This window comes from Amblyomma maculatum, chromosome 11, assembly GCF_055883805.1.
Source record: "Amblyomma maculatum isolate TAMU_Amacu chromosome 11, ASM5588380v1, whole genome shotgun sequence".
Taxonomy (NCBI): Eukaryota; Metazoa; Arthropoda; class Arachnida; order Ixodida; family Ixodidae; genus Amblyomma; species Amblyomma maculatum.
In genome coordinates this window covers 113,721,951-113,794,039 of record NC_139354.1, presented here as the reverse complement: position 1 = coordinate 113,794,039, position 72,089 = coordinate 113,721,951, and the positions used below count along the sequence as shown (strand labels likewise).

Here is a 72,089-nt window from a genome sequence, read left to right as displayed (position 1 = left end):
AGGGACCTTCGTCATCGCTGGTTTCGTCAGTGCCTTCATCCTCAAGTGGTGCACTGAAGTTTGGATCGACAATAGTGTCGTCGTCGCTGTCCGATAGGTCAACGTCTGATGTGTTGGCTTGTGCGATTCTTTGTAAAAATGCTTCCGCCGTCTCATCAGAAACGTGAGGCCTGTCTCCTACAACAAAAAAGACGTTATTTCGTCCCCAGCCGTTAAATACCAGCAGTATTCGTTTACAGTTATTGCGAAAGCCATTTTAAAAAACGCGGTCAAAATAACCGGGCTGAGTCCCAGCGTCCAATGTATTGGACACGTGAAATCAAATTGAAAGCACAGAAAAGTTAAGTCATGTAGTTACAATTATAATATCTACATGTCTTCTGTTCTATTTTTGTTGATATCCAGCAAAATTTACGCGTTGAGAGTAGGTAAGAATTGCAGAAACAACACTTACTTCTCCGGCAGGTGCCATAGAACGCCGCCATTTTCGAAGTGTTTTGGCGGGAAAGTGAGCAGTTTAATTTCAAAAAAGGTGCACAGATGGCGCCACCAGTTGTCCTATATATTGGACAAATTGCCATAGACGGGTCTCAGGAGGCTATAGTTAACATTCATTATGGCCCTCTAGAACATTGGATCATGCCAGCAGCACCATTTTGGTTAAGAGTAGCAAGTGCATTGCTGTGTTACTTGTAATGCTTTGTGTGGCCTCTTGACAATGTTTTTTTTTCTTTTCAAGTTTTACTTTTGTACAATTGTGGCCTTACACTGAACTCACTATTGGGCATTTCAAGATGATGTCTACACCACAACTAAGCTACCTGCAAGAGAGAGGACTGGGAGAGTCTGCAAAGACATGAAACTTGCCATAGACCTACAGATGTCAATCAGTGTTCTAAAAGGGCCATCACCTTTCTGGCTTCTAAAGTACCTCAACCTTGTATCTTTTTACATGGTGGAGTATATGCATTATGTGCTGTCGGGCGTTACCAGGCAGTTCAGACTACTGGTTTGACTCATCGAGCTGCCGTGAGAATTTCTTATAGGTGAGCATTTGTTCATGATCTCAATTAGATTTTGTGTTTTCCAGAAACCATAACGCTTTGCTGTGAACTATGTTGCTTCCTTCAAAAAGTCTACCTAACGGAACAATTTTAAACTGTGCAATACTTATAGCCAGGCATCTTGGCATGTAATCAAGAAAAGTGCAAGAGCACAAAGTATGGACGCTGACGAAGTGAGGGGACTGTTTTTATTCTAATTGTACAAACTAAAAAAGAACAAGATATGATCATTGTGATTAGTGCGAGAGTGATGCATTAGCTTTGCAGCACACAGAACACAAGTGCAATTAACAATCGGATGAGAAGATAACAATTAATTGACTAGTCCGAGATTGACACGTACAGCCATTTATCTTCTAAATAGGGGAGAAGTGGTGGAACAATCTGAAAGATGTAGGGAGATAGTGATGGCGGCGGTAGGAAGTGATGTTCCTTCTTTTCTCATCTAATTGTTCCAGTTACATTTTTTCAATGTTGTCCACCATCACAACATTGAGGAATTGACGTGAAATCAATAAAAACTTATCCAATTCCTAAGCATGTGTAGAGGACCTCACCAGCCAACTTTGCAGTACTTCCAAATTCATTTTTGTCTAAAATAGCACTTTTTATTTCAGACCACCTCCTGCAGCGGTTTGTAAGTCGGGCTGCATCATATATGGGGAGCATTGCATGAGCTTTAATATGCACCACCTCATGCAATTACCCCAAGCAGCCCAAAACATCGGACCCCTGTGGGCCCATTCTGCATTTGGCCTCACTCAAGGACGTCGCTTGGGCTCGAGGAGAAGCTGTCAGCGTTCATGGTCGAGTGTCGCAGCAAGTCATTGTCACAAGTGCTCAACATTTCTGATGCAAGGCACAAAGACTTGCATGAGACACTGGCGTGCCTCGTAAAGTTTTGAACCCAAGTCAAGCATGGGTGCAAAAGTTCAGACGACATGCTGGATTTTCGTTTTGACGCAGGGCTTCGAGTTGCCAGAACTTCCTGGCACAGTACAAATATAAAATTTTCGCATTCCAGTGCCAGGTGATTCAGTTGTGCAGGTTCCCCGCAGGGGGCATCTGCTAAAGCAGATGTTTGGTGTACCGTGCGACACCACGGACCCCAGCACCCACGCTTAGCCGTGCGTGGCATCGCCGTGTCCGGGGAAAAGGGGATCCTGGTGGTTGAGCCGATGCCGAGTGTTCGGACCTTTAAGGCCCCTCGGCGGAGGCAACACACCACTTTGGCCCCAGCTTCACGTAGATGGCACCTCCGGGCTGACCCACCCGGGGGAAATCGGCAGTCGCCTTTTCCGGTTCTCCCCTCCATCTTTCACTTTCCTATTTTCTTTCCTAGAACTGTCCTGTCCTCTCTTACCTTCTTCATTTCTTCCTACTTCCAGGAGGCGAGGGTTAACCTTGTGTGGCTAGCTACCCTGAGTTACGCCATATTGGGTTATAGTTACGGTGTACAGCTGGCATGGGCAGGAATTGACAACTTCTGTCCCGTCCCCTCGTTGGGCTCCATGGTGGGTGGCTGGCACTGCAGCCGAACAATACACTTTTATGGCATCTAAACTCCATAACCCCGATCGTCCTCCTTCTAAGAGGGGGCGCACCGAGACCACCATGTTCTTCTCAAAGAACATAAACAACTTTCCTCGTTTCCACGTGGTCCACAGTGACCACGAGGAAATCACTGCACGACTTGTGTCCCCATTTGTTGTTTCTCGAACGTTGACTGAGGCCATTGGCCAGGGCTATAAGATAAAGAAACTTGGAAACGGTGACCTGCTACTAGAATTAATATACAACCATCAGTATCAGAAGCTAAGTGCAGTCAAATCATTTGGAGAAATGCCGGTACAGATTAGCCCGCACCGATCACTAAACACTGCCCAAGGAGTCATCTCTGATGATGACCTTAGGTACGTGAGTGAAGAAGAACTTATTGAAGGCCTTAAGGAACAAAATGTAACAGATGTTTACCGGATAAAAATAAGACGAGATGACAGAGATAGAAACAAAGCACATTGTACTCACCTTTGCTGCAAGCACTCTTCCAGAATCTGTTGAAGTAGGCTACACAAAAATAAAACTGAGGCCCTACATCCCTAACCCACGCCGTTGCTTCAAATGTCAGAAATATGGCCATGGCTCTCAGAGTTGCCGTGGCCAGCTCACATGTGCAAAGTGTGCCTCGCACGAACATCCTACAGAGAACTGCGAAGAACAGCCGCTTCTCTGCTCAAACTGTGAAGGTAATCACCCAGCTTATTCACGCTCATGCCCGTACTGGAAAAAAGAAAAAGAAATAATTACACTGAAAGTCACCGAAAACATATCTTACGGAGAGGCACGAAAGCGGCTTTCTCTTCCTCAAAAGCCACACTACTCCGTTGTGACGCAGCAGGGCGCGGCATCACAGCGGTCGTCGGCACCTGCCCAGGAAGCACACAGTTCTTCCAGGGCAGCGCCACCTGCGCCCACGGTGGAGTCAGCTAGCGCTACTCCACCACCACCCGCAAAGCTGGCTGCGCGGACCCCCAGGTCAGCCGGCCCAAAGGCCTCGACCCATGAGTCGAGGCCTAAAACTGACAATCCTGTGCTTTCTGCACAGTCGTCCACCGCATCTGAAGATGCGATGGACACAACTTCTTCACCCCAGCTGCCTAGGCGGCAAAGCTCACTGGAGCGAAAAAGAAGGGGAAAAATCCCAATAACAGGTCCCAAGGACCTACAAACCTAACTTTAAACTTGTCCCCTAAATAACTTTTAATTATGGCGCTCCTCATTTATTGGAACTGCCGAGGACTCTTTAAAAATTTAGATGATATATATGAAATTCTTGCGGACTATCAACCAAACATACTTTGTCTGCAAGAAACCCATTTAAAACCAGCAGACTCAAACTTCCTTAAGCAATATAATAATATTCAGGAACGACAGGCAAGGCAGCTCGCACTCCTCTGGTGGCGTTGCCATTGTAACACAAAAATCAATCCCCTCTCGAAACATCTCACTCAACACAGACTTAGAGGCAGTGGCAATCAGAAGCTTAGTTTATGGTAAAATAACAACGGTATGTTCCCTGTATATTGCTCCAACTTATAAGCGAAGTAGCGAAAGTTTTGAAAAATTGATTGATCAACTTCCGGAACCTTGGTTGCTGGTCGGAGACTAATGCTCACCACCCATTATGGGGATGTACAAGAACGGACTCCCGAGGTGTTCTAATCGAAAAATTCTTATTGTCCTCGGGATCATGCTTACTAAACACGAAACAGCCAACTTACTACAATATAGCACATAACTCTTACACATCCATAGATCTAGCCATTGGCTCCTCGATGTTCCTGGCAGCTACAGAGTGGACTGTCATTAACAACCTATACGGAAGTGACCATTTTCCGATCTTAATAAAATATACTGGGAACGGAAATGAAAATGTATCGAATCCCAGAAAATTCAAAGAAAATGCAGCCAACTGGAAGATGTTCAGGGAACACTCATCACTGCCTTGTTCATCCATTAGTGGTCTAGATGTACATGAAACTCAGCGCTTGATCACACTGCACATTATAGAAGCTGCAGAAAAATGCATCCCACAAACGTCAAGTAAGCCACGAAACAAACGAAGACCCTGGTGGAATGCAGAATGTAAGACTGCTCGTGAAGCTCAGAACAAGGCATGGTCGAACTTGCGACGACACGCCACTGCCGAAAACCTAATAGCCTTTAAGCGAGCAAAGGCAAATGGCAGGCGTGTTCGACGCGTCTCCAAGCGAGAAAGCTGGACCTCGTTCCTTTCGTCTGTGAACTCTTATACTGACGCACACAAAGTCTACAACAGAATAAGAGCACTCAAAGGATATAACACTCTCACAACACCTCTTGTCAGCACTAGTGGCGACACACTAGAACATCAAGCAGAAACACTAGGGAAACATTTTGAATACATATTTAGCTCGGCACACTATACAGATTCCTTTCTGCAGCACAAGGTGACCGAAGAGAGTAAACCTATACATGATAAGAGACCATGCACAGGAGGGTACAATAGCCCGTTCACACTACAGGAGCTGAAGAGTGCACTAGACACATGCAAGAACACAGCAGCTGGTGCTGACAGGATCACATATGCAATGCTCAGGCACCTCCATGTGGACACCCTCGAAACCCTACTCTGCCTGTATAATAAAATATGGGCCACAGGACGCTTTCCTCAAGCATGGAAGGAAGCAATCATTGTCCCGATATTGAAATCTGGCAAAGAACCCACACTTGCAGCGAGCTATCGGCCCATCGCCCTAACCAGTTGCTTATGCAAGCTCTTCGAAAAAATGGTAAACCGTCGTCTTGTTCACTTCCTAGAATACAATGGCCTTCTTGACACAAACCAAGCTGGTTTTAGGGCTGGGCAATCAACAGACGATCAGCTCATTGCATTTGAGTCCTATGCAAGGGATGCTTTTGTACACAAACAACACTGTCTATCTGTCTTTTTCGATCTTGAAAAAGCATATGATACCACATGGCGCTATGGTATTATCCGTGACCTCTTCTCTCTCGGTATCACAGGGAACATGTTGAACACGTTAAAAAGCTACTTGTCTGAACGAACCTTCAAAGTTCGTGTTGGCAATACATACTCGAAGCTGTTTATACAGGAAAATGGTGTCCCTCAAGGTGGTGTCCTCAGCTGCACGCTTTTTATTGTCAAAATGAACTCGCTAAAGGGCGTGCTGCCAAGAAACATCTCTTATTCTTTATATGTCGATGACGTCCAGATAAGTTTCAAATCTTGCAACCTGGCCATCTGTGAACGCCAGATTCAACTAGGCGTCAACAAACTGTCTAGATGGGCTAACGACAATGGGTTTAAGTTTAACTCTGCAAAGACCGTCTGCGTGCTTTTCACTAAGCAGCGTGGCATTAGACCTGAGCCCAACATTACACTGAGTGGTCAGAGCCTTGCAGTTCAAAAAGAACATAAATTTCTTGGTGTAGTTTTTGATGAAAAGCTTTCCTTCATATCACACATAAAACAGTTGAGATTAAAATGTCTGAAGGCAATGAACCTGCTAAAAATTCTGTCCCACCAGTCCTGGGGCACAGATCGTGACTGCCTCTTGAGCCTTCTGAATAGCGTAGTTTTGTCTCGTATTGACTATGGCTCAATGGTTTATGGGTCAGCATCACCTTCTGCCCTAAAAATGCTCGATCCAGTGCACCACCTCGGCCTTCGCCTTGCCACGGGTGCTTTTCGAACTAGCCCAATTGCTAGCCTCTATGTTGAGGCTAACCGATGGTCATTACAGCGAAGAAGACAATTTACTGCTGTAAGATATGCTACCAAAATATTGTCTCAACTGGACCATCCTTGTCGCCGGCTCCTGCTTGACACAGCTAACACAGAACTTTTCACAAGAAAACCGTCACTAACACCACCATACCCAATAAGACTAGCCACTCATATTGAATATCTGGACATCCCGGTTGGCAGCCTCCATACAACTTTCATAAAAGACTACATCACTCCGTGGGAAATGCACGCTGTTAATTGCGACCTAACATTCCTTCAAGTCGGGAAACATGCCCTTCCTATAGCCATACAACAGCACTTCATGTCTCTGCAGGCAAAATACATTTGTAATGAGCATTACACTGATGCTTCAAAGTCGACTCAAGTCTCATGTGCCGCACATGGACCACAATTTTCACTGACAAAAACACTGAACAGACATACAAGTATATTTACTGCAGAATCCCACGGTATCCTGTTAGCCGTGAGACACATTATAGAAAACAAAATACAGTCATCGGTCATCTACACAGACTCCCTTAGTGTTTTAACCTCCCTAACTTCTTGGAAATGGCAGAATAAGAACCCAGTCCTGAATACTCTATTTAACAACCTTATCACTGCCCATAAATTACAACTTAAAATTACACTTTGCTGGGTGCCAGGCCACTGTAGCATACCAGGTAACGAGGCGGCTGATAGGCTTGCTGTGTCAGCTGCCTGTCGAAATACTACAGACATCGACAAAATAATATACCAGGACCTCAAGCCACACATTAAAAACAAAATTCGACAACAGTGGCAAGAGGAATGGGACACATCGACTGAAAATAAACTACACACTATAAAACCTATCATAGGCAGGTACACTACAGACAAGAGAGACAGATACAAAGAAGTCGCCTTGTGCAGGCTGAGAATAGGCCACACACATACTACACACTCATACCTTTTAACGAACTCTCCTGCACCACGCTGCTCGAGATGTGGTGGTCATCTTACAGTAATACATATTTTAATTGAATGTCCAACACTTGAAAAACAAAGGCGAAATCATTTTCCCGAAATACACAAAAAACATATACCGAAACATCCGTGCATATTTCTCGGCGACGACCCAATGTTCTCACCCGAAAGAGGTCTTAAATATTTTTCAAAGGTAGGGTTTTTATGTCAAATTTTTTATCAACGTGGGCTTCAACCCGTCCCTCTTACTTAGATAACTAGCGTTTTAACATTTACATTTCTTCTTTTAATATTTCACTCAGACCACTATACATCTCGGAACGTTTTAGGCTCTATACACCACTGTTTTTAGAGATCATACACTGCAAACGAACTTTTAGGCCCTATACACCATAGCTTTTAGCACATCATCATCATAATCGCCAAAACTATCATATCAACAGGAGATGGCATTTCACCTTGTGTTTGGCGCTCTTTGGCCATAGATGCCCTTGCGCCAGAAAAAATCAGTTCATCATCATCATCAGTTGTGCAGGTTCGATCGGCAATGCTGACGAAACTACTATTTTTTGGTTGCACCATCCAGCTATGCTGTCGAAGCACGTTGGAGTAAAAAGGCTCGACTGGCCTCAATGAAAAGGCTGGGTGACTATCATGCTCTCATGCACTGGTGACGGACACAAACTGCTACCATTCGTCATCTTCGAAGCAAAAACTATTCCGAGAAAGGAGGACTCGCCAGCGACATTCACGTCAGGATCAGTGAAAAAGGTTCGATGGACGCAGCAATGGTGCAGGACTGGCTTGAGGTGGTGTGGGCCAAACGGCCGGGTGCGCAGCTCCCGTCGATGCTTGCGCTTGACGCATTCAAAGCACACTTGACGAGCAATGTCAAGGCAGTTATCGGAAGGTGCAATTCCAGCCTAATTGTCATACCTGGCGGCATGACATCTCAGCTGCAGCCACTGGATGTCTGCATGAATAAGTCACTTGGCGTTCGTGTCCGGATAGAGTATGAAAAGTTGATGAAGAAAAGCAGGGAACTCACGGCGGCAGGGCGTATGAAATGGCCATCGGCTTCAATAGTTGCGAAGTGCATACTCAAAGCGTGGGAGGCCATGCCAAGTTACGTTGTGTCGCAAGCGTTTCTACAGTGCCGCCTGTCGAACAACATTGACGGCCCTGAAGACGTCGTGCTCATAGACAGCGACGAAGAACAGAGCAGTGACGACAAATGAGCCACTCGAAGGTGCTTGCTTTTTCCAAATATTTATGTGCTCCCCTTTATTTTCGCATCTACGACTATGGTTACCCTTAATGTTATGTCACACTCTAATCATGAGCTCTCCTTATAATCGCAATTTTTGTTATTTTTCCTCCGGATGCAAATTTCAACTCGTATTATATTCGTCATCACGTTACACTAATGTTAGCGGGTACAAGTGTACAGGTTTGTTGAAAGTTTGTTACGGGGTTTCTAGTAGCAAAGAGGACCTGAGAGACCTCGCAAAAGCTAGCGTCCTAGCCTTTTGTGTCTACTCGATCTTGTGCCATAATTCACAGTGCAGCTGCTGCCGGAGCTCATCTTCTTATATTCAATTACTTCCAGTGAAAAGATGAGCCATCCTGGCAGCTCACGGCAATAACCCATATGGGTCATATTATGGCTTAAGGCGGCACACATGCAGTTTTTCAGTTACATTGATGCAGATCAGCAGGTGGCTTCGCAGGTTTCACGATGTAGTTAACTGGTGAAGTGCTCTCGAGGGTGTGATAGTGCCATGATATTTGGGCAGAAGTTTGGAGGAGGGACCGGGGGTCGTTGATGTCGTGAAGCCAGACGAGAGCTGGGTTGGAAGATTTTAGGAGTGTGGGCAGAGTGAAAATAAGATTTTTGGCGTACCTGCTCTCCAGACATTATGACCCAGTGAGCCGACGGCATTTCTCAGAGTGCTTCGAAGCTTCAGAGACAGTAGTGCATTTGGACATCCCAGTAACAGTCAGTGCTCACAGATCCTTGAACACAGTCCAAGGCGTGATCTCAAAGAACGACTTCCTGTCGCTCACCAAAGAACTTTTAGAAGGTCTTTCCTAGCAAAATGTAATCGGTGTACACAAGATCAAAATCCAAAAGAACAACCAAGAAATACCAACAAAGCACTTAGTTCTGACTTTCAACTCTAGCAAACTCCCTGAATCCATTGAAGTCGATTACATCTAAGTAGACATCTGGCCCTATATCCCAAACCCTAGACGTTGTTTCAACTGCCAAAGATTCGGTCATGGCTCCCAGAGCTGCCGTGGCCGACAAGCATGCTCAAAATGTGCCTCAAATGAGCATAAATCTCACGAGTGTGAAGCTGCGCCACTCTGCGCGAACTGTGCAGGTGAACACGCCGCATACTCACGGTCATGTCCTTCTTGGAAGAAGGAAAAGGACATCATTACCATAAAAGTCAAGGAAAACATAACGTTTAAATAGGCACGACAGCGATATCTTGTTAAACAGGGCACTTTTTTGTTCACAGCCAAACCGAACTATTCCAGTGTGGTGGAGCATGGGGGCAGCACACCATAACAGGATTTGGTCTCCGCCGAGTGTAAGCCTCCGGCAGGGCCATCCCTGCCCCAGGCAGAAGCAGCGAAAGCTGCCCTGCCATCGCAGAAACAGGGCACACTGGCCCCAGAGCCAACAGCCCAAAAGGCTTCTCCCCCAGAAGGGGAGCCTGCAACCAACACTCCTAACTCTCCCCAAACGTCCAAAGCCCCCGAGGCAATGGACACAACCCCTTCCTCGTCCACGCTGCAGCGGCGGCATAACTCTCTGGAAAGAAAACGAGAGAAAAAACTCGTATAACAGGACCTCGTATAAAGGATGGAACGGCCCCAAAAAAGTAGCTTAAGCGAGATGCTTTCGTGATCATCGATTTGTCGAGTAAAAGAGGTCTGAATATTGTTTTTAACGAGGACTGCCACTCCCCCACCTCTTGATAATCTGTCACGGCGAAATACTTGATAAGATGATGGGAAAATGTCTTTATTTTCTATTTCCTCGCGTAGCCACGTCTCCGTGATGACAACAACATGCGGATTGTAACCAAGAAGAATAGATTCAAGCTGTTCGCTTTTATTGACAATGCTGCGCGCATTTATGTTTAGAAGTCTGAATTCTTTTTTTATCTGCTCACTGTGTCAGTCATTCTGTCGTGTACGTTGCGATGGCAGTTTCACCCTTGTGCTTGTGATGTCATCCCATGAAACCATTTGGCCCACCACGACCAATTTATCACTCACCAATTTAACTTTCATTTTTTTGTCCCTTTCTGCTTTGGCACTCTCCCATAAAAGTTTTCGTTTCCTAAGAGTTTCTTTCGAATAGTCCTTTTGAATGGACACATTCTTTCCTTTGAGCTTGTATGCGTTTTTAAGGACTGCCTGTTTTTCGTTATAGTCTTGAAAAAATATTACTGCAGGCCTGTTGTCACTGCTTTTTCCTAAACGATGAATTCTTCCCACAGAACAGCAATGGACATCAAGCGTTTCAGAGAAGATTTCAGTTAGGACCTTCTGTTTTAGGTCAGATTCTGTCTCATTTGGCTCCTCACATACTCCGAAAACGACCAAGTTGGAACGCCTACTATAATCTTCCATATGAACCAGTTTTGATTTTAAGTCTTGAATAGCGCGTTCCATGTGATCAATTCGCTCAGTTTGTTTTTCAAAATCAGCAAAGCGCGTACTCAAGTCAGATATTGTTTTCTCTAAATTCCCTTGCTGCGCTCTGAGGGCTACAATCTCGTCCGTTAACTTAGTATGTGCTGTGACTAACTGCTTTAGTAGTTCTGAAGTGTTTTCATTGGAATGATCGGGTCCAGGGTTTGATTCAATATCGCCACATAAGAGTAGCATGCAAACACAAAACACATCTTTGACAATGCTAACACAGCGCTGTGGGCATGGCAGGACCAAAAGTCCGCGGCAGTCACTTCTAAATGTAGTGGAATAACCACCAACCTGTGCAAAGCAGAAGAACGAAGCATAAGGCGACATGCCTAGGCGCGGTCCGCTGTGCCCACTGAAGCTGAATCCTGGCTGTCGGTCTTTTAAACGGGGGTCCGGAAAGGTCACGTGGAACGGTGGCGGTGCTTGCAGAAGGTAGTCGTTACGCCAGATAACGAAATCCCCGGCGTCCGGTACCACATGATCCTGAAGGCACGTGTTGACTGATGTGGCTGCATGTTGCTCATGTCGCTGACCTGGACGATGCAACTCAGGTGTCAAAAGGAAAGCTTCGCTTCGTGGGGTGGCTTCTTCAGCACATCAACAAAGTGTCGGCAAAGCACTTTCAGCCTCATTGAGACCTCTCTGGGGACGAACGCATGGTGAAGTCTAAAGGGAGGTCAGGGATACGGCAATATATCAAGGACAAGGTAACCAAGTGGGGATACAAGCTGTGGGTCCTTGCTGACCCTGACCCCGGGTATACAGTGCAGTTTGCGGTGTACACAGGCAAGCGCGAGCAGCCAGGGCCCCATGGGTTGGCTTTCGATGTAGTTTGTCAGCTGTGTGCTGAATACCTTGATCTGGGCTACAAAATTTTTATGGACAACTTTTACACCTCTACACACCTGTTCAGTCACCTGCTCGACCAGAAAACATTGGCTTGCGGAACTTCTTGAAAAGACCGCCGGGGATTCCCTGCTGAATTGAGAGATACATGCTGGGAAAAAAAATTAAACGAGGTGAAATTAGATGGTTGCGCGACCAAGAAATTCTCTACCTACAATGGAAAGACCGACGCGTAGTAAATATGATGAGCACGATGCACACCGCCAACGAGACAGTCACCGCAAAAAGAAGAGAAAGAAGTGGAGGTACCTGGACCCAAATTTCTATCCCAAAGCCTTTGCTAATTCATGACTACAATTCTGGGATGCTTGGAGTTGATAAATCAGATCAGATGATTGGCTATTACAATGTACTGATGCGCAGTGTCCGCTGGTGGAAGACGCTCTTCTTCCACTGCATCGGCATTGCATGCGTGAATAGTTTCATACTACAGTTTAACCTCGATATAATGAAGTAGTACGTTTCGGGGAAAAACTTGTTATATCGCGCACTTCGTTGCATCGAGGTTTTTGTCTTTCAGTGCCGCTAATGAAATTGTGCATTCAAACAACATTCGCTATTCTATTTATTCTGCTCACGTGCGTTCGTGACGATATTACAACCGATTTTAGAAGTAACGACAAGCAAATAGAGCGGCAATAGTAGATCAGTCAAGCTTCGTTGCCTCGAAATCGCAAATTTCAAAATATTGCTTCAGTTGAAATTTTCTGTAGAGCCGAGCTGCTTCCCGCGGTGCCGTGCATTACCCATTACCTTACAGTGTTTTCTCAGCGAATTGCGGGCATCTTTAAATCTTGACTGAGAGATGGAGCCAAATGCCGCCATTGAAAAATTAAAGCGAGCTTCGCGTGTTGCTGCGAAGACATGTCACGAAGCGTGCGGTATCACCGAAAACGAAACCGAGCGGCGCGGAAATCCATTAATGGCGTCAAGCAACACTGCGATCCATCACGTGCTCTCGCGGGGGCTGATGGGAATGAGACGTGCAAGTAGGAGGCCCCGCAAAATAGCGCAGGTGGTTTGGCTGGCGTTGTGTAGTGCATGCGGTGCAGGGCGTGATTTACTGACTGTCAACTGTAACTTCACAGGACAGGGCGTAGCGGAGGGCTCCGAAAATTACGACCACATGAGGTTTAACCTGCGTTACGTCACGCAATACACGGGCGCCTTGCATTTCGCCTCCATCGAAACGCGGCCGCCGCGTCTGGATCAGCTGTACAGCGTCGTAGAGCCACCGCGACCGGGCGAGATTGACGCAAGTTCAAAAACCAAGAATCTTTATTGTCAAATCTTTGCAAAAGGCAACTGACTTCATGACTGCATCAAATCACTTCATGAAGTCAGTTATTTTTGCCTGACGTTTGCTCATAAGCGTCGGCGTAATGAGGCGTTCATAGGTGGCTATCGCTTCCAATGCTTGTTCGTGCTCTTGCGCGCCGGCATGCCTCCGCAAAATGTCTATGGCATTGAGCACTTCTGTTGCTGTAGGCGCCTGCGTTGCCTCCTCAGTGCCTTGGTCGATGTCATCACCGTCCTCTACAACGTTTTTTCTTGAACACTTTCGATTATACGGTGTCGTCCAGTTCTTCTGTTGTGACAGCATTTTCATCACTGGTGATGAAGTCTGTAAGGCTTACGTCCTCGGGAACGCCGCCTTCGTCGCTCAGCTGCTGCCACGCATCAGCGAAATCTGACTGTGCAGGCGTCTCTCTTTCACTCGCTTCATCGTTGTCTGCCGCATCCAAAGAGTCGCACACAGCTTTTATGCCAGCCTTTCTAAAGCAGTTTACTATAGTTTCCTTGCTCGTAGACTGCCAGGACGCAGATAGCATTTCAATGCCCATAAACACGTCGATCTTGGTGTCCCGTTTAAAGCGCATGTTGAGCAAAATTCTCTCGATCATGCGCTTCTTGTAAGCACACTTTACGCTGTTCATTACACCTTGATCCAATGGCTGGATTAGAGATGTGCAACTTGCGGGAAAAAATTCCAAGTCGACGTTTGACAGCTCCACATCAACATGATGCACTGAACAGTTGTCCAGGAGAAGGCAGATTTTTCTATTCTGCTGGCCCATTTCCTCATCCAGCTCTTTAAGCCAGTCGCTGAACAGGGCTCGTGTCATCCACGCCTTTGTGTTGCTGACGTACTTGACGGGCATCACCCTTCCAGCGAAACAACGTGGTCTTCCACTAACTCCGATAACTAGCGGCTTGCGTTTATCCGTTCCGTCCATGTTCGCACATAGCAACAATGTCAGACGTTGCTTGCTCTGTTTTCCGCCATGGCAACATTCATTTTTCAGAGCCAGGGTCCTCTTCGGCAAAAGGCGATAGAATAAAGCCGTTTCATCGGCGTTATAAATGTCCGCGATGTCATAGCGGGCGAGAATGTCTGGAACGCGGTCACGAAGCCAATCAGCAGCTCCAATGGCATTCGCCTCCGCACTTTCACCGCTGATTGCTTTGCCAACGATTTGAGGCGCTCTTTGAAACGTTGTAGCCACCCGCTGCTAGCCTTAAATTCGTCGCACCCAAGCACACTTGCAAAGTCCAGGGCTTTCTGCTGAAGTATGGCGCCACTCAGAGGCATGTCCTTAGCGCGCATTTCTATGAACCACGTGAATGTCGCTTTTTCCACGTCGCCATACGTAGCCGCTTTCAGCCTCTTCCTTTTCACACTCAGGCCGCTGTCGCTGAGAGCGCACATTATGCTGTCCTTCGCCTTTAAAATGGTTGAAAGGGTACTCAGCGATGTATCGTACCTGTCCGCCACTTTCTTTTTCTTCTCGCCGGCGGCTACTTCCTTGATCATTTTAACTTTAAGATCAAGAAAAAGCACTTTCCTCTTCCAGGGCGCACCACTCATTGTTGCACAAAAGAGCACCACGATCAGAGAAGGAAATGACTGCCGCAGCGTGCCTTCCCGTGCCAACGACAACAAGACGCTCTAGGATTGGATTGGATTGACAAGGTTGCTCAAGACGTGGAAACGTCAGAGGGGGCACTGTTTACACGTCTGTGCGCCCAGGGCACCGCAGTGGGGAAACATTCTCCTCTACAAACAAGTTTTTACAAAATAAAATTTGAATTTACTTTACAAAGTGGCGGAGTTTTTCCAAAATAGTTTTTCTTCGCTCGCGAAAACTTTGTTGCATCGAAACTCCGGTGCGAAACCGCTTAGTTAAATCGAGGGAAAAAACATGCATTTCAATGGAAGCAAGAAACTGAAACAAAAAAAGTTTGTTGCATCGCGAACTTCGTTCTGTCGAGGTTCGTTATATCGAGGTTCAACTGTATTCCAAGAATACCGCAATTTAGACCCAGAAGTCCCTGAGAAAAAAATATAAAAATTTGCTGGGTCCCCAGTTATGTAGGAATCCAAGGTAATGAAAAAGCAGATATGTGCGCTGCCAAAGCTCGAGACAAGAAAATAAAAGAAGTGCAGATACCATCTCAACACATAAAGAACATGTAGTACCTGTTCTTTATTGTGTGTTTTTTCAGCAAGTTAGCGGAGTGAGACCTATTTCATGTCATGTATAAAGCTGAACCAAATCTTTTGCATGCATTTTAAAGACTGTCCAAACAGCTGCATTTTAGTATGTTACAGTTCAATCATTTCAATATTTCATGTAATAAAAATGCTTTCCAAGGACCTGCTTTTTAAAATCCCTTACTCAAAATGAGTTATCACGTTACATTTGTTGTGAGAGTTTTATAATCTGCTGTTAATTGCATCTCCTGCTGAAATAGGCCTATTATTGGAGATTTCATTTGCAAACGGTTCGTGCAAACGTAAAAAATTTCCTAACTATGCAGGTTTATCAACTATTGGGATCATAAGGTGCTAGGTTAATGAGGCACGACTATGTTTATTCCAGTGTATTATCATGATGTACATGTTCTTTATTGTGCGTTTTTTCAGCAAGTTAGCGGAGTGAGACCTATTTCATGTCCTGTATAAAGCTGAACCAAATCTTTTGCATGCATTTTAAAGACTGTCTAAACAGCTGCATTTTAGTGTGTTACAGTTCAATCATTTCAATATTTCATGTGTGAGCACACAGTTCATCACTTGAGACCATGCTCGAGACGATCCAACTCTCCCGTAACCGCAGCGACCCGAGAGGGCGTGCTTACGCCACGTGGAACCCAGTGAAGAGCACATTCGCTCGGTCGGTCTGTTCATCTATCCACACCTCCGTTACGACCGCGCGGATACCGCGAAGAGCACGTTCGCTCGGTCGGTCTGTTATCTATTAACACCACCGTTACGACGGCGCGGAGACTTCGCGCCCCGCGAACCCCGCCTGAGTTATGTTTCCCCTCGAACTTCGGAGAAGAAACGCGAGGACCCGACGCCTCGGGAAGAAGGCATTCGGAGCCGAGACGAGACGAAGCACAGACGCGCACGGAGGCGCACTGCATCCAGCCAGGCGACCCTCTGCAGATCAACCGAATCCCTTCTTAAGTATTAATAAACAGTTTGATTTTAACTCCTCATCTGGTCTCACTGCTATCATGGCGCAGCTGACAGGATCTGCAGAGGCGTCTCGCGCGTGCAAAGAACCAGCGGAATCTACAGTGCGCAGCAGAACAACCTCGACAGGTTCTGAGACCACCTTCATCTGGTCACCAACGAAATCGACAATGCGCAGTGTTCTCATCGAGTTGTAAAAACAGCGGCTGGCCGACGAGCTGCGAACCCGTGGACTACCGTGCGGTGGCCGTAAGGATGTTCTTGTCACACGCCTCCTGGACGACAACATTCGCCTTCAGGCCTCGCTGGCTGCGTCCGACTCGGCTACCAGCCAGGCTGAAGCAGTAGGCGATGACACGGAGGGACCGACGACAGTCGAAATTCTGCAGGCAAGAGTTGACAAACTGGAACGGCTTGTAGCCCAACGACGCACGTCACACGCAGCGAGTGACGCAATGGGGCTACTGCATCCAGTGTCGACACAAACGGGGCACGATACGGACTCCCAACGTAACGACGGAAGTCTCGCGCCTACTACGACAACGAACCAACGGCCGGCAGACACGAATCGTGGTACACCTCCGCAGTCCTCGCGGGAGAACAACGCTCCAGCTTCCGAGGGTTCGCCAAGCCTGAATGAAATCATGGCCATGTTCGCACGCGCGCAACTGCAGATGACGGAGGTATTGTCGAGAGTGTCAGGGCCAGCTCAGCCCGTTCTGATCCAGTCAACGAATGACACCGCGTCCGCCATCCCCGAGTACGACGGCAATGCTCAACAAAATGTCCAGACGTGGATATCGCAGGTGGAGCGCGTAGCTGCGTTGACACACTGGCCCCATCACTGACGCTTGCTACTGCAGCAACACAGCTGCAGGGAGCCGCGAAGGATTGGCACAGCTCTTACGGCATGAGTTGCGAATCGTGGGACTCATGGAAGCAAGCCTTCGCCTCGCGTTTCGACAGGAGGCTCACGATGCAGGAATTCCTGGACCTGCAGGCTGATCGAAGACTACGCAATTCGGAGACATTGGTTGAGTACATGTATTCGAAAAATGCTCTGCTTGACAAATCTCCGTACCCGATGGCGAACGAAGAAAGAATTTCGCTGATTCTCAGCGGAATCGACGACGACACATGGGCTAATCCACTCGCTGCACAGCCCTGCAGCAACGTCATTGAACTGATCGACCGCGCAGCGCTACTCGACACCAGGCGACGCAGGCAGTCAACACGCAGTTCCGACAATCTGGTCCTGGGTAGTCTAACCAGATTAGCAGCGACAGATCAAGGGCGGCGACAGACGGGTGTAGCTATCTCCGCGAACAGTCAGCGCCACGAGAACAGCGAGAACCGATGCAGGCCACGCGAGTACATACCTGCTTCAATTGCGGCACTACGGGCCACTTTTCGAAGGAGTGCACGAGGCCGAAGACGGGAGCCACGATCGCTGCGGAACAACGCCGAGCAGCCAGATCCAACGGCGCAGGCAATACCGGGACGACAAACAGGCAAGCGAATTGTTTTCTGCAATCGACGGCAGGCAATTTGCCCATCGTCAAGGGCCTCGTCGACAACCAACCGGTGAGAGTCTGCATCGATAGCGGCTCAAACGTGTCCATCCTTAACGAGAGCTCTGTGGGCCCTAACGTTCGCACCCGACCGTGGGCGTCCCCAGATCACATTGAAGTGCTTGACCGATGCATCAGACCGACGCGAGTGGCAGCGTTGGACGTGAACATCGGAACATCGACCGTGCGGCTCGAAGAGGTCGTAATCGCACCCTTGCCCAGTGCCATGGACCTGATTCTCGGTTCAGACTGGCGCCGTGCCGCGAACGTCGACGTCACGTTTCACCTCACGAACGATGTCACCCTCGTCCCAATACCGCCATCAGCGAGCGAACAGACCTTACACACTCCAGGCGCATGCAGTATGAATTGTACTGGCGAAACGCTCATAGCAGCCTTCAGCAACCGCACAGTCATTGAAGAAATTTCACCAGAGAGCGACATCGACTTCGTGAGACTGAACTCGAAGGGCCTGGGTCCCGACGAAGATTTATTTGACCTGGTTGAAGAGTCTGCATATAAGATGACCCATGACGTGAACGTCAACGAAAGAGGTGAGCCCCGCTCAATTCTGAATCGTCATGATGACGCGTTCACGGCGAGCACAGATGCGCTGGGGCTTTGCGCTCACGTAGAGCCCAGTGATGAACTTAGGGACAACATTCCCGTCGCCACAGGGCCGTACCGATCTTGTCCCGCGGACCGACAGCTCATGAAGGACGAGGTCAATGACCACTTGGCTTTGAAAAGAACATCCACGTACATGGACGATGTCAGCCAGGGAGCAGCTATACGATCCCCGAAGCGCTGTCACTGCTCGACGAGGCGCTGAGAAGAGTCGTCGTCAACGGCTTAAAGTCGGACATCAAGAAGCGTCAATTCATGCGAGACATCTCATTTCTTGGCTATAGGATCACCGCAGAAGGGTGAACCCTGGACGAGGCGAGAGTCGCAGCAGTTGACAAGTTCCAGCCCGAAAGCAATGTCAAGAAATTGTATTTGTTCCTGCAATTGGCAAACTATTACCGCAAGGTTCGTGGATACGCGCGCCTGAGGACAGGCGCAAAATTTAGAGGGGCCGTGTCAGCACACAGTTCATCACTTGAGACCACGCTCGAGACGATCCAACTCTCCCGTAACCGCAGCGACCCGAGAGGGTGTGCTACGCCACGCGGAACCCAGCGAAGAGCACATTCGCTCGGTCGGTCTGTTCATCTATTAACACCACCGTTACAACGGCGCGGAGACTTCGCGCCCCGCGAACCCCGCCTGAGTTATGTTTCCCCTCGAACTTCGGAGAAGAAACGGGAGGACCCGACGCCTCAGGAAGAAGGCATTCGGAGCCGAGACGAAGCACAGACGCGCACGGAGGCGCACCGCATCCAGCCAGGTGACCCTCTGCAGATCAGCCGAATCTCTTCTTAAGTATTAACAAACAGTTTGATTTTAACTCCTCATCTGGTCTCACTGCTATCACATGTAATAAAAACGCTTTCCAAGGCCTCTCAGAGTCTAAACTTTTATTCTGTGGATCTGAAACTGTTAATACAAAAATAGACTTATACATACACAAACCGTATATTTGAAACTTAGAATAAAGACACTTAAAATACCAGTAATTTATTACCGTGTATGCATCACCTTGGTCAATACACAAGTCATCCACTGGTATTTTTATCATCTCTTTAGCCCTTATTTGTTTTATCATGACTATTTTATGGTATGATTATATGTGGACATATTTTTTTATACTTGCATACATATACACGTAGCTGTGTTATTCTTGCCACTGTTATAACCTCAAACGGGCCCAGAAGCTTCTCAAGCTCGGCTGAGTTTTACCTCCTGCCGTGCTCCATCTATATTGGCACAAATATAGGTTACTGAAAATAAAACACACTGCATCTGCAGCAAACCTTGTGGCTGTTGGTATTCATTTAGCTTCATTGCCAATACGGGCTTCTTTGACACCATCCAGTGGAAAACGTTTCCGACCAAAATTATTTTCTCATTCTGAATTTTTCAATTCATAAATGCGGCTAAAGAACAGCTGAACTGTGTAAAAATCAGTTTTGAGCTGAACTTTGCACAGGAAAATCTCAACAGAGCTTGTAACGTCGTAGCAAAAAGGACACTGCGGGATATGGCTGCCTTGTAAAAGAGTCAGCGAGCTATATATAGGACGCTTATTCATGAGCAGTTGGAATATATCACAGTTAACTGATTAAGTCTGCTTGCAGCACATTAAACCCAGACTTTGTGAATGACATGTAACAGTAACGTAAACAGTCATACAAATGATGGAGCAGCTTCATTGCCAATATGGGCTTTTTTGACACCATCCAGTGGAAAACGTTTCCAAGCAAAATGATTTTCTCGTTCTGAATTTTTGAATTCATAAATAAATGCTGCCAAAAAACAGCTCAACTGTAAAAATCTGAGTTTTTAGCTGAACTTTGCACAGAGAAATGTCAACAGAGCTTATAATGTCGTAGCAAAAAGGACACTGCGAAACGTGGCTCCCTTGTAAAAGAGGCAGCGAGTTATATATAGGACGCCTATCCATGAGTAGTTGGAATCATCACCATCATCAGCCTGACTATACCCACTGCAGGGCGAAGGCCTCTCCCATATTTCTCCAATTAACCCGGTTCTGTGCTAGCTGCATCCACTTGACCCCAGCAAACTTCTTAACCTCATCCGCCCACCTAACTTTCTGCAGCCCCCTGCTACGCTTTCCTTCCCTTGGAATCCAGTTTGTTACCCTAAGCGACCATCGGTTATCATCTCTTCGCAGTTGGAATATATCACAGTTAACTCTAATTAAGTCTGCTTGCAGCCCATTAAACCCAGACAGTGTGAATTACATGTAACAGTAACGTAAACAGTCATACAAATGATGGAGCAGTGCAAACAAGGCGTCTATGAGACGTAGAAAAATAGAAGTGGATGCATTGAAATAGTGAACATGGATAACAAGATGCATATATATTCAAGATGCAAGATGCAGTATATTCCATGTGTCAAGTATTTAAATGCACACTTTCATTCTGATGTGCTTTGCAACACACCACTTGGCTTTGTTTGCTGGACTGGATACAACTGCATGTCTAATGTGTTCTACCAAAGCATGGCCTCGAGAAGAAAATATGCAAAGGCAGTTTTCCGTTTTGTAAAGAAACCTACATTTTACACTTATACCGGATTTAGCTGCTCACAGTTAGCATTCATTGCCTCCTATGCCCCTGTCTGGCATTGCCAGGCATGCCCGTGTATTGCACTATTGTACATAAAAATAAATGAAGATGTCAGTGTTTATTGCACAAACATGACTGCCTGTCACTGTTGACATTTTCGCATCCTCACTAGAGAGAACTGCCCTATGCAGGCAATGGTCCCGAGCATGAACACGGGCTGCACCAGGGCAAATGTTTCAATGGAGTTTCTGTGAAAGCTGCTTGGCTCCACTTCACTGGATGCCAACGAGTAATTATCCCCCACTACACAAATACATCATTACAAAATTATCACAGTGTCTTGACTTGAGCAACAGTGAAGTATGAGTAAATACTACAGTAAAATTAATGAAATGCAATCAATATTAATGACATCTATAAAAAATATTCCAGTAAGCACTGCGACAACTTCTCGAGTACATATAAAAACAGTGTAAACCAAAAAAGTCATCCTAAGTACACACCAATGCTAAATTATCAGTGTTTCAGCTTGGTTAGCATTGCACAGTAAAAACATAAAACTATATGGAATACAAATAATCTTTACAAAACAAAACCCTGAAATTGTGACAGTTGACTGGAGTGACATAGTAAAGTGAAACGAGGCTAGTAAGGTAAAATTAAGAAAAAGTGGTCTCTTGGCTACAGATCTAAAAAATAATTATACTCTCTTGAATAACATACTGGAACAGAATGATAGAATGAAAAGAACTTTGGCAAGGCAACTACTGAATCTGCCCTCCTGGAGGTGCAGCTACACCACTGGAAGCTGGAGCAAGCCTCTGTAAATGCTGCAGTATTAGTTGCCCTACTAAAACTTGCCGCTCAGCGGCAGCAACAAGGCGTGCCTGAGATGCAGTCTCAGTATTCAGCTGCTGCTCTGCAATGGCCACCTTTCTTTCTAGAGAAATGGCCTGACGTGCATGGCAGTCGGCTTGCACCTCTGCTGCAGCAGCCAAGCGATGCAGGGCAGCAGACTGAACTGCAGCTGCCTCTTCCAGTTGCGGGGTGCTTGCAGCAACTGATGCCATCACATCCTTCAGTTGTTGCAGTTCCTGTTAACAAAAGGAAGCCGATATCATGTCACCAATATACTAGCACACAACCACAAGCAGTGAAAACGTTTTCCAATGCTTGGGCACTGCATGTTACTCTCCAAATTTTGCTAAGGTGCCCATCTGAAATTGAATTGCATCATTCTATGCAAGAGAAACCTATCATATGCATACCTAGTCAAGTGAAGCCACAATATGTCCTAACCCCAAGGTCATCTGAAATATTAATGAACACTGCAACTTCAATAAAGTGGCAGCAGTAAAACATACAGCAAGCATTTTTCCTGTGTGAACATACTGATTTCTCGCTTTTTCTGGATTCTTTTATACCTACAGCAGATAAGTTCAATGCCAGACAATTCATTGACAAGTGGATAGTGCATTGTTCATGCCCCCCCCCCCTCAATGCATTTTAGGGGAGTAGAGAGAAATAATGCTAAGGTGCATGTCATGCCCTTCACGACAGTATTAATCTGTACACACACAGGAAAAAGGTGCAGATATAACAAACACCTTGCACAATCTAACATAAGAGATGAAGTGCTTATTAGTAATCTTTCACATTGCCAGGAAATATCTCCCTGCTTTACTAAAGAACATAACTTCAAGAATCGAAGAGCTAGCTAAAGGGGAATATAGCAATGAATAGTGTTTTTTGCTGAGGTAGGTGTCATCAGCAAGTATTTGTGACATTTACTTTTATCATCTTGATCTTTATTTCATTTGTGGAGTTTAAATCACAATGGCAGCACTTGAGCTAGGGGCACAGTAGCATGCAGCTATGAATCAATTTTATGTACCTGAGTTTCTTTGATGTGCGGGTGTCAGCACAGCACATTGCTGCATTTCTAGTCAATGTGCTATTAATGTTGGTGCCTGTCATGAGCCACTGTGGGTGCCAGGGTGCAGTCAGGCTAGCGCTCCTTTTAGTTCCTCATTGGTTTTTGTACATTCCGCATTAGATGTTGCCTCTTACAGTGTAGGCTTTTTCCCAGTATATTTTTTGGAATTACAATGTAAGAAGCAGCAAAACATGCACATACACTCTTGATCGCAGCCCCCAGCTTCAAAGACTTCTCGTACCCAGCCGCAATGCCTGGTAGGTAGTCCTCGGCACCTGGCCTGCGGGAAGGTGTACGTTTCTTGTGCTGGCCTGCCCCTAAAAATATACACAGAAAAGTCATTCTTGCAGTACTTAATCACTGCTGTGCGGATCTCATCACTTGGCAGTGTATACACAGTAACATGCAGCAGAGAACCTTGATACCATTAACCAGTCATGTACAAGGTTGAACTTACGCGACAAGCTACTCGTCCCTGGCTCATCCCCAACCGAAATACGCTGGGGCCGATGCTGTCGCCGGCATGGCGTTCCTTCCGCTGCAGGCTGTGGAATGGTGCCGAGGACACAAGAAGCCCGAAGCTGCAGCTGGGGACTTGAGGAGTCGCCCGCAAGGGACTGTGGAGATGAGAGCAGTGCGGTGCTCCGCTCCTGAATGCACAAACATATCACAGCGAATACTGGGAATGCGATTCATGAATCATTTCTCTCAACATGAATGCTTTTAAACAGTAACATGTGCTGAAGTCAAGCAAAAATAAAAGGAGCACACACAGAGATCCAAGAGAACTTGAGAATGTCCAAGATGTAACATATTTTGAAGCACTGAAGGCTTATATCGCTATGACCGTTCGGAGCAGATAATTTATTAAGTATTATTTCACGATATCGCTCAATGCAAAACGCGGGAATGCCAGCTGTTCATTCTGTTGAGGACAATGAAGATTGCGCGAATCTTTTGGGTTTTTTTTCTTTTTCGTTCAAACTCAAACATACCTCGTCATAAATGTCGTCGCACACACCCAATGCGCTTGAGCGGCCGACAAGAGAGAGGATGCGGCCCCGAAGGCCCGACAAACGGGCGCCGCCGGTGCCCCTAGAAATAAACAAGCGCTGAATTGTTGCACAACAGAAGTGCATACCCGATCAAGAGCTTACCTGTGTTCAGCTGCCACAACGGCTGCATCATGGCGAGAATTATAAACTTCCTTCTTCCAGTAATTGCGCTACTGTTCAACGGTCTTTGTCGCAGGGCCTTCGGCGTTGAGCGCAGCGGCAAGCTCGTGCCACAATTGCGCTTTCGTAACGTCTGGTGTCAGCGCCGACGAACCTTTCACGAGGCATGGATGTTGCTTCATAAATTCTACCAATATATGGCGCTGCTGCTGTGAAACGAGGGCCTAGAGGCCGGCGGTCCGCTTGAGCCATTTTTCAGCTTTTGTTCGGAACGTTTGAACAATACCAACAATACCGCGCGCGCGCAATGCAGCAGCAGACGATGTCATATTGCACGCATGCGACACCATCTAGCGGCCAAAAAAGAAAACGTGAGCCAAGAAAAGGTTGAAACAGTTGTTTACTGAGACATTTCAGGCATATTACAACTTGCATGTAAATATAATTTGTTATTATAAAGTTTTTATACTTGATTCATACCTGCAGCGACTTATTAACTAGTATATGGCCCCGAAAAAGCTCAACAGCCGTGACGCAAATCAACGCATGCTGCCGCGCTCGTCGATTGGCCGGTGTCTCCCATTTTCCTTCTGGCGCGAGGGAGGGGCTTCTTCGCTGACGCAGATTTGACGTCATCCCCAAAGCGAACGGTTCCTGAACGGAACCTCCGCTGGATTTGGCCCCAGTACTCATGTCCACAACAAGTTCAAGATGCACGGCTCGCGTCACAGCACATGTAAACAGCACAATATATGACTTCAGCGTCCGACTGTTCTCCCTCATCATAAGGGGTCCAGCGAAATCCAGGCCCACGACCTAGAATGGGTCTGCTTGGGACGTTCGATCAGGTGGAAGGAGCCCAGTCGGTGCATCGAAATGAGAAGCACTATACCGCCTACACACCACACACGACCTCACCACACTTTTAACCAGCTGACGGCCGCGCACAATCCAGTACTTCTCTCGAAGCTGCACGAGTGTGTCCCTGGCGCCTGCGTGGAGCAGCTATCGATGGGCTTGGTGCACCAACAGAGATGAGTATCGATGCTGCCTGGGAAGCACAATCGGGTGCCACTCATCGTGCGTTGTGTTCGCTGAGCAGATCCGCCCTTGAATTCTCAGTAGCCCGTTTTGATCTGTCCAGAGCGTGAAATCTTTCAAGGGTGAGTCGGTCGGGAGGCGGTTGCCTTTCTTTGTGCGCTCGAGTTCCTCCGAGAATGCAGACCTCTGAGCCCTTTTCAGCCAAAATGTCTTTGCATGTTCAATTTCTTCCGCGGTTAAAGGGCCTGATGTTTTGTCAGCAGTCCACAAATTTCGCACAAATCGGAAAATCCAGCCTGTTACTCTGTTTACTCTCGACGCTGAGCTTAGAAAAAGCATTGGACCAAATTGTTGCGCAGATGGGTTGGCAATTAATTCTGCCACCAGACAACTTGATGCGCCTCGAGTTGTAGAAGCCCATATGTGGCCCCTTTTCACAAGCTCACAGTGACCAGATTTAAAGGCTCAGGCTCCTTTTCTAAGTCGTGATCCGTACATGTCAACTATCCCACCAACAAGCTTTATCACAGCCCTTTGAGATGTTTGGTTTCATTTGCAATTCAGTGCGCTGAAAAGTGTGCACAGAAATGTGTTCAGATGGGGTTCTCATTTCCAAAAGAGGTTGCAGGGGGGGGGTAGTTAGCAACCATCAAGAAATCATTATATGGTTTAACCTCCAAATACACCAGATAGAGCTAGGATACCACTAGCCCATCCATATCCTAACCCATTTTGCTCTTTGTAATGCTACCCTTGTCACTTTTCCTCTAGCTTGCCACACCATTTGCAATTAAGGTCATTATGCCAGTCCATAGGTCTGTTCCACAAATGAGCACCACAAGGATAAAACTTAACATTGTCACGGACTGTTTTTGCATGAAAAATTCTCTCCACACAATTTTTGTTATCCTCTAAATATCTTGTCATAGTTCTGACAAGTCAGGCATGAAGGCGCTGTTTTCTCAACATACCAGAGCACTCTTGCCACACAATCTTCTAGGTCATATCCAGGGGTGGAAGCAGGCTCAATCATTTTGGAGCAGCTCATGGAGCAGTAGTAAAGCCATTTTGGAGCAGCTTTAGAGCAATCAAACGAGTTTTGGAGCACTCATATGTTTTGAAGCATGTTTCTAGGCTTAAATGCCCCAAATGTGCTCAAGCACTGCCACTATTTTGGAGTTCACATCGATGAGCAGCAGTGCCTTCAGGTAGGGCAGTCGGTACTGAAAGAATCGCATAATTCATTTGAAATTTACTCGTGAGCAAACATATATGGACCTTCCCCATTTTTACCAACAAGCAAAGCAATTGAGGTGGCACTGCAGTCGTCTGCAATCCCGTGATAGGCAAAAAGCATGGGAGCAGCAGGCATATCAGACGGAAAGTGGGTTCAAGGCATGCAATCGAAGCGTTGCTGCCCACCAGGAATATGAGCAAGGTTGTTATCTGCTTGCCATTTTTGCCCAGCGAATTAGCCATGGAAAATGTTGAGAATTACAAAGCTGCAGATGCTTACAAGCACTTTCAGTTGAGTAAGTAGACGGTGATTTTTCTCGCTCGCAAACAAAGTATGAAGCATTCCACTTAAAACATCATTGTACTCTCGAATGGTTCTTCGCACTGAGCAGCAAATAGGTGTTGCTGGTAAATCCGAAGCCCCTGGCTAGCGTCGAGCGGCTGTATGGTCCAGGGGTTTTAGGTAAGCATGCAAAAGCATTGCATCTAATTGGCACTGCACGGATTTGCTTATCCTAGCGTCATTCATTGGAATCGCTGCACACCTGTTGTATCTGCTCTGTTTGTGGGCGGCTGTCTGCATTAAGGTCGCATTTTCACCATGTGTATTCACGCTTTTACCTTGCATTACAATTACAAGATGCAGTGGCTGTAGTAGCTTCGTATAGTTACGGCGACCGAGTTCAATTCCGATCACCATGGCCGTGCTTAGCTGTAGGACAAACTCAGAATGCGAGTGTGGCATGCAGTACATGGTTGATGTAAAGATCCGCTCGCTGATCCTCAACTCTGCTACTTGCATTCACAATTAGATGCTCTAAATACAAATAAATCCGCACGGTATAAAAGCAATGCAGCTTCAACCTAGCAAATCAGGGGCTGTCAATGCTCAGTGGCAGTCTTCATCATCAAATAGATTAAAATAATTTGAGGTGAGCACGTCGAATGTTGCCCAGGAAACGTAACCATGCAGGAGTGCAACATAGATGACTCGCGCGCCCCAGGTGAAAATGCCCTTATGGGATTGCTTTTGGTTTCTACTGGTATCATCTGGTTTTTAATGGCCCCAAAAGAGACCCTTCTGGTTCCATATGGTGCCTTAATGGTCCCATATGGAGGGCTGCTGGTTCCAGATGCAGACCTTAATGGTTTCATATGAGAGGTTGCTGGTTCCATGAAGCACCAGAAGAGACCCTTCTGGTTCCATATGGTGCCTTAGTGGTCCCACATGGAGGGCTGCTGGTTCCAGATGCAGACCTTAATGACCCCATATGGGAGGTTACTGGTTCCAGAAAGCACTTAATGGTCCCAGTTGAAGCCCATCTGGTTCCACATGGGATTGGTACTGTTCCCTTAAGGAGTCATGCTGTTCCCATATGAAGCTTGTGTGGTCCCAGATGGGACCGAAGAACAGGATCATTCAAAGGGAACAAATCAAAGGCAATCAATTCAAAGGGAAGAATCATTCAATTGAGGGAGGTGGGTCCACCCACATTTTCAGGCAGTGTAAATGAGCTCTATAGTGGGGATCTTGCAATAGGACAATTTGCTAGCTTCAAAAATCTGTCGGAGTAGTTTTTGTCAAAACATGATTTAGACTTATGGCCCCTGTCTAGTTTCAGGTGTTAAGGTGTTCCACTTCATACTGATGAGCAGAACTTAGTTCTAGTACCAGCTTCAGTTTGAAATCGCCTTCACCAACATGAGACGTGTTGATGTTGCATCCGCATGTGTAAAGTGTTTGCCTTTTCTCGATCTCATGAACCACAGAAATTCAGAAGTATAAGACTTATATTTCTTCAGTTTTGATGCTACCATGACTTCAAGCTCAACTTGAACTTCAAACTGGTCACTGCACACTTTATATGCAGTTAAAATTATTGGGTTTGGTTTGGTTGGGCTGCTTAGGCGATGATGCTGGTGAAAATGATGCAGCTGCAGATCAGGCGATGCCGGGTTTGCAGAAACCATTCCTTCTTGGGTATAGTGACAACTATTTGGGAGATATGTCAGTAGTAGTACAATCCATAATTTTAGTAAAAAATCAGGGGTCTTCTGAGTGAATCGGGAAGGTTGGAAGGTATGCATTGGTGTACTTATCGATGTATGCAGAAAATAAACTGCCAAACAAATTACTAATGGCTGAATTTAACTGCCGTCTGCAATGTAGATTACTGTACAACAATGTACTGAGTTAGCCAAGCGGTTCCAGCATGCAGTAAATGCATCCAGCAGTACACATTTTGCCCCCATTGCTGTGCATTACCCACCCATCCAAGTGTGGACAGCATGTCACTCTCTCTCTCCCTGCATTGAGCAGTGAGCTAGGTTCACATAGCTCAACACAGCGCAGGGCATGTAATTGCACACTTGGTGGCTCTCATCATGAGCAAGGGTGGCATCCATGGGTAGTTGCCATCAAGGAGGAGCCTAACACAGTATATGCGAAATGAAGGTTTTATTTGATGCTGTTCACTTCATGGTGGCAATTATTTAAATCACTGGCAACTCATCACAATTCACTATGAATGGTTCCCAACACCCAGATGTTTAGAAACCTTTTGCAGTCATCACCAAGTGATAGTTCATTTACAGATGCCAAAAATACTTATTTTCCTTGTTTATAAGAAGCTAAATAGACTGACTACTCTGGATAAAATTGAAGAACTGTAATTTTGCATAATTATTCAAGAAGTGCCAAGCACTGTGTAATCCAAATGAGGGGCTACGCAAGTGCTAAATTACACATTTGAAATATTTTACCAGGTAGAAACTGATTGAGACTAAAAACACAAGCAACACTTACTAATACCATTAAAATTGTAATAGATTGTATTCACAATGAAATGTAGAGAAATATAATTATACAATCAAATATAAAGCACAAATTGCTACACAGAAACGTTTAACTATATAATGTCCACAACCTCAAAGCAAATCACATTTCATTTAATATTTTCAAACAATTGTATTGCAGTCATACACAAGTTACCCTGCAGCGAAGCTCTGGCCCCAATTCTAACCACCATAGCTCCATGACCAAAAATTTATACGGAAGCTTGACTTCTTAAGTACAAAGGCAAGTTACAACACAAGTTTTTTTTACTCTAAGGGATTATGAAATTGGGCAAATGAATACAAAATAGATACCACATCTAATACCATACGTGACAAAAGCAATTCACATAAAGACACAAGATTAAAAGAACAAGCATTCTTATAGATAAAAAAACTGGGTCACATAAAGCATACTAATGAAAGGCGAGCAAAAGCCAGGAATAAAAAAAAATGTCTGGGGGTGCCTCCCAGTCTACAGACAAGCGTCAGCCCGTGACGTCAGTGGAGATGCGCCGGAGATGAAGAGTTGCAGGTACAGTGAGCTATAAATATGATTTCTAGCTCCCTGTAGTTGCCGGTAATAGTTGTTCTTTACAAGGAAGATGCTTGGAGTAGCAGAAGTCCATCAAAAGAGTCGTCATATGAAAAACACACTTCCAGTCATTCGTATCGCTGTCCTTCTTTTATGTGCTAGCAATAGGCCCGAGAGTTGAACAGTGTAGACTATTAGTTTTTCTTATACCATTGCGCTTTCTCGCTTTCATTCAACTTAATCAGTCACTACAGTTGCCCACTGTAGCTGCACGCTATTGAAGCCTCGGCAAAGGAAGCCAATACAGCCCTCCGCTGGGTAATTCCAGCAGTAATCGGCTCCAAAAGTGCTGAACTACTACTCTCCAAGCATAAACTAAACTATTTCTACGCACAAGTGAAGCTTACGGTTCAGAATATTCGCACGCGATAATTGGTTTCGAAGGCAGCATCGCTTGGCGCTGGGTAGGTAAGCTGCGTTTTAGCCTACGCCCCATGTCGCTGCCGATCGTAGCGCCACCTTTGTTTAAAACATGACGCTTGTCTATAGACAACAATATCTAAAGCAGACAAATGAAAAAAAAAATAGGATAAAAACTGTCGAATATTAAAAGATATTAACTGACTGATAGAGTTTTTACATACAGCTTGATAAAATATATTCTTCCATCAAAGTTTATATAAGTACATGGAGTCACACCATCTAAGAGTTCCACAAATTTTGTTGACTCGACCTGGTGAGCTCAAATGATGGGTGCACAATTATACAAGGCAGAGGTAACAAACTTTTTCGATGAAGCAAACACTCTCATGCTACCAGCCAGATCTTTTGAAAAAGACAATTTTTTGTACCTTCAGGCACTTTCCTTTATCTGTAACCAATGCTGTAGAGTCTCTTTTGTTTGCCCTTGAGTACTGCTCACTGTGGAACATGAGCCCAGACAGAACAACTCGGTCATGTTCCACAACAGGGCCACTTATTATGTCACCAACATGGTTTTGAACTAAGTCACACAGTGGCCCAGAAAGGGGTCTAGGCTTGCTAGGAAAGAAAATGCCTTTGGTGTTTGATGGGCAAACTTCTGAGAGAAACAGCCGAGTCTGAGGACTAGCTAATGCCTTTAAAGTTTTGTAATTACTCCCCTTCATCAGCCGTTCCACAATTTGCACAGGCACTCCTTTTGCCAATATGACTAGTTCTTTTAGTTAACCAATGCTGGATTCAAATGGGAAACACGAATGTGCCCAGAGTGGGCCTTGCAGTGTAGCACTTTTTGGGATGTGTAGTAACTGGTGCACATTGCATGTCATTTGCCTTTTCCCATACAAGAACTGCACCCCAACTACAAACTTAACAAGGCACTCTGAACTTCTTGCTATTTCAGCACTACTTACTTCCTTCTGTAGCAGAAAAGAAATTCCTTCAACAAGGAGTGCAAAGTGCTCAAAATACTATTTTGGCAAGATCCCTGCCAAACAAGGCAAGGAGAAATAAAGCAGCCATTGCTGCCATTCTGATGCCTTCCAGTACTTCCGCAAAGAAAGTGAGCGGGGCAGGCGGCAGACAGAGATATGAGGCCTAATTGAACAGAGCCGCTCGTCTAGAAGCTGTGGTGAACCAATGTAAAAGGGTTCTCCAACACCTGACATCCAATTCTCTGTTATCTGACGTGCCACTCCCAGAAGAACGTAGTGCATGTAGTCTGGAGTGAATCCCCAGACTATATCGAAGTGTCTCAAGTTCATTATTGGTGTTGGCCCCTTTACACCTTGGACTGGCTCTCCATCCTCTGCAGCTGCATGCATCTTTTGCCGGGTGTCTGCTGTGTCCCTGTCGGGCATGATGCTATCGACAGGGTACATGAAAGTTCCTGTTTGAAGCAGTAACAATGATAGAAAGTCAATGGTCTTTCACTAAGAGCTTGGAGAGATATTGCCATACACATCAGTACAGTCTCAATTACAGGATAGGAGAAAACATTTCAGTAATGATATTGATGATGGTGCACTGAAATCTGTGCTACAGTGATAAGCTGCACAACTGTGGTTAATGCTCAAAATATATTTCAAATGCTCACATTTAAAATATAACACATATGCATGAATACCAATCTCAACATATATCCTAAGGTACTACTTTTGCTAATTTGGTTTACTTACCATCTACACTCTCTCCAGGGTGCAAACACCAACCACAGCCATAAAATCTATTGAACAAAATTTTGCATGGCTGCTCTTGCAGGGGCATCGGCACAGCAGCTGAGGCAATATACCTGGAAAAAAGAAAATAATTTTGAGTTCTCATCTCACAGAGCTTTTACATAAACACAAACTTAAAAAGTCCCCGCAGGGGGCACCTGTTAAAGCAGGTGTTTGTGTGTTTTGTGCGACACCACGGACCCCGAGCACCCACGCTTAGCCGTGCGTGGCATCGTCGTGTCTGGGGAAAAGGGGATCCTGGTGGTTGAGCTGATGCCGAGTGTTTGGACCCCTAAGGCCCCTCGGTGGAGGCAACACACCACTTTGGCCCACGCTTCCCATAGACGGCACCTTCGGGCTGACCCACCCGGGGGAAATCGGCAGTCGCCTTTTCCTATCCTCCCCTCTATCTTTCACTTTCCTATCCTCTTTCTCAGAACTTTCCTGTCTTCTCCTCCCTTCTCGCTTTTTCCTTTTTCCTGGCGGCGAGGGTTAACCTTGTGTGGCTAACCACCCTGCGTTACGCCGTATTTGGTTATAGTCAGAGTGTACAGCTGACGTGGCCAGGACTCTTTGTACAAGCTCCTTTCCCGTCCCCTTGTTGGGCTCCATGGTGGGTGGCTGCCACTTTGGCCGAAAAATATCACATTTTATGGCTGCTTCTCTTTCTGGAACTGATCGCCCTCTCAAAAGAGGGCGGACCGATGTAACCCATGAATTTTTTCAAAAAAACAAAGAAGTTTTCCCAAAGTACTATGTGATACATAGTGAAGAAGAGCAAAAATCAGCGAGAATTATCTCCCCATTCATAGTTGAGAAATCACTGACAAGTGCACTAGGTACAGGTTACAAGGTGAAAAAACTGGCAAGTGGAGACCTACTGCTTGAATTGAAAGACTACATGCAATACTTGAAACTGTCCAACATTGAGTGTATCGGGGACATACCTGTCTCGATCACTGCTCATCGATCACTGAACACTGTCCGAGGTGTGATTTCAGAAAATGATTTCATACACTTGACAGAAAAAGAACTGTTAGAAGGACTTGCTGATCAGAACGTTGTAAATGTCCAGAGGATTAAGATAAGAAAAGAAAACAAAGAAATCCCGACAAAGCACATCGTCCTTACATTTGCTTCCAGTGCTCTCCCTGACACCATTGAAGTAGGCTACCTGAAGATAAGTGTAAGACATTATATACCGAACCCTAGACGATGCTTTAACTGCCAGAAATTCGGCCACGGCTCACAGAGTTGTCGCGGTCGCCGAACTTGTGCGAAATGCGCTTCAAAAGAACACTCAACTGATGAATGCACCGAAACCACATTGCAGTGTGCTAACTGTGAAGGAGAACACCCTGCTTATTCAAGGTCTTGCCCCACGTGGAAAACTGAAAAAGAAGTAATCACTATCAAAACAAAAGAAAACTTGTCATATAAAGAAGCGCGACAAAAACTGGCCACTACTCCTGCTTTTCAGTTCACTGCAAAACCAAGTTATTCTGGTATGGCACAACAGCGCGGGGTGCCACACCAACATATAGCACCTGCCCAGGCCACACAGAGTGAGCCTCGGGCAGGGCTACCCGCGCCCCAGGTGGAAGTGGCTCATGCTGCTCCCCCACCTCCATCTCAAAAGAAGGCTATGCAGCCCTCCGGGTTGACAAGCCTGAAGGTCTCTCCTCATGAGGCGAGGCCTAACACGAAAGAACACTTATCTGGGGCACGCTCCTCCGCTGCCTCTGAAGAGGAGGCAATGGACACGAGCCCCGGTAGGGCTGTGCCTTCGACGTCAGACGGACGACGGCACAGCTTAGACCGTCAAAAAAAAGACAGGCCCCGAGTCGTTGGGCCAAAAAAAAACCTAAGCTAGTTTTTCACATTTTTCATAAAATAAGATGGCTTGTATAATACATTGGAATTGTAGAGGACTACTAAATAATTACAGCGACATAAAGGACATCCTGGCTACATTCTCCCCATTGGCTTTGTGTCTCCAGGAAACCAACTTAGGTCCTCAGAACAAAAATTTCCTTAAAAATTATAAAATCATCCGCCGGGACCGGGAGCTGTCCAGCAGACTCTCGGGTGGTGTAGCCATCGTCGTGAAAACTGGAATCGCTGCTCAGGAGCTGACTCTTAATACCAGACTTGAAGCGGTAGCAGCCACATTATTAACACATAAAACCATCACAGTATGTTCAGTATACCTCCAACCACACATCAAGATAACACTAGATGATTTAGAAGACCTTTTACAACAGCTTCCCGAGCCGTATCTTTTAGTTGGTGATTTTAATGCTCATTCGTGTCTTTGGGGCAGCGAGCAAACAGATACTCGTGGTCAGCTTATAGAAGATTTTATTTTATGCAGCAACGTGTGTCTCCTAAACTCTGGCAATCCAACATACTACTCCCCAGCCACAGGCAAAGCGAGTTGTTTAGATCTGTCTTTTAGTTCACCTTCTATTTTTACCGATTTTAAATGGGAAGTTTTAAATAATCCGTACGGAAGCGACCATCTTCCTGTCATGATCAGCTTATCATCCTCACCATCAGTCATCCCGACAAAACCCACGCGGTGGAAACTGCATTTAGCTGACTGGTCTTTGTTCAGGCAAGAAGCCAGTCTAAATGAAATATATTCAGAGAAAATTGATATAGACAAAATGAATGAAATATTTACAGCATGCATTCTTGCGGCAGCACGTCTATCTATTCCCCAATCCACAGGCGTAGTGCACCAAAACCACAAAGTCTGGTGGACACAGGACTGTAAAGAAGCCAAAAAAGAACAAAATAAAGCCTGGGGTATTTTTCGGAGATACCCAACATATGAAAATCTGACAGTTTTTAAAAAAGCAAGAGCCAAAGCTCGATATATTCGTCGTAATGCCGAAAAAAAATCATGGCAGAAGTATGTTACATCTATAAACAGCTCCACAACATCAAAAAAAATGTGGGAACAAATTCATAAGCTAAATGGCAGCTTCTCCCCATTCACAATTCCAATCCTCACAGCCCCTAATACACAGACAAGCATCGAAGAACAAGCTAATATATTAGGTGGGCATTTCCACAAAATTTCGAGTTCTGCACACTATACAAAAACATTCTTAAAGTACAAGGACAGGATTGAAAAATATAGGCTTCCTACGAGGGGCAGCACGAACACACCTTACAATAGGTTGATTACGCTGCAAGAACTGAAAGATGTTCTCGCTTGCGGTAAAAAAACTGCACCTGGTCCTGATGAGATTCATTATGAGATGCTCGCCCATCTATCAGAAGCATCTGTAGAAGCGCTTCTAAAGTTTTTTAACAAAATCTGGGTGCTAGCTAAAATACCGGAGACTTGGAAAAGAGCCATAATTGTGCCGTTCCTAAAACCCGGCAAGCCCCCGACCTGTCCTGGGAGTTACAGGCCTATAGCCCTAACTAGTTGTTTAGCAAAATCTTTTGAAAGTATTTTAAACACTAGATTAACCTATATTTTAGAATCAAGTAAACTTCTTAATATTCATCAGTGCGGTTTTAAGAAAGGATGCTCAACTACGGACCACCTAGTACGCCTCGAAAACACTGTCCGCGAGGCGTTTATACATAGACAGCATTGTCTCGCTGTTTTCTTCGATCTAGAAAAAGCATATGATACAACTTGGAGATTTGGCATCCTACGTGATCTAGCAGCTTTGGGCATCCGTGGTCGAATGCTCAGTGTTTTAAAAGACTTTCTTTCACATCGTTCATTCCAAGTGCGCCTCGGTACCACCTTGTCGAGAAGCTTCATTCAGGAGAATGGGGTACCTCAGGGGTGCATTCTAAGCACAACGCTTTTTGTTGTAAAAATCAATTCCATTACCAATGAAATCCCAAATTCCATTATGTGTTCACTCTACGTAGATGACCTCCAGATAGCCTGCACCTCTTCCAATATATCAACGTGTGAGAGACAAATACAAATAACAATAAATAAACTAGTGGCATGGGCCGACAAAAATGGGTTTCAGTTTTCCCCCCAAAAGACGGTGGCAGTTATGTTTTCACTCAAACGGGGTATTCAGAACAACCCTGTCTTGCACTTAAATAGAACCGAATTACCAGTTAAAGAAGAGCACAAATTCCTAGGCATTACTTTCGATAAAAAACTCACATTTCTACCTCACATAAACACACTAAAAAAGAAAGCCTCAAAATCTCTTAACATACTGAAAGTTCTTTCGCGGAAACATTGGGGTTCCGACAGGGCATGTCTTTTACATGTATACCGTTCTGTTGTACGCTCCCGCGTGGACTATGGGAGTATAGTGTACGGTTCAGCTAGGCCTTCATATCTAAAAAAACTGGACCCTGTACATAACTTAGGTCTGCGCCTTGCATGCGGTGCATACAGAACATCCCCTATAAGCAGCCTGTATGTAGAAACAAATGAGCCTTCACTGGAAGACAGACGAATAGCCCTCACGTGTGCTTACATTCTAAGAATAAGGTCACAGAAAAAACACCTCTGTTATCCAGTTGTCACAACTTGCCCCTCTCGATTAATTTTCACAAATAAACCCAAAGCAACAAGGCCACTGATCATGCGATTCGAAAGCATGTGCAGTCAGTTGCAGGTCCTGGACACCTTGCCTGATGTCGCACAAAACAACAGCCCTCTACCTCCATGGTACAGTCTTCCTGAAATCTGTGACCTCACTCTCACACAGTTTCCAAAAACCAAAACCCCACAAGAGCACATTATTCAGGAATTCCTAAATTTGCAGGAAAAGTACAAAAACTTCACAGACTTTTATACCGATGGATCTAAAACTGCTGTGTACACTGGAAGTGCAGTTGTGCAAGGAGATTCTGTGGAAATCATAAGACTTCCACACTGTGCGTCTATTTTCACTGCTGAATCCTATGCCATTTCTGTTGCCGTAGAGAAAATATTAAAAGAGAATGTCATAAACAGCATTATATTTACAGACTCTCTAAGTGTTCTCACAGCTCTAAATTCCAGAAATGCAGCTGCTCCTTTACTTGGAAACATAATACACAATATAACAACAGCCATAGCTCGAGGATACAACGTAAAATTCTGCTGGGTCCCGAGTCACGTGGGCATTAAAGGCAATGACAGAGCAGACACATGTGCTGCTGAAGCCCGCGACAAGCAAATAAAGAGCATAAGCATACCTTACAAAGACTGCACGAAACTTGTACATCTCAAATTAAAAGAGAAATGGCAGTCTGCCTGGGACAGTGAAGTGGGAAATAAACTACACTTAGTGAAGCCCATTTTGGGAGAATGGATGTCGTGCCGGCATAAGGAGCGTTTTATAGAAGTGATCCTATGCCGTCTCCGCATTGGACACACGCACCTGACACACAATTTTTTGTTGAAAAAAGAAGAGAAACCACGATGCGAAAAATGCGGAGAGGAACTAACTATTAACCACATTTTTTTCACATGCGCAAGTCTTGAAAGGATAAGAAAAAAATTTTTTGCAAAGTTTTACAAAGAATACATTCCTTTTCACCCTAAACTGATTTTAGATGATGATGGACTTGTTGATTTATCTTGTGTTTTTAGTTTCATAAGGGAAGCAAATGTTTTACACAAACTGTAGCAAAAAATGAAACATACGTCACTAAGAGAAACTGAAACCTTGTGCTAAGCACATCATGGTGTTGGCAGCTTAAGCGCCATTGGATCTAAAACAACCCAAGCTTTTAAAAGGAGATTTTTTAAACAAATTAGTTTTAACACACTCATTTTCCCATTTCTTGCAAAACAAAACTTTCACCTTGCTCGTGGCGCATGATAGCCTTAGTTGCTTATGCGCCAAAAAACCCAACACAACAACAACAACAAACTTAAAAAGTAAGTCAAGTACACTCACTGCACCTGTTGTGTAGCATACAATACTCATCTGAACAATTAGCAACCTATCTCTCCTAGTTGTCATTAATATTAGTGCAGTTTTTATTGGTCTTCTGCTAGAGTGCTATGATCATAAAAGGGGGGTGAATGCAACAGACTTGGGAGCAAACCTGATCAGCAGGCTGTGATAAGACTCAAGGCTGTAGGTTTGGCCAGAACAAGGCAGCTGCTCAATATCTCTGAGCAGCAACTTGTCCGTAGTGATGATGACGAGGCACGCATAAACTGGGACCTGGAAATGGGATTTCTCACTACACTGCATAATTATGCAGCAACACGTGTAGCATTACCTGGCAGAAGCCACTTCCCATCTGGTATGTCATCATGAAGGCATCTCGGATACAAATCCCCATGACCATTATGTACATTGATGATGGGGTTGAGCATGCTTAAAAGTTGTCCAATAATTTTAGACACAACACACTGGGTGATGCAAAATAGTGCCATTTCCATTCCACTGTAACCTGGAAATGAACTCGTCCACCACACTGCACAAAAAATCACACAATCAGCAGCCCAGTAATAGCCATGTCCATTACGAGCCAACAGCCTTTTTCGAATCTTATTCTTTCAAATAACTATCAGGTGGTGCAAGCTTACCTTTGCAGACTTTCTAACCTGACCTGCTCGACAAGCACATTACAGATCCCTGCAAAATTTCTTCTTAATTTTGGCTTCAGGGATAGAATACTATTTGTGATGCATACCTGCTTGCCAAACAGACTCCATTTAATTCTTATTCTCCTAATTATTTCAGCTGTATGATAATGATTGTCAATACCTGCCCAAAGCAGACATATTCCCTGCATGCTTGGCAAGGGTTGAAGAGAAATGTGTAGAGCCTATGCACTTTTCTAATTAGTGGTCACTGGGCATCAACATATCGCTCACCGGACTGCTTTGTGCACTTGATACTAATAGCATGGTGGAACTCACAGTGGAGTATTTAGACATTTTCCTCGCTCAGTAGAATGGATGCCATTAACATTAATGCTCCACTTATTTCGCTATCATCTGATTACTGGCATTCACGTAGTCTATTACCAAGTTCACAAACCCCAGCCTGCCAAATTTTGTTTGGTTGTTTGGGTTAATAGGTACAGATCGCCAAAAAGGATGCATTGCTGGTAATATTCAATACATTGCCTAAATAGGTGACGGTGGTCTGCTGCAGATAAGAACAGTGTTTTACTCTTTAGCAGCAACATAGAAAGCTCCAGAAGTTTTTATATCAAGAATCATTACAGGTTTCATCAAATATGCTCACTTTGCCATATGGCCACAAGCAGCTGTCCACCAGCACTAGCAGCCACACACCAGAACAGATGGTTCACTACTGGCTGGATCCACTCCTGAAGTGCAGCACAGGAAGATTTTTTGCTCTCTGCCATGGAGCCCTTTCTTGATCACTGCCAACGAAATGGTTAGAAATGAGATACGCTAAACACTCCCCGCAGGGGGCACCTGTTAAAGCAGGTGTTTGTGTGTTTTGTGCGACACCACGGACCCCGAGCACCCACGCTTAGCCGTGCGTGGCATCGTCGTGTCTGGGGAAAAGGGGATCCTGGTGGTTGAGCCGATGCCGAGTGTTTGGACCTTTGAGGCCCCTCGGCGGAGGCAACACACCACTTTGGCCCACGCTTCCCATAGACGGCACCTTCGGGCTGACCCACCCGGGGGAAATCGGCAGTCGCCTTTTCCTATCCTCCCCTTCATCTTTCACGTTCCTATCTTCTATCCTACAACTCTCCTGTCCTCTACTCTCTTCCGGTTTTTCCTGACTTCCAGGTGGCGAGGGTTAACCTTGTGTGGCTGACTACCCTGAGTTACGCCATATTAGGTTATAGTTACGGTGTACAGCTGACGTGGACAGGACTTGCCTGCCAATTCCTGCCCCGTCCCCTCGTTGGGCTCCATGGTGGGTGGCTGGCGCCGCGGCCGAACATCATACATTATTTATGGCTTCTTCCTCCAAACAAACTGATCGCCTTTCCAAGAAAATGCGGACCGATGTATCAGCCCAGTTCTTTTCAGCAAAGCATGACACTTTCCCTAAATATCATGTGATCCACAGTGAAAGCCCTGCCAAACAAGCTCGGCTAATATCCCCCTTTGCAGTATCTAGGTCTCTCACAACCATACTAGGCCCAGGATACAAAGTTAGTAAACTCGCTAGCGGGGATCTCCTGCTTGAGCTGCAAAGCAAACTCCAGTACAGCAACCTTCAACAACTTACTACATTTGGGGATATCCCAGTAACGGTCAGTGCTCACAGATCCTTGAACACAGTCCAAGGCGTGATATCAGAGAATGACTTCCTGTCACTCACCGAAGAAGAACTTCTAGAAGGTCTTTCTGAGCAAAATGTAATCGGTGTACACAGGATCAAAATCCGGAAGAACAACCAAGAAATACCAACAAAGCACATAGTTCTGACTTTCAACTCCAGCAAACTCCCTGAATCCATTGAAGTCGGTTACATCAAAGTAGACATCCGGCCCTACATTCCAAACCCTAGACGTTGTTTCAACTGCCAAAGATTCGGTCATGGCTCCCAGAGCTGCCGTGGCCGACAAACATGTGCAAAATGTGCCTCAAATGAACATAAATCTGACGAGTGTGAAGCTGCGCCACACTGCGCAAACTGTGCAGGTGAACACGCCGCGTACTCACGGTCATGTCCTTCTTGGAAGAAGGAGAAAGACATCATTACCATAAAAGTGAAGGAAAACATAACGTTTAAAGAGGCACGACAGCGATATCTCGTTAAACAGGGCACTTTTTTGTTCACAGCCAAACCGAACTATTCCAATGTGGTGGAGCATGGGGGCAGCACACCACAACAGGATTTGGTCTCCGCCGAGGGTAAGCCTCAGGCAGGGCCATCCTTGCCCCAGGCAGAAGCAGCGAAAGCTGCCCTGCCATCGCAGAAACAGGGCACACTGGCCCCAGAGCTAACAGCCCAAAAGGCTTCTCCCCCAGAAGGGAAGCCTGCAACCAACACTCCTAACTCTCCCCAAACGTCCAAAGCCCCTGAGGCAATGGACACAACCCCTTCCTCGTCCACGCTGCAGCGGCGGCATAACTCTCTAGAAAGAAAACGGAGAGAAAAAACTCGTATAACAGGACCAGAAAAACCTGAAACCTAAATTCAGGTACATTCCAAAAAAAAAAAAAATGGCGTTCCTCATACACTGGAACTGCCGAGGTCTCATAAACAACTACAACGATATAAAAGACATTTTACATTCATTTTCTCCTGTAGCCCTTTGCCTACAGGAAACTAACTTAGGACCACACCAAAACATTTTAAAAGGACACAACGTTTTTCGCTGCGACCGAAAAGAAGCAAATAGGTTATCTGGAGGTGTCGCTATTGTAGTGCAGAATGGAGTAGCAACACGTGAAATTAGCCTCAAAACCAAGATCGAAGCTGTTGCTGTGTCTATCATTCATTATAAAACAATAACTATATGCTCACTATATCTCCAACCGCACCTAACTGTAACCCTTCATGATCTGGAAGAGCTTTTAGAACAACTGCCAGAACCATATCTGGTTGTTGGAGATTTTAATGCGCACTCCACTTTTTGGAGAAGCGATCAGACAGACACTAGAGGTCCTATATTAGAGGATTTTATATTATACAATGACGTCTGCCTGCTAAATACAGGAAAGCATACATACTGCTCCCCAAGCACAGGGAAAATGAGCGTTTTAGATTTATCATTTAGCTCCCCATCAATTTTTACTGATTTTAAATGGGACGTCTTTGACAATCCTCTAGGAAGTGATCATTTGCCTGTCATTATCAGCCTAACACCCTCACCCTCCATCACTCTAAACAAACCCAAGCGGTGGAAGCTGCACCTTGCGAACTGGGCTCTATTCCAGTCTGAAGCCAGCCTGGAAAAGGTCTTTTCCGAAAAACTCAGTGTTGACGAGATAAATGAAAAATTTACGGCCTGCATCATTGACGCAGCACTTGTAGCTATACCACAGTCTTCAGGAGTGGTACTGAAAAATCGCAAAGTCTGGTATTGTCAGGAGTGCAGAGATGCAAAGAAGAAACAAAACAAAGCTTGGGGAACCTTTCGCAGGTACCCTACAAACGAAAACCTCGTAAAATTCAAACAGGCGAAAGCTAGGGCACGGTACATCCGCCGAAACGCTGAGAAGGCTTCTTGGCAAAAATACATATCATCAATAAATAGCTCAATCACATAAAAAAAAATGTGGGAGCTTGTTCACAAACTGGATGGCAACTTCTCCCCGTACACAATCCCCTTTCTAACATCTCCTGGCACCCAAACAAACTTACAGGAACAGGCAGATATTCTAGGCGATCATTTTTCTGCAATTTCAAGCTCACTACACTACCCAAAATCTTTTATAACATACAAAAACAAGGCCGAAAAACAAAAACTGCCAACAAGTGGAAGTACTAATGAAACATATAACAAGTTAATAACACTACAAGAAATAAACACTGTTCTATCTGCCGGCAAGAAGACTGCACCTGGCCCAGATCAAATTCACTATCAGATGCTTGCACATCTTTCTACACCTGCATTAGAAGCACTTCTGAAATTTTTCAACAAAGTATGGGTATCCGGGAGTATTCCTGAGGCCTGGAAAAAAGCTATTATTGTGCCTTTCCTGAAACCAGGAAAGCCACCAACGGCCCCCAGCAGTTACAGACCCATAGCTCTCACAAGTTGCCTAGCAAAGTCTTTTGAAAGTGTTCTTAATACCAGATTAGCCTTCGTCCTTCATTCCCAAGAACTTCTAGACATACACCAATGTGGGTTCAAAACAGCATGTTCTACCACGGACCATCTAGTCCGCCTTGAAAACACTGTTCGTGAAGCATTTATTCACAAACAGCACTGCCTTGCCGTCTTCTTTGATATGGAAAAGGCGTATGATACTACATGGAGGTTTGGCATCCTCCGTGACCTAGCATATTTAGGCATACGTGGTAGGATGTTAAACTGTCTAAAGGACTTCTTGTCAAATCGCTCATTCCGTGTGCGTTTGGGCTCAACCTTTTCAAAGAACTTTGTACAGGAGAATGGCGTACCACAGGGATGCGTCTTAAGCACAACTCTCTTTATAGTAAAAATGAATCCCATAAGCACAGTTATCCCGAAATCCGTAATGTATTCAGCTTATGTTGACGATCTACAGATTGCATACACATCCTCTAACGTATCTACATGTGAGAGACAGGTGCAGTTGACCATGAATAAACTAGCAGCATGGGCAGACACAAACGGATTTCAGTTTTCTCCTCAAAAAACAGTGGCTCTCCTATTCTCTCTCAAACGAGGCTTACAAACAGATCCTACACTACACCTGAACAAAACGAAATTACCGGTGAAAAACGAACACAAATTTCTAGGCGTAACTTTTGACAAAAAACTCACCTTTCTTCCTCATATAAATGTCCTGAAGAAAAAGGCTTCCAAATCTCTAAACATACTAAAAGTTCTTTCCCGTAAACACTGGGGCGCTGACAGGACATGCCTTAAACACATTTACAGATCTGTCGTACGCTCCACCTTAGACTATGGCTGCATAGTGTATGGGTCAGCTAGACCATCATATTTAAAAAAACTAGACCCGGTACATAACACAGGACTTCGACTCTCATGTGGAGCATACCGAACTTCTCCTATATCCAGTCTGCTTGTGGAAACAAATGAACCTCCTCTTGAAATCAGAAGAACTTCACTTACATGTGCCTATATATTTAAAATCAGATCTCTGCCAAAGCATATCTGCTATTCTCTAGTAACTAAATGCCCTTCTAGAACACTATTCACCAACAAACCCAATGCAGTGAGACCACTGCTCCTAAGATTTGAGCAAATGTGTCAAGAGGTTGAGCTACTGGATTGTTTACCTAGCATTGCCAAAAGACCTAACCCTCTGCCTCCTTGGTACCTGGTCCCTGCAGTTTGCGACCTCTCTCTTACACAGTTCCAAAAAACAATAACCCCACAAGAGCACTTCATACAAGAATTCCTTCAGCTGAAAGAAAAATACAGTAACTTCACAGACTTTTACACGGATGGCTCGAAAACAGATCATTATGTCGGAAGCGCAGTTGTTCAAGGCGAATGGGAGGAAATAATGAGACTTCCACAGTGCGCGTCCATCTTTACTGCTGAATGCTATGCTGTCTCTGTTGCCATAGAGAAAATAATGAAAGAAAACCTCAGGAGAAGTATTATCTACACAGATTCCCTAAGTGTAGTCACAGCCCTTCACACAAGAAATGCAGTTATACCAATACTTGGAAACATCATACACAGCATAGCAACACTTACAGATGAAGGACGAAGCATAAAAATTTGCTGGGTACCCAGTCATGTAGGAATCCGAGGTAATGAAAAAGCAGATATGTGCGCTGCCAAAGCTCGAAACAAGAAAATAGAAGAAGTGCAGATACCATCTCAAGACTGCATGAAATTGGTACAGAGTAGACTGATACAAAAATGGCAGTCCACTTGGAACACTGAAACAAATAACAAACTACACCTCATAAAGCCTGTAATAGAAGAGTGGAAATCGAGCACCCACCTTGAACGTTCCAAAGAAGTGGCTCTATGCCGTCTTCGCATAGGACACACACATTTAACACATAGTTTCATTTTAACTAAACAGGATAAGCCCCTGTGTGATTCATGCGGACACGAGCTAACAGTCATCCACATTTTAATCTCATGCAGACAACTTGAACAACTGAGGAAAAAACATTTTACACAGTTTTACAAACAACACATTCCTCTTCATCCAGCTTTGCTTTTAGGTGAAAATGCGCTTGTTGATTTGCCCTGTGTTTTCAGGTTTTTAATAGAAGCAAACGTCCTAAACAGAATGTAAGTTTGAATTACATAAATACAACACTCTTAACCATGAAATTGGCGCATGATAGCCTAAGTTGCTTATGCGCCACTAAACCCAACACAACACATAACACAACACGCTAAACACTGCAAAATATGAGGCCGTAAAATACATTTCTATTGAAAGTGCAGTACTGCACTGAGAAACAAATATGCGATGGAACAGGTATGTTTATTCTTCGAGGATTTCAGCAGGCATTGAAATACTCCACCATTAATACTGCACATCTGTACACAACCGAAACTGCTAGCAATAAAGGCAATCCCAAGAAATGAAATTTTAGTAGCGGTAGCAAACATTCCTTTAGCAGAGAACGCAAGCAAAAGACCAGCTTTGTTACTTACTCTTGGCAACATGCCACATGTCAAATCTGTGGTTGATGCTAGGCTCTTTTGTTCACATGTGCTTTTTAATAGCAGGGTGTCGATCAGTGGTCAAGGTAGCGACTGCAACACCATGGGATTTGAGCACTTCAAGACCCTGCACCAGGCCATACTTTTCCATGGAGTTGCTTGTCTTAACTTGATCATTCTGCATAGTATTCGTACCAAATCACTGTTAGCACAAGATTATAAGTGAAAGCTACCAGTCGAAAATGTTTTTGAGCATCTACCTCTCCAAGCTGCACCTGTATGAAGTGAATGACCTTGTTCGACTGAACATCCATGGAACTACATGTCATATATTTGGCGCAGAACCCAGGGGAGTCGTAGCGACCATCTCCTGCCAACTCTGCTTTCCCTTTGCCATTCAAGTTTCCTATTATGTCGTTCTGTTCAGCCTCCCACACCTCTAACAAAAATCAGTAAATTGTGAATACCTTGACACCACCGTATCCAATCAGAGTTGCCACGCATATTGAACATCTGGACGTTCCGGTTACCAGTCTTCATACAACTTCCATAAAAAACGTAATTCCTCCTGGGAAATGCACACTGTTAATTGTGACCTGTCGTTTCTTGAAGCGGGGAAACATGCATCCCCTATTGCCATACAGCAGCACTTCATGTCACTTCAGGAGAAGTACACTTGTGATGAATATTACACTGATGCTTCGAAGTCTGCTCAAGTCTCCTGTGCAGCACATGGACCACAGTTTTCAGTCAAAAACACTGAACATACAAGTATATTACTGCTGAATGCCATGGTATCTTTTTTGCTGTGAGACACATTACAGAAAATAAAATACAGACGTCGATCGTCTACACAGACTCCTTCAGTGTTTTAACGTCCCTATCCTTTTGGAAGTGGCTTAATAAGAGCCCAGTCCTGAATTCTCTTTATAACATCCTTATGTTTGTCCATAAACTAGAAATTAAAATTACACTGTGTTGGGTGCTAGGCCACAGCTGTATACTGGGTAACGATGCAGCTGATAGGCTTGCTGCATCAGCTGCCCTTCGAAACACTACAGACATTGACAACATATCATATCAGAACCACTAGCCACACATCAAAAACATGAGAGGAGTAGGACACAGCAACTGAGAATAAATTACACACAATAAACCGAAGGATAGCCAGGTACACTACAGAAAAACGAAACAGATTCAAAGTAGCTCTGTGCAGGCTGAGGATAGGTCACACATATACAACACATTCATAGCTTTTAACAAACTCTCCTGCAGCACATGGCTCGAGATGCGGTGACCGGCTAACAGTGATACATGTTTTAATTGAATGTCCGAGACTTCAACAGCAAAGGAGACATCATTTTCCCGAATTATACAAGCAACATATACCCATACACTCGTCCATCTTTCTTGGTGATTATCCAATGTTCTCTTTTGATAGTTTTTAAATACTTATTAGAAGTAGGCGTTTTATATGGAATTATTCATCAACATGTGTGTAAGCCCGTTTATTTTACTTAGATAGCTTTTTCTTTTTTACTCAGACCACTATATCGCAATTCAATGTTTTAGGCCCTATACACCACTGTTTTTAGACTATACACTTGGAAAGAACTTTTAGGCCTATACACCACCATTTTTAAGTACATCATTAAACACCACACATTGGACATTTTATTAACTTCTGTCGACACCTCACCTTGTGTTTGGTGCTCTTTGGCCTAACATGCCCTTGCACCATAAAAATCAGTTCATCATCATAAATTGTGAATACCCACTGCTGAATTTTCCCTATGCTTAATGCCCTTCTGCAGATACATATGCAAAAAGAAGTGTAGAAAGTGAACACAAAGTAATTCACCTGTCAAGCAGCGAGCGCAATAACTTGCCACACTTCAATTAGTACTACAGCATTGTGCTTCGCATTACTATTCAGCACTAAATCCTGGACTTCCACATTTACAGCTTGTAAGGCTAGACATACTTTGTGCTCGCTGGATGTTCATTCGCAAATGGGATTTTGTTAAGAGTGAAGGTTCTAATTGGTGAGCCAAAACTTTACCCAATCCCTATTGGCAAGCTTCAAAATGCAAGCATTGACTATAAGCTGTGCACATAATGTAGCATTAAGTCCAGTAATCAATTAATTGTCAACAAAAAACAATAACTGAATAAAATGTCTCATACCATACATAAAAAAGCACAATTTCACTTGTTTTAAAACTTCAATTCAGCAGTAACTTGAAGGCCAAAACAAAGTATGCACATTTTTCTGGATACATACTTGTTGGATGCAGGCTAGAAGAGTGCACGCTGGCAGATGTAGTACATCTCAGCTGACGGGACCTGAATGTTGATCTGCTTTAGCAATCTCAGCGTCTTCTCTGGGCTTCAGGCAGAGAAGCATATGGCAGCACACAAAAGTATACTTCCAACTGGCTTCCTCTTGAGCCTTGGCTGGCTATACCACGTTTGTTCATGCATGTAAGGGGCAGGTGGTGCTGATTGAAAGCAGACCCCGAGACTTTAGTGCTGACCTTGCATGGAGCTTGGCACACAGCACACTTTAAATAGTGTCAGGAGGCAGCTCTCAAAAACAAACTTCCTCTCCACTACTGCATATTCAGGAGGTGATGGCTCAGCTCTGTAAATACAAAACGTTAAATTTAATTAGCGAAGCAGCCTGGAGTACAAGCACAACAAAACATGTATGATATCACAAAATTTAATTGGCCAGAAGGTGAAGTCTTACATGAATGAGTTCCCAAATGAAAGCTCGTACGTTCTGTCGCCTTTCACTGGAGATGGCTCTGGAGTTTCTGAACCAGGTTCATTTCTGTAAATACAAAAGTTGTAAATCCCCGCAGGGGGCACCTGTTAAAGCAGGTGTTTGTGTGTTTTGTGCGACACCACGGACCCCGAGCACCCACGCTTAGCCGTGCGTGGCATCGTCGTGTCTGGGGAAAAGGGGATCCTGGTGGTTGAGCCAATGCCGAGTGTTTGGACCCTTAAGGCCCCTCGGTGGAGGCAACACACCACTTTGGCCCACGCTTCCCATAGACGGCACCTTCGGGCTGACCCACCCGGAGGAAATCGGCAGTCGCCTTTTCCTATCCTCCCCTCCATCTTTCACTTTCCTATCCTCTTTCTCAGAACTTTCCTGTCTTCTCCTCCCTTCTCGCTTTTTCCTTTTTCCTGGCGGCGAGGGTTAACCTTGTGTGGCTAACCACCCTGCGTTACGCCGTATTTGGTTATAGTCAGAGTGTACAGCTGACGTGGCCAGGACTCTTTGTACAAGCTCCTTTCCCGTCCCCTTGTTGGGCTCCATGGTGGGTGGCTGCCACTTTGGCCGAAAAATATCACATTTTATGGCTGCTTCTCTTTCTGGAACTGATCGCCCTCTCAAAAGAGGGCGGACCGATGTAACCCATGAATTTTTCCAAAAAAACAAAGAAGTTTTCCCAAAGTACTATGTGATACATAGTGAAGAAGAGCAAAAATCAGCGAGAATTATCTCCCCATTCATAGTTGAGAAATCACTGACAAGTGCACTAGGTGCAGGTTACAAGGTGAAAAAACTGGCAAGTGGAGACCTACTGCTTGAATTGAAAGACTACATGCAATACTTGAAACTGTCCAACATTGAGTCTATCGGGGGCATACCTGTCTCGATCACTGCTCATCGATCACTGAACACTGTCCGAGGTGTGATTTCAGAAAATGATTTCATACACTTGACAGAAAATGAACTGTTAGAAGGACTTGCTGATCAGAACGTTGTAAATGTCCAGAGGATTAAGATAAGAAAAGAAAACAAAGAAATCCCGACAAAGCACATTGTCCTTACATTTGCTTCCAGTGCTCTCCCTGACACCATTGAAGTAGGCTACCTGAAGATAAGTGTAAGACATTATATACCGAACCCTAGACGATGCTTTAACTGCCAGAAATTCGGACACGGCTCACAGAGTTGTCGCGGTCGCCGAACTTGTGCGAAATGCGCTTCAAAAGAACACTCAACCGATGAATGCACCGAAACCACATTGCAGTGTGCTAACTGTGAAGGAGAACACCCTGCTTATTCAAGGTCTTGCCCCACGTGGAAAACTGAAAAAGAAGTAATCACTATCAAAACAAAAGAAAACTTGTCATATAAAGAAGCGCGACAAAAACTGGCCACTACTCCTGCTTTTCAGTTCACTGCAAAACCAAGTTATTCTGGTATGGCACAACAGCGCGGGGTGCCACACCAACATTTAGCACCTGCCCAGGCCACACAGAGTGAGCCTCGGGCAGGGCTACCCGCGCCCCAGGTGGAAGTGGCTCATGCTGCTCCCCCACCTCCATCTCAAAAGAAGGCGATGCAGCCCTCCGGGTTGACAAGCCTGAAGGCCTCTCCTCATGAGGCGAGGCCTAACACGAAAGAAAACTTATCTGGGGCGCGCTCCTCCGCTGCCTCTGAAGAGGAGGCAATGGACACGAGCCCCGGTAGGGCTGTGCCTTCGACGTCAGACGGACGACGGCACAGCTTAGACCGTCAAAAAAAAGACAGGCCCCGAGTCGTTGGGCCAAAAAAAAACCTAATCTAGTTTTTCACATTTTTCATAAAATAAGATGGCGTGTATAATACATTGGAATTGTAGAGGACTACTAAATAATTACAGCGACATAAAGGACATCCTGGCTACATTCTCCCCATTGGCTTTGTGTCTCCAGGAAACCAACTTAGGTCCTCAGAACAAAAATTTCCTTAAAAATTACAAAATCATCCGCCGGGACCGGGAGCTGTCCAGCAGACTCTCGGGTGGTGTAGCCATCGTCGTGAAAACTGGAATCGCTGCTCAGGAGCTGACTCTTAATACCAGACTTGAAGCGGTAGCAGCCACAATATTAACACATAAAACCATCACAGTATGTTCAGTATACCTCCAACCACACATCAAGATAACACTAGATGATTTAGAAGACCTTTTACAACAGCTTCCCGAGCCATATCTTTTAGTTGGTGATTTTAACGCTCATTCGTGTCTTTGGGGCAGCGAGCAAACAGATACTCGTGGTCAGCTTATAGAAGATTTTATTTTATGCAGCAACGTGTGTCTCCTAAACTCTGGCAATCCAACATACTACTCCCCAGCCACAGGCAAAGCGAGTTGTTTAGATCTGTCTTTTAGTTCACCTTCTATTTTTACCGATTTTAAATGGGAAGTTTTAAATAATCCGTACGGAAGCGACCATCTTCCTGTCATGATCAGCTTATCATCCTCACCATCAGTCATCCCGACAAAACCCAGGCGGTGGAAACTGCATTTAGCTGACTGGTCTTTGTTCAGGCAAGAAGCCAGTCTAAATGAAATATATTCAGAGAAAATTGATATAGACAAAATGAATGAAATATTTACAGCATGCATTCTTGCGGCAGCACGTCTATCTATTCCCCAATCCACAGGCGTAGTGCACCAAAACCACAAAGTCTGGTGGACACAGGACTGTAAAGAAGCCAAAAAAGAACAAAATAAAGCCTGGGGTATTTTTCGGAGATACCCAACATATGAAAATCTGACAGTTTTTAAAAAAGCAAGAGCCAAAGCTCGATATATTCGTCGTAATGCCGAAAAAAAATCATGGCAGAAGTATGTTACATCTATAAACAGCTCCACAACATCAAAAAAAATGTGGGAACAAATTCATAAGCTAAATGGCAGCTTCTCCCCATTCACAATTCCAATCCTCACAGCCCCTAATACACAGACAAGCATCGAAGAACAAGCTAATATATTAGGTGTGCATTTCCACAAAATTTCGAGTTCTGCACACTATACAAAAACATTCTTAAAGTACAAGGACAGGATTGAAAAATATAGGCTTCCTACGAGGGGCAGCACGAATACACCTTACAATAGGTTGATTACGCTGCAAGAACTGAAAGATGTTCTCGCTTGCGGTAAAAAAACTGCACCTGGTCCTGACGAGATTCATTATGAGATGCTCGCCCATCTATCAGAAGCATCTGTAGAAGCGCTTCTAAAGTTTTTTAACAAAATCTGGGTGCTAGCTAAAATACCGGAGACTTGGAAAAGAGCCATAATTGTGCCGTTCCTAAAACCCGGCAAGCCCCCGACCTGTCCTGGGAGTTACAGGCCTATAGCCCTAACTAGTTGTTTAGCAAAATCTTTTGAAAGTATTTTAAACACTAGATTAACCTTTATTTTAGAATCAAGTAAACTTCTTAATATTCATCAGTGCGGTTTTAAGAAAGGATGCTCAACTACGGACCACCTAGTACGCCTCGAAAACACTGTCCGCGAGGCGTTTATACATAGACAGCATTGTCTCGCTGTTTTCTTCGATCTAGAAAAGGCATATGATACAACTTGGAGATTCGGCATCCTACGTGATCTAGCAGCTTTGGGCATCCGTGGTCGAATGCTCAGTGTTTTAAAAGACTTTCTTTCACATCGTTCATTCCAAGTGCGCCTCGGTACCACCTTGTCAAGAAGCTTCATTCAGGAGAATGGAGTACCTCAGGGGTGCATTCTAAGCACAACGCTTTTTGTTGTAAAAATCAATTCCATTACCAATGAAATCCCAAATTCCATTATGTGTTCACTCTACGTAGATGACCTCCAGATAGCCTACACCTCTTCCAATATATCAACGTGTGAGAGACAAATACAAATAACAATAAATAAACTAGTGGCATGGGCCGACAAAAATGGGTTTCAGTTTTCCCCCCAAAAGACGGTGGCAGTTATGTTTTCACTCAAACGGGGTATTCAGAACAACCCTGTCTTGCACTTAAATAGAACCGAATTACCATTAAAAGAAGAGCACAAATTCCTAGGCATTACTTTCGATAAAAAACTCACATTTCTACCTCACATAAACACACTAAAAAAGAAAGCCTCAAAATCTCTTAACATACTGAAAGTTCTTTCGCGGAAACATTGGGGTTCCGACAGGGCATGTCTTTTACATGTATACCGTTCTGTTGTACGCTCCCGCGTGGACTATGGGAGTATAGTGTACGGTTCAGCTAGGCCTTCATATCTAAAAAAACTGGACCCTGTACATAACTTAGGTCTGCGCCTTGCATGCGGTGCATACAGAACATCCCCTATAAGCAGCCTGTATGTAGAAACAAATGAGCCTTCACTGGAAGACAGACGAATAGCCCTCACGTGTGCTTACATTCTAAGAATAAGGTCACAGAAAAAACACCTCTGTTATCCAGTTGTCACAACTTGCCCCTCTCGATTAATTTTCACAAATAAACCCAAAGCAACAAGGCCACTGATCATGCGATTCGAAAGCATGTGCAGTGAGCTGCAGGTCCTGGACACCTTGCCTGATGTCGCACAAAAAAACAGCCCTCTACCTCCATGGTACAGTCTTCCTGAAATCTGTGACCTCACTCTCACACAGTTTCCAAAAACCAAAACCCCACAAGAGCACATTATTCAGGAATTCTTAAACTTGCAGGAAAAGTACAAAAACTTCACAGACTTTTATACCGATGGATCTAAAACTGCTGTGTACACTGGAAGTGCAGTTGTGCAAGGAGATTCTGTGGAAATCATAAGACTTCCACACTGTGCGTCTATTTTCACTGCTGAATCCTATGCCATTTCTGTTGCCGTAGAGAAAATATTAAAAGAGAATGTCATAAACAGCATTATATTTACAGACTCTCTAAGTGTTCTCACAGCTCTAAATTCCAGAAATGCAGCTGCTCCTTTACTTGGAAACATAATACACAATATAACAACAGCCATAGCTCGAGGATACAACGTAAAATTCTGCTGGGTCCCGAGTCACGTGGGCATTAAAGGCAACGACAGAGCAGACACATGTGCTGCTGAAGCCCGCGACAAGCAAATAAAGAGTATAAGCATACCTTACAAAGACTGTACGAAACTTGTACATCTCAAATTAAAAGAAAAATGGCAGTCTGCCTGGGACAGTGAAGTGGGAAATAAACTACACTTAGTGAAGCCCATTTTGGGAGAATGGATGTCGTGCCGGCATAAGGAGCGTTTTATAGAAGTGATCCTATGCCGTCTCCGCATTGGACACACGCACCTGACACACAATTTTTTGTTGAAGAAAGAAGAGAAACCACGATGCGAAAAATGCGGAGAAGAACTAACTATTAACCACATTTTATTCACATGCGCAGGTCTTGAAAAGATAAGAAAAAAAATTTTTGCAAAATTTTACAAAGAATACATTCCTTTTCACCCTAAACTGATTTTAGATGATGATGGACTTGTTGATTTATCTTGTGTTTTTAGTTTCATAAGGGAAGCAAATGTTTTACACAAACTGTAGGAAAAAATGAAACATACGTCACTAAGAGAAACTGAAACCTTGTGCTAGGCACATCATGGTGTTGGCAGCTTAAGAGCCATTGGATCTAAAACAACCCAAGTTTTTAAAAGGAGATTTTTTAAACAAATTAGTTTTAACACACTCATTTTCCCATTTCTTGCAAAACAAAACTTTCACCTTGCTCGTGGCGCATGATAGCCTTAGTTGCTTATGCGCCAAAAAACCCAACACAACAACAACAACAAAAAGTTGTAAATACTTTGCTTAATCATTGCAGACTGGTGGATGCCGCAGGTTCACGAAGCTAGCTCTGTACAATAATCCTTGGCAAGGTACCATTACATGTGCATGCAAACATGAAGTCTTACATGAATGACTCTCCGAATGAGGGCTCATGTGTAGTTCCACAGTCTCCTGGCAGACATGGTGCCGCTGGCTCAGGAGCAGGACGAAATCTGTATAAGTGAAATTCTGTAAATACTTAGCACAATAATTGCTTATTTAAAGGTGTGGCAATATTTTTAAGGCAAACAGTCTGGCAATGCTAGGTAAACAGTCTGGTAATGCTAGGTAAGAGATATAGTTACATTACTAAAGTACGAACATGAAGTCTTACGTGAATGACTCTCCGACTGAGGGTCCAGGCACTCCATGAACAGTAGGATTTGGGGTAGAGCACCTAGGGGTGCCATGCATGCTTTTGGCATCTACCTTATCTTCTACGCCAGAGTGCAAGAAAGGAGCTGCAGTGATGGTGACTTCGTCTGTGTTGACCTGGAGACCACCCTCTTTAATGCGAGGCCAGTCTGTACACCTGAAAATAGGTGAGTGGCACAAGCTTGTTTTTAAAGCAGTGGAGAGTAGGCTGCATTCCTTTTCAAGTACATAGATAAAAAAATTATCAAATCAAAATATGATCACTGAAAGAGTTAGCCAGCATATTGCCTTAAAATTTCACAAATGTGATCAGTCTACAACTTTTGTAAAAATGCCATGATTTTGCCTGCAAGAGAATAGTTGAAAATTGACTTCAGAATGAGGTGCATTAAAACTGCTACAGTCTTCCGAGAGTTCAGTGAATTTATTTTCTAACCCTGGCAAATTTCAAGTATCGCTTTACCGGCTGATCACACAAGAACACTGTGCATTCAAAACATCTGTCAACCACTATGACTAACCACCACTATCATTATCGGTCACTTTCTACCACTAACCAAAGTTCTTCACTGACAAGCTTTAAAGATAAACAGCCCACGGTCTCCATGGCAACTGCCTTAGCATGAAGCTGAACAAGGAGAGCCAATATACGTTTCTCACGTGCCCGGCGTGGGTGTCAGGATGATTGACTGCAATAAGTGTGACGGAAGTGTGTGACAGAATCGTGGCCGACTGTATGAGCTGTTAAAGCCTTAGAGAAATTTATGTGCAGTTCTGACTCAACATGAACCAGACTAACATGTACACAACGTAAAAATGATGCTTACATATGCGTAGCCTTTTTTTTTCAAAAGCACTGGCAGATGCAAATGATTTAATCTTCGTTTAGATTCTTCCACTACAATAGCAAAAGCCTGTGATAGTGAATACCACATATAGGAATGAGCGCCTACTTTTGGATGACAGCTTTCGTGCAGGTGCGTCGTCAGTCTGAGTGCTTTTGTGATCATTGACCCTGCAATATGAATGATCTGCAGCAGTTAGGATTTCTGTATGCTGAAAATAATGAAGATCAGTGTAATAGAGGATGAACACCTAATATTTTATTGAAGTTACTTGGCGAATCACTGAGTGCACCTGGTTTGTGCCATGCAATGATGACAGCATGCCAAAGCCTGGAACATGTTCTGCCGAGATTTCCACATTCGCACCAACTTCAAGATTAAATATCTGATAGTCATCCTCCTGTTAGAAAAAAATGCCTCAAGATAAAAATTTCTTTTGCTCCAAGAATAATAGGATGCCTCATATGAAAACCTGCAGATGACGTATCACCTCCTTCCTCATCATTCCCCCGCAGGGGGCACCTGTTAAAGCAGGTGTTTGTGTGTTTTGTGCGACACCACGGACCCCGAGCACCCACGCTTAGCCGTGCGTGGCATCGTCGTGTCTGGGGAAAAGGGGATCCTGGTGGTTGAGCCAATGCCGAGTGTTTGGACCCTTAAGGCCCCTCGGTGGAGGCAACACACCACTTTGGCCCACGCTTCCCATAGACGGCACCTTCGGGCTGACCCACCCGGGGGAAATCGGCAGTCGCCTTTTCCTATCCTCCCCTCCATCTTTCACTTTCCTATCCTCTTTCTCAGAACTTTCCTGTCTTCTCCTCCCTTCTCGCTTTTTCCTTTTTCCTGGCGGCGAGGGTTAACCTTGTGTGGCTAACCACCCTGCGTTACGCCGTATTTGGTTATAGTCAGAGTGTACAGCTGACGTGGCCAGGACTCTTTGTACAAGCTCCTTTCCCGTCCCCTTGTTGGGCTCCATGGTGGGTGGCTGCCACTTTGGCCGAAAAATATCACATTTTATGGCTGCTTCTCTTTCTGGAACTGATCGCCCTCTCAAAAGAGGGCGGACCGATGTAACCCATGAATTTTTTCAAAAAAACAAAGAAGTTTTCCCAAAGTACTATGTGATACATAGTGAAGAAGAGCAAAAATCAGCGAGAATTATCTCCCCATTCATAGTTGAGAAATCACTGACAAGTGCACTAGGTACAGGTTACAAGGTGAAAAAACTGGCAAGTGGAGACCTACTGCTTGAATTGAAAGACTACATGCAATACTTGAAACTGTCCAACATTGAGTGTATCGGGGACATACCTGTCTCGATCACTGCTCATCGATCACTGAACACTGTCCGAGGTGTGATTTCAGAAAATGATTTCATACACTTGACAGAAAAAGAACTGTTAGAAGGACTTGCTGATCAGAACGTTGTAAATGTCCAGAGGATTAAGATAAGAAAAGAAAACAAAGAAATCCCGACAAAGCACATTGTCCTTACATTTGCTTCCAGTGCTCTCCCTGACACCATTGAAGTAGGCTACCTGAAGATAAGTGTAAGACATTATATACCGAACCCTAGACGATGCTTTAACTGCCAGAAATTCGGCCACGGCTCACAGAGTTGTCGCGGTCGCCGAACTTGTGCGAAATGCGCTTCAAAAGAACACTCAACTGATGAATGCACCGAAACCACATTGCAGTGTGCTAACTGTGAAGGAGAACACCCTGCTTATTCAAGGTCTTGCCCCACGTGGAAAACTGAAAAAGAAGTAATCACTATCAAAACAAAAGAAAACTTGTCATATAAAGAAGCGCGACAAAAACTGGCCACTACTCCTGCTTTTCAGTTCACTGCAAAACCAAGTTATTCTGGTATGGCACAACAGCGCGGGGTGCCACACCAACATATAGCACCTGCCCAGGCCACACAGAGTGAGCCTCGGGCAGGGCTACCCGCGCCCCAGGTGGAAGTGGCTCATGCTGCTCCCCCACCTCCATCTCAAAAGAAGGCTATGCAGCCCTCCGGGTTGACAAACCTGAAGGTCTCTCCTCATGAGGCGAGGCCTAACACGAAAGAACACTTATCTGGGGCGCGCTCCTCCGCTGCCTCTGAAGAGGAGGCAATGGACACGAGCCCCGGTAGGGCTGTGCCTTCGACGTCAGACGGACGACGGCACAGCTTAGACCGTCAAAAAAAAGACAGGCCCCGAGTCGTTGGGCCAAAAAAAAACCTAAGCTAGTTTTTCACATTTTTCATAAAATAAGATGGCTTGTATAATACATTGGAATTGTAGAGGACTACTAAATAATTACAGCGACATAAAGGACATCCTGGCTACATTCTCCCCATTGGCTTTGTGTCTCCAGGAAACCAACTTAGGTCCTCAGAACAAAAATTTCCTTAAAAATTATAAAATCATCCGCCGGGACCGGGAGCTGTCCAGCAGACTCTCGGGTGGTGTAGCCATCGTCGTGAAAACTGGAATCGCTGCTCAGGAGCTGACTCTTAATACCAGACTTGAAGCGGTAGCAGCCACATTATTAACACATAAAACCATCACAGTATGTTCAGTATACCTCCAACCACACATGAAGATAACACTAGATGATTTAGAAGACCTTTTACAACAGCTTCCCGAGCCGTATCTTTTAGTTGGTGATTTTAATGCTCATTCGTGTCTTTGGGGCAGCGAGCAAACAGATACTCGTGGTCAGCTTATAGAAGATTTTATTTTATGCAGCAATGTGTGTCTCCTAAACTCTGGCAATCCAACATACTACTCCCCAGCCACAGGCAAAGCGAGTTGTTTAGATCTGTCTTTTAGTTCACCTTCTATTTTTACAGATTTTAAATGGGAAGTTTTAAATAATCCGTACGGAAGCGACCATCTTCCTGTCATGATCAGCTTATCATCCTCACCATCAGTCATCCCGACAAAACCCAGGCGGTGGAAACTGCATTTAGCTGACTGGTCTTTGTTCAGGCAAGAAGCCAGTCTAAATGAAATTTATTCAGAGAAAATTGATATAGACAAAATGAATGAAATATTTACAGCATGCATTCTTGCGGCAGCACGTCTATCCATTCCCCAATCCACAGGAGTAGTGCACCAAAACCACAAAGTCTGGTGGACACAGGACTGTAAAGAAGCCAAAAAAGAACAAAATAAAGCCTGGGGTATTTTTCGGAGATACCCAACATATGAAAATCTGACAGTTTTTAAAAAAGCAAGAGCCAAAGCTCGATATATTCGTCGTAATGCCGAAAAAAAATCATGGCAGAAGTATGTTACATCTATAAACAGCTCCACAACATCAAAAAAAATGTGGGAACAAATTCATAAACTAAATGGCAGCTTCTCCCCATTCACAATTCCAATCCTCACAGCTCCTAATACACAGACAAGCATCGAAGAACAAGCTAATATATTAGGTGTGCATTTCCACAAAATTTCGAGTTCTGCACACTATACAAAAACATTCTTAAAGTACAAGGACAGGATTGAAAAATATAGACTTCCTACGAGGGGCAGCACGAACACACCTTACAATAGGCTGATTACGCTGCAAGAACTGAAAGATGTTCTCGCTTGCGGTAAAAAAACTGCACCTGGTCCTGATGAGATTCATTATGAGATGCTCGCCCATCTATCAGAAGCATCTGTAGAAGCGCTTCTAAAGTTTTTTAACAAAATCTGGCTACTAGCTAAAATACCGGAGACTTGGAAAAGAGCCATAATTGTGCCGTTCCTAAAACCCGGCAAGCCGCCGACCTGTCCTGGGAGTTACAGGCCTATAGCCCTAACTAGTTGTTTAGCAAAATCTTTTGAAAGTATTTTAAACACTAGATTAACCTATATTTTAGAATCAAGTAAACTTCTTAATATTCATCAGTGCGGTTTTAAGAAAGGATGCTCAACTACGGACCACCTAGTACGCCTCGAAAACACTGTCCGCGAGGCGTTTATACATAGACAGCATTGTCTCGCTGTTTTCTTCGATCTAGAAAAAGCATATGATACAACTTGGAGATTCGGCATCCTACGTGATCTAGCAGCTTTGGGCATCCGTGGTCGAATGCTCAGTGTTTTAAAAGACTTTCTTTCACATCGTTCATTCCAAGTGCGCCTCGGTACCACCTTGTCGACAAGCTTCATTCAGGAGAATGGGGTACCTCAGGGGTGCATTCTAAGCACAACGCTTTTTGTTGTAAAAATCAATTCCATTACCAATGAAATCCCAAATTCCATTATGTGTTCACTCTACGTAGATGACCTCCAGATAGCCTGCACCTCTTCCAATATATCAACGTGTGAGAGACAAATACAAATAACAATAAATAAACTAGTGGCATGGGCCGACAAAAATGGGTTTCAGTTTTCCCCCCAAAAGACGGTGGCAGTTATGTTTTCACTCAAACGGGGTATTCAGAACAACCCTGTCTTGCACTTAAATAGAACCGAATTACCAGTTAAAGAAGAGCACAAATTCCTAGGCATTACTTTCGATAAAAAACTCACATTTCTACCTCACATAAACACACTAAAAAAGAAAGCCTCAAAATCTCTTAACATACTGAAAGTTCTTTCGCGGAAACATTGGGGTTCCGACAGGGCATGTCTTTTACATGTATACCGTTCTGTTGTACGCTCCCGCGTGGACTATGGGAGTATAGTGTACGGTTCAGCTAGGCCTTCATATCTAAAAAAACTGGACCCTGTACATAACTTAGGTCTGCGCCTTGCATGCGGTGCATACAGAACATCCCCTATAAGCAGCCTGTATGTAGAAACAAATGAGCCTTCACTGGAAGACAGACGAATAGCCCTCACGTGTGCTTACATTCTAAGAATAAGGTCACAGAAAAAACACCTCTGTTATCCAGTTGTCACAACTTGCCCCTCTCGATTAATTTTCACAAATAAACCCAAAGCAACAAGGCCACTGATCATGCGATTCGAAAGCATGTGCAGTGAGTTGCAGGTCCTGGACACCTTGCCTGATGTCGCACAAAACAACAGCCCTCTACCTCCATGGTACAGTCTTCCTGAAATCTGTGACCTCACTCTCACACAGTTTCCAAAAACCAAAACCCCACAAGAGCACATTATTCAGGAATTCCTAAATTTGCAGGAAAAGTACAAAAACTTCACAGACTTTTATACCGATGGATCTAAAACTGCTGAGTACACTGGAAGTGCAGTTGTGCAAGGAGATTCTGTGGAAATCATAAGACTTCCACACTGTGCGTCTATTTTCACTGCTGAATCCTATGCCATTTCTGTTGCCGTAGAGAAAATATTAAAAGAGAATGTCATAAACAGCATTATATTTACAGACTCTCTAAGTGTTCTCACAGCTCTAAATTCCAGAAATGCAGCTGCTCCTTTACTCGGAAACATAATACACAATATAACAACAGCCATAGCTCGAGGATACAACGTAAAATTCTGCTGGGTCCCGAGTCACGTGGGCATTAAAGGCAATGACAGAGCAGACACATGTGCTGCTGAAGCCCGCGACAAGCAAATAAAGAGCATAAGCATACCTTACAAAGACTGCACGAAACTTGTACATCTCAAATTAAAAGAAAAATGGCAGTCTGCCTGGGACAGTGAAGTGGGAAATAAACTACACTTGGTAAAGCCCATTTTGGGAGAATGGATGTCGTGCCGGCATAAGGAGCGTTTTATAGAAGTGATCCTATGCCGTCTCCGCATTGGACACACGCACCTGACACACAATTTTTTGTTGAAAAAAGAAGAGAAACCACGATGCGAAAAATGCGGAGAGGAACTAACTATTAACCACATTTTTTTCACATGCGCAAGTCTTGAAAGGATAAGAAAAAAATTTTTTGCAAAGTTTTACAAAGAATACATTCCTTTTCACCCTAAACTGATTTTAGATGATGATGGACTTGTTGATTTATCTTGTGTTTTTAGTTTCATAAGGGAAGCAAATGTTTTACACAAACTGTAGGAAAAAATGAAACATACGTCACTAAGAGAAACTGAAACCTTGTGCTAAGCACATCATGGTGGTGGCAGCTTAAGCGCCATTGGATCTAAAACAACCCAAGCTTTTAAAAGGAGATTTTTAAACAAATTAGTTTTTAACACACTCATTTTCCCATTTCTTGCAAAACAAAACTTTCACCTTGCTCGTGGCGCATGATAGCCTTAGTTGCTTATGCGCCAAAAAACCCAACACAACACAACAACACCCTTCCTCATCATTCAGTTCCGCTGCCACAAAAGACTCCTACAAGATAACACCATAAGTGTCAACCACACCATATAGAGAACCACAAACATAAGTAGAATAACACTACATAAAATATGCACTCACACTGTTTCACCATGCTAATAAGACTTTTTAATTTCTCACTGCTCTAAAATTACCACTGAAGAATTGAGTTTTCCCATTGAGGTTTCACCAGATTAGCAGACATACAAACATCTCTCTGAAGCTGCTGACGGGAGCACAGAAGACTAACATTCACCATACTGTGCTCGCCGATCACGATGAGTTAGAACAACTTGACTATGCCAAATGTTACCATTAATTACTTGGGGAATCCCCTCGTGACTTCAGTAATGACATTTGCTCTCGATACTGCTAGAAAGCACGCTGAATTGTGATTCTGATTCATGGTGTACTGCTAGGAAGGTAGACTGCACCTCAGAAAGAAAAAAATGTGATCAATGTCAAAGGCAGGCACAAAGGCAGCGGAAGAGAAGGGTGACGCTTTTTTGCCTTACCTAATAATAAATCCTCAATGCGAAAACCATGCTGTACTTCATACTATAGTTGTCAGTCAGTCAGTTCAGTCGTGTCCGACTCTTCGTGACCCTATGGACCACGTCACGCCACGCTTTCTGGTCTCTCACTATCTTCCTAACATCACGTAACTTTATCTACAGTGCCTCGAGGATGCCATCTAAACATCGCGTTCGCTGCCTACCCCTTCTCCGGCGACCCTCAACCCTCAAGTTCACCCAAATCGCATGGTCTGAACGGTACTGTTCTGAACCTTTCTTTCATGCTTTTTTTTTTCATTTCTTGTCTTCGGTTTGGCCCCTTTCTGCCTTTTTTATTTCTTGTCTTAGGCACGGGAGGTTTAAAAATAAAGGTCATTCTCGCTCTGTGCGTCCGATACTCGGCATCAAGCGCACGGTGAGCTCCGTCGGATGGTGGCAGCTGGAATGGTTGCTCAGAGTGCCGCCGTTATCCATGCATGCACATGCTCTACCAACAGCTGCAAATATAAAACTTCGAACACTGGGCAAAACCATACTCAATCGAAAGTTTAGGGGAATATCCTATAAAAAGGAAAGCTATCCTTCCTCCACCTTGCGGATTCTCCTAGGACTGGCACATTTTCCCACTTCCGAGTTAATGACCACCTCGCTCTCGACCTATTATCGTGATCTGCTGATCGACTCGGTTAACTCAGTTTATAGAGCGACTGTCTGGAAAGGCAGTGGTCCTGGGTTCGATCCCCGGACCAGGACAAATTTCTCTTTAACTACGAAGTTTATGAGAAACTCTTCTTTGTAGCAGTACGGCTGCGCTTAGATGGATGCTAACGAGCTATCACTTCGTTACAAGCACTATAGTGTGGATGCATAACCGGCATCGACAGCGCAGGCAGGCGAAAGTCGCAATGCACTCTGGGTAATGTGCCATTTTGAAGCAATAACAAGCAGACAAGAAAAGCCGCGCGCGCGGCTGGCCGGTGTGCTTACCTGCTAGCCATGGTTTATTGCGCAGTTGTAGGCTGCAAAAGTCGCACCTACACTAAAGCCAAGAAGGAAAAGGCAAAGCAGGAAGGCAACAACCTAATCGACTTTCGATTCTTTAAGATCCCGAAGGTGCGCGTTCATGAATGCGGCAAGACAAAGCAGCTGTCGGAACAGCGACGGCGTGAGTGGATTGCTCGCCTCAACAGGAGGGGTGTCGCCGAATGTCCGGACAAGTACAGAGTGTGTTCCCGACACTTTTTATCAGGTATGCAGTTTACGCACCTGGGTTGTGCGCTCCTGACAGTGTAAAAGTTGTTTTCGCATCGAGGATGCAAGCCTTGCTTTCGGCAGAGCGTTGGTCTAGCGGAATGACCGATTTCACTAGGCCACTATTTAACGAACGGTGCATGCGAAGAAACGTATGTTCTATAATCTGTACGTTTCAGGCGATCCATCAACTCTATTTGACGACTGCAATCCTGACTGGACCCCATCGAAGCATTTGGGGTATGATGCCAAAACTAACACCAGAGAACGGTACAGTCGTCGAAAGGCACGTTCGCGAAGTCAGCTTTTCAGCGTTGGTAAGTGCCAAGCCACTACACCTTCCACTATTTATTCTGATTGTTTTACGAAGTCGGTAAATCACTACCCTGTACCATGTTTCTTTGCAGCAGTCACCAGTGCCGCTCCCATTGTACCAACAGCAGCGACCAGTCCTGCTCCCTCTGCAGCTACCTGTGCTTCTCTCTGCGCAAACACAAGTCCTGCTCCCTCTGCAGAAACCAGTCCTACTTCCTCTCCATCAGTCAGTTGTACTCTTCCCATTGAAGAACCTGCAACTTGTTCACCAGATCAGGAACTGAACGCGAACGTTGGTACGTAAACTCTTGAGGTTAACCTGGCTCTGATAAGCGCAAAAAAAAAATCGTCTTGTTTCCTGTGATGTGGTGATGTGTGTTTAGCAGGTATTTAATATTTATTTCTTACCTGTTTGTGTTTGCTACATGGCATGTTAGAAAAAAAGCCTCCCATCACTTCCCTCATTTGTTTTGTTGTTCTCTTCTGTAAATAGATGCTGCCTGCCAGACGGACATGTCGAAAGAGGGCATCAGCAAACTTGAGGAGACCGTGGCACAACTCCAGTTGCAGCTGGGCGCATGCCAAGACGCTGTTAAATCAGCAAGGTTCACTGAAGAAAGCCTACAGGAAAATGATGCAAAAGTTGCTTTTTATACAGGGCTTCCGACATATTTCATGTTAATTTCAGTGTTCCGACTGTTAAAAGATCATATTTCGCATTCGGCTAAACATTCCCAAAAACAATTTCAAGAAATGATTCTTTTTTTGATGAGACTGAGGCTGGGCTGTCAACTTCAGGACCTTGCCTACCGTTTTAACATTTCACAGTAAACAGCGTCACGCATCTTTGAAAGATGGTTGATTGTGTTTTGCAACCGCATTGGTCCATTGGTACGTTGGCCAGACAGAGCAGATCATGAAGACAATGCCGGTGGCCTTTGTCGACAGCTTTGGTGTAAAGGTCCGAGTGATTTTGGACTGCTTTGAAATTAGCATTGATAGGCTGAGCTCCTACCTTCCTCGTGCAGAGACGTGGTCTCATTATAAGCACCGCAACACCATCAAATTTTTGTTCGGAATTAGTCCGCAAGGGGCAGTCACTTTTCTTTCAGATGCATATGGAGGCCGTGCCAGTGATAAGTCAATAACAGAAGAATGTGGTGTCCTGAATCTTTTAGAGTACGGTGACATTGTGCTGGCTGATAGGGAATTTTTAATAGCAGAAAGTGTAGGCATGTGCCATGCAACACTTGTTGCACCTGCTTTTACTAAAGGAAAAAGGCAACTTAGCAGTGGTGATGTTGAGCGGACAAGGGAGATCGCCAGCGGCATGGTCAGAAATAAATACACTATCCTCAAAGGCAGTTTGCCCATTGAGCTCCTAAACTGTAATGAGCACGGCAAGTCTCAGATTGATAAGATAGCATGCGTTTGTTGTGCACTCACAAACCTCTGCAATTCTGTTGTGCCATTTGACTAAGGAGAAGTTAACTATTGAAGAAGTCAAGGGGAGGCCAGCATGAATGCTTGAGGCTGTAATTGGGTACTACTCAGGAACCAAGCTGCTTTTCCCTGTCAAAGGACCCCATTTCAGCCAACGGCATTGGCTGATTCTCATGACCCTGCTGGCGTGACAATGGAGTGGCAAATGAAAGGGGATAGTCCCCGCCCTGGATTTTCAGGGATAGTCCTCTCCTTGCATTGTCACGTTAACAGGGTCATGACAGTCGGCCAACAACATTGGCTGAAAGGGGATCCTTTGATGGGGAACAGCCGCTTTGTTCTTGAGTTGTAACCAACTATATTGGTTTATTGACTGAAACATAAAGAAACAAAGGCACTGAGGAAACAGCAGACACATATTACTATGTACAGGCACACCAACTGAAGCAGCTAATGATGCAAAGCACAAAACAACACAACATAACTGCATAAAAAGCACATGCAGTTGACTGTTCCAAGACAGATGTGTACTATTGTCCACTGTAACTTAGTCCAATTCAGTGTCTCTGGACATGAATGTTTATTGGGGAAAGGAAATGGCATAGTATCTGTCGCACATTGCACAGCACAGATGTTTCGCCTCCATAGAAATGCGGCCGCCGTGGTTGGGTTCGGGCATTGCTAGCGGTCACTCTGGTCGTAAGGAATGTGCGGGGCAGTGGCCAAACAGCTCGGCTTGTTTTGCCAGAGATCCTTGTGGAGCTGATTGTCACCAGCATAGCATGTGCGAGGCAGGAGTGATGCATGTGTATGTAAGGAATTTTTGAATTGCAATTAAGTGAGATCAACCATGCAGCCCACATCTTACAACCATCAACTGAGTTCACAATTATCACAGAATGCTTATCACAAATGTTTATGACGGAAGCCAACAGCCACCGAAACCAAGGAGCACAAGGGGATGTTTTCTATTTTTGATTTGCGTGCTTTTTAATTCGGGGAGTGGTAGTTGATTAGAAAGCAGGAGAAAAAAACCACATCCTGCCAGTGGGATTTGAACCCACGGTGGAACCCAACCTTTCAGGTTCGAATCGCACCGGTGGAATGTGGCTTTTCTTTATTCTGCTTTCTAATCAATTACCATTCCCCGAATTAGAAAACAAGTATATCAAAAACAGAAAACATCCCCTTGTGCTCCTTGGTTTCGGTGGCTGTTGGCTTCCGTCATGTATGTCATACCAAACCCCTCTTTTCCCTTCCCTTGTCTGCTCAGTCACAAATGTTTTTATGTGCATATGACTAGCATTCTTGCTTAAGCTTGCACGGATGCCTTCTTGCACGAACTACAAAACCACTTGGCACTTTTTGGAGCTCTAGTTAGGCCTACACATTTGAAATGAAACCATGTTGTGGTACAATTGGGACCATCACACGCAATCATTTTCCCTTCCTCGGGTCCTTTACATATACAATACTTCACGACAGTGCTGTCTGCACAACTTGTGGCCTTTGTTACAGGTGACACTGTAACAGATTGGCTAGCAGTTGGAGGCTGGATGCTGTTTGCATGGCTTGTAGTTATTGACATGCACTGCCCAGCTTCTTGCAGTACATTCATGTTTGATGCTCCCACATTTTTGTTGGAAGTTGGAGGCTGATTTTCTTTCTTTCTGCTGAACCAGCGGCCAACAAGCTCAGGCATGAGAACTTTGCAGAAAAATATCTTGGCAACTTGGATTAAAGGTTCCAAGAACTTCATGTCTAGCCTTACTCTCTAAACATTCATTTCATTCTGGTTCCATAGAACAAAGTCGCAGTATTCTCTTTCCCAGACAAACAGCTGCAACTGCACTTGGTGGTAGTACCGGTGTCTGGTCTTCAGCTGAAGTGTACTGTCACATTCAAATACGCAGCCGTTGCAATCGGAGAGCAGGTCGCATAACCGTCCGTCTTTTACTGTCCATGGACATTTAACTTCTACTAGTCCTTTGCCACAACACTCACATTCTACCAGCATATCAGGTGTCGCACCCAGAAAGATGTGCTGCTGCGAGATTAAAAATCCAGCTTCTGAAACTGTGCTCCTATGTGAAGATCAGCTGCTCGTTGTTTATACTTTTTCAGTGCATTAGGCTCATTCTGCCTACCATACCTTATGGCAGGTGACGTAGCCTTGTCGTCATGTGGATAGCAGATACGCTTAACCAGGCTCAATGATGGGGCATCAACTTTGGTATGACAGACATCATACAGGGTTGAAGCTGTCACCCTTCCTGCTCTGTATGAAAACCACTGAGTGGTCATATGCTGGCTCCTCGTCCTTGACTCGATGCTGCAAGCTGCTTCCCCACTTATTTCAAGCTTGTCATATATCTCATGGCATTCCTTCAAAAGCTCATGATGGCTTAGCTTCTGAGCCGATTGGCTGAACAGTAGTCGAAGATCGGCCCCTTTGCAGCGTCTCACTGCTGGCACATACATGTCGCTGAAGGCTGGATCTGTGCTTGCCACAGCTGGCCAGTGACCTGAAGCGACGAGGGCGGTGAAAAACTCGTCCACTCGTCTCCTGTGGGTGCTGATGGCAGGGCAAAGGCGTTAGGCGCACAACTCGTACTGGCGCCGGCACCCAAGCGTCGTTTTTTCATCGCCGATGACGCAAAATCCATAGCAGCAATCGGCCTCACCCTCACTTTCCTGATATGTGTCGGCAGCCAGGCGTTAATGCCGTCCGTGCATGAGCGCTCCTGCCGCACGCGCACGCCGTACTCGACGTAAAAGAGCAGTGCCGCCACATGGGAGCACGCCTCGCCGTTCCCGGCCATACAAGTGCAGTGCGCGGCGCCAACGTCGCCGTCTTTCTTGCAGAGAATCCACGCCTCAACGGGTGGCTTGTTGAGGCTCTGCGAATGGTTGACCTGGACAGAAAATACAATATTACACTCTGCTAAAAGAACAAAACACCTCAACGTACCTTTGTCTTGACAATCACGGAGTCGGAAGAAACTTCCTTCACGCATGGCTCGCGCACCCAACCGCTAGTCACAAAATTGTGGCCTTCTAATGCTTTCCGTGCCTTTAGTTGCTGGCGGGTGATAAAGCTGGTCCTCAAGACAAGGAACTCGTTGATGTCTGCTGCGTCAACTCGCGGCCACAGGTTCACGTCTGTAACGCAGTCGCTCTCGCAGAGTTGAAACGGGTCCCCACCACAAAGGGCGACTTTTTGATCCTAGCGCGCCCGATCCTCCGCGCACAGCGTTGCTGCACAATGCACATTATCATGCGCCATTTCACTGAGAAAAAAAAAAGCCAGTTCTTAAGATGCAGTGGCGCAAGCAGGTGACACACTACACATCTCCGCTCGAACGGCTAAGCTTGCTTCGTGTGTACTCCGCCGTCTGCTGGCTATTGCTTCAAAATGGCGCATTACCCAGAGTGCATAGCGTTTTGGCATCGCGACCGTTCGTGCATACACCCTATACTCACTTGGTTCACATCTTCAGTATGTTGCTCAGCAGGTGCGCCTGTAGTTGGCACAGCGTCACAACGAAGCCGTCGGCGCTTCATACCAGCGTTCTTTGAGGAACTGGGCTTGAAGGCGCTTTGCTCAAAATGTTGGGAGCAAACCCTACGCGCAGTGTCGCTCGGCGCGCCAAGAGCTTCCAGCCACAGTCTCCGCTGCTCGCCGCGGGTCGGAAAGCATTGAAACGTTACCTGTGGGCAATTTTCGGTATTCTCGCAGCCTACGGCTGCGCAGCGTCTCTTGCCATTGTCAGATGGGGAGGGGGATTGACACCCGGAAGTGCCGTGCTCTCCCAAAAGCTCTCCCAGACCCCACTTGGCCCTTTTTAGTTCGAGGTGAGGGTCCTACCCGGACAAGGGGGCCGCCGCGTGATGCCCTCACAGGAGTGAGTGGCATCTGACGCAAAGACGGCCTGCAGCGCCATCGTGGCATTGAGCCAACGAGGCGGACCTTCATGACAACGCGAGTGTCACTAAGGACGACCATTCCCTGTGATAAAATCATAGTGACACAGAGAGTGTTCCACCCTTAACCGAGAAAATCACAGACGGCCCGCACCAAATCTTCGAGAACCTCCGCTCGGCAAGAATGCGACGTTCCTGCTGCAGGCAGAACCAGACCTCCTTCCGTATCTTTGCAGTTACTTCGTGGAGGCCTGGAACTCTGCTGTTATATGCGGCCGCGCAGCGTGCCAGCCATACTTGGTACGCGCACTTCACGAGCAGGACGAACTGGTTAACGGCTACGCCTGGCAACGGATTCAGGTATTGCACGGTCTGGTACGGTATACCCGGAAGCTGGAAGAGATTAGCTACATGACGGAGAAGTGCTTCAGGAAGGAGACTGCGAGAATATGTGCACAGTGTCCTCTCTACCACCACAAGTCGGACAAGTTGGTCGCAAGCTGGCCCGTGTAAACGCCGGAGCCTTAATGGGGAGGACTCCCCTGGCGAAGTGGTACATAAAGGACGCTCTGCTTGCTTCCAACAAATCCGCTGTGATATACCGCCAGCTGGGCTTAACATTGGCAAGGTCGTAAAGACGGAGGTGAGGGGGAAGACTGGGAGTCAGAAGCCTAACTAGTTCATTTAGGGGAACCGAAACCACAGATGTGTCCGCCTCTGCCTTACGAAGACGCTCAAGGCAGGTAGCTGCCTGAGCATAAAAAGCGGATGGAGAGGCCGATCGTGGCACGCAATGAGAATATGTGCTCTGGGCAAAAAGACGGAGTCGAGTACTCAGAAAAAACGAAGTCAGGCTTCGAGTTAGAGGCATGTCCGAGTTCAATGCCACTTGGGTCCACCTGACGTGCAAGGCTGAGGCTACGATGCCCAGGTCGGAGATGCCAAGGCCTCCCCTGTCCCTAGGCAGCTTCACCACAAGTCTTTTGACCTTGTCCGGAGCTCCACTCCACAAGAAATGGAAAAGGATCCGCTCCAGGTGGAGCTTCGTCCGCGCCGACAAAGGTGTTACGCCAGCGACATAAGTCAGCACCGAGAACAGGAGGGACCGCGTGATAGTGGCTCGAGCCGTGAGCGGACACAAGAGCATCTAATACTCTCTTGCCCTCGATTCAATTTTCTTTTGAGCAGAGGACGAATTCCTATCTGAAAGGCCTTTCGAATTAAAGTGAAAACCAAGGAGGCGGACTTCAGCCTTCACGGGAAGACCATGAGCGGGCTGAGGACTGGATGGTGCGCACCCAAAATAGAGGGTGGCACTCTTCGACCTATTAACCTTAGCCCCAATCGCCTTACAGTACACCTCCATGACATCCAGAACGGAGGAGACAGAAGCCTCGTCCGGGACGACAATGGTTAGGTCATCTGCATAGGCAAAGATGGGAGCTGGTGGAGAACCTGGCGGGAGCGGAAAGCGAGCTATTCGACTGTCACGAGAGAGCCTTTGTAAGAGGGGTTCAAATGCGAGCACGTAGAGGGCGGGAGATAGGGGGCATCCCTGCCTGACTCCACGGCTCACGTCGAAAACTTCGGAGGTGCGTCCTAGCCCAGTAACGGCTGAAACTGGCCTGGTATATAGAACTCTGACCATGCGCTGGAAATCAGTCTATACCAGCTTCCTCCAGGACTTGGAATAAGTAGGAATGACTAACAACATCAAATGCCTTCTCCTGATCAAAAGAACAAAGAATACCCTGAAGATTTATATGTTGAGCCCAGAGGAGAAGGTCCCTGAGGGCAAAACCATGAAGCTGAGTGGAACGACCAGGAACACTACAAGCCTGGTATGGACCTGTGATGTTTGGAAGGAAGGAAGTTAACCGAGAGAACAGGCACTTGGCTATGAGTTTGTAGTCGACGTTCAGGAGCGTGATGGGACGCCAGGCTCGTAGGTCAGTGCGTCTCGACTCATCCTTACAAAGGAGAGTGATCCGTTCTTCCCTCTGAGTACCTGAGAGCGTCCCCTCACCCAGGAGCCTGTTTACAAGAACGGTGAAAGGCTTCCCGAGCTGCTTCCAGAACTTGACATAAAACTCAAGTCAGGCCGTCTGAACCTGGACTACGGTTTCTGTGGAACGACTTGAGCGCCGCTTCTAGTTATGTCTCATCCAAAGGAGCGCCTGATAGGTGAACTGGGTTGAAGGGGGATTCGAGTGGGAAAGTAGCTGTGTTTGGAGCTGGAGCCTGATATAGGACGGAACTGCCGTGCTGCTTTGAGAACAGCATCCGGCGTGTTGGAGATGGAACCCGTTACCGGGTCTATCAATTCTGTGAGGGAAGTCTCTGTGCGCGCTAAGCGGCGTCGGAGGAGGTGTCTGTTGCAACAATGTTCCCTCTCCCACCGCTCAGCTCGCGCCCTAAGACCCTAAGACCATCCCAGCGTCGCTGGAGCAATTTTCAGAATTTTCGGAGCCGGATGCGCTGCGAGGCGAGTGCTTCAGTGACCCCTTGGCCAGCAGAAAGAAGCTTGGAAAGCAGGAGGATGACATCAGAGACAATGGTGATCTCCTGTCGTTCCTCACGTGCCCGCCTAATTCCCGCTGCCTTGAAACAGTCACGCACATCTGCCTTAATGCCATCCCATCCAGCACCGTCCAAACCTGAGTTGGACTGCAGAGAGTTTCTAAGAATACCAGAGACCTCCTGGTCCTCTAAAAGCCGCGAGTTGAGGCGCCAAGTCCTCTTCCTGCGAGGAACCAGGATCCCACCACTGAAGCGAAGGATGACACACTTTTGCCATGGCACGCAATCAATATAAAGAGAGCGCGATCAGTGCGAGGCGGGAGAAAATTGTCCAAAGAAAGAACGGAAGTACCGTTAGTAACGGGGTAACAGAGGTGGTGGAGGAGAGAGAAATGTAGATATAGAGATATTACCCAAGAGCACCTTTGAAACTAGTAGAGAAATATGCCCTCTATACTTGCTATACCTTGAAGTAATCTGTTCAGCGCATCACCGCCCGTAGTTAACAACACCACATTTACTTGAGTTTAGAGTCCCTATCTTTACAAGCACTTCAAGAACACACGCGGAACTAAAACAAGTGTTATTTGTTTTCTACATAGTAACTTATAGAATATTCTATTATAAAATATAAAGTTCGTGCTGAACCAATCAGAGGCAGTAACCAGCGAGAGGGTACGTCACATCCG

General features: G+C 45.2%; 5 pseudogenes; 1 reads left to right on the top strand and 4 right to left on the bottom strand.

Moving 5' to 3' along the window:
- Window positions 1-21,964: 21,964 nt before the first annotated feature.
- Window positions 21,965-24,563, bottom strand: LOC146174709 (uncharacterized; annotated as a pseudogene).
- A 6,137-nt stretch (window positions 24,564-30,700) lies between these two features.
- LOC146174708 (uncharacterized) lies at window positions 30,701-31,805 on the bottom strand (annotated as a pseudogene).
- A 6,350-nt stretch (window positions 31,806-38,155) lies between these two features.
- LOC146174707 (uncharacterized) lies at window positions 38,156-62,945 on the bottom strand (annotated as a pseudogene).
- Window positions 62,946-63,938: 993 nt separating this feature from the next.
- Window positions 63,939-65,665, top strand: LOC146174706 (uncharacterized; annotated as a pseudogene).
- A 444-nt stretch (window positions 65,666-66,109) lies between these two features.
- On the bottom strand, window positions 66,110-68,520 carry LOC146174705 (uncharacterized; annotated as a pseudogene).
- Window positions 68,521-72,089: the final 3,569 nt, after the last annotated feature.